The 72,089-nt window shown below is 41.9% G+C and overlaps 1 non-coding gene and 1 pseudogene across 1 annotated transcript; one reads left to right on the forward strand and one right to left on the reverse strand.

The window, feature by feature from the left end:
* Positions 1–22,252: 22,252 nt before the first annotated feature.
* On the forward strand, positions 22,253–22,359 carry LOC132539129 (U6 spliceosomal RNA). Its single transcript, XR_009550435.1, has one exon. It is a non-coding gene; the product is annotated as a U6 spliceosomal RNA (small nuclear RNA).
* Positions 22,360–30,115: 7,756 nt separating this feature from the next.
* On the reverse strand, positions 30,116–33,104 carry LOC103116702 (large ribosomal subunit protein eL6-like; annotated as a pseudogene).
* Positions 33,105–72,089: the final 38,985 nt, after the last annotated feature.

The raw sequence follows: 72,089 nt of genomic DNA on the forward strand, positions 1-72,089 counted from the left end.
TCTAATGGGTCATGGAATAATATTATACCCATATCAATTACCTCATGTACTATACAGTTATATAAGAGGCCTCAATGGTTGGGGGATGGGCTGAATAAAGAGGAATTCTCTGTATCATTTTTGAAATTTATGAGATTGCGATAATTTCTAAGTTAAGGTTCCAAAGATGTAAAAATCCATACTTTATGCCATAGTTAAATTTTATTGCATTATTGTTCATTCAAGACACTGAGATTTGTGAATCCTTGCACTTTAAGAATCCTTGCACTTTTAGGAGAAAAAGGTATCTTATTAAGCACTAAATGATAAGTCATACTCTTGACTGAAACTACTCAGGGCAGGCTATGATTGTGCATGAGAAAAATATGTGTGGGTCACCCCAGAGAATACTTTTAAGAATTTATGTATTTTTAATACATTTGTTTTATTTGATAAGATAGAAATTGAGAGGGGAGAGGGAAAGAGTGAGGGAAAGAGAAAGAGGCACCTGCCTTGACTGACTGGTTCATCTCTGTTTGGGGAAGGGATGCACATGGAGCGATGAGTGTAGAAGAGGTCACCTACCCTGCCAGACAGATCAGCCAAATCAACCCTGGAGATCAATGGGGTGACAATGTCACAGCCAGATCATGCTTATACTTGAAGTTTATGTATCTTGATGGCAACACTGAGGCTTCTGTAGTTTCAGAACCATGACCCCCCCCCCCATCCTATTTTGCGCACGCTCTTTGCACAGTGAGTCCCGGAAACCAGCCTCAATGTAGAGCAGAGAGCTGGGACCAGTTACTTGAGTGTGAGTTGAACAGTGTGAATTCTGCTAAATCCCTCACATGAGTCAATTGCATATCATCTGCTCAGAATTATGTAAGAATTCAATCATCACACCTCTCCTCTATTGGAGGACAAAAAAAATGGTTTCCCCTTTCTGATGTTCCAGTAACTAGACTCCCACTTAGTAACTGTGGGAGGAAAAAAAAATCACTGCTTGAGAAGGAATATTTGCAGAACAATAGCAATCAAAAGTGCTGTTTCCTTCTAGAGCCTTTCTACTTGCTCTTATTATAACCTCACATTGTTTGCCTAAAGTGGAGTATGACTGTGCTTAGGTAGTGTTGTTTAGACGCTGCCTGACTGTGCAGCATTTAATTTCCATTTGAGCCCTCTGCCAAAAGCAGTGGTCCCATACCCAAGCCTCTAACTGCCTGAGTTTTCCAGAGGCCTTGGTTTTAGAGGCTCCATGTCAAGGTCTCCTAGCCTGAAATTATTTTTCCCATTGAAGTCTTTCCTGATGTCGGAGCCTGTATGGTGGAAGTGGAATTGTCTAAATTGATGTCAAGAGGCATTGTTCTTAAAATGTATCCCCTTTTTCTCCTGTTGCCCCCTCACCCTCCCCTGAATGAGAAGCTACCTTTGAAAAACAAACTAATTGTAAGGATTGTAGAGACCAGGAAATGTATTAGGCTTAGTCCTGTTTCTGTTTGTTAATGCTTTTTATTAGATAAAATGTAGCCATAGATGGAATTCATATAGGGTCAGTATTTTCTTTTGGAACCTCTTTGCCATCTATTTGAAGAGAGAAAGAAGAAATTAGCAGATGACATTACTGAAGATGGATTTATTAATACTAACTTTTTTTTGCCTCTTTGTAGATTGGCACCCACATGTCAACCTATATGATGCTCCATAAGATCTTCCCTCCCACTTCTCACTCCTAATCCTCTTTCTATAATTTGTGTTCTCAGGAGACACAGCTAAGAAATCAGTGAATAGTTATCTGGTGTCAGTTCCATGTGAGAAGATATAAACACATACTAGCCCTTAAGAGGGAGTCTCTGGAACCCAAATGTCACATCTCCTGTGTTCCGAAGACAGAAATATGTCATAGCTGGAGAAAATATTCAGAGATGGGAGGCCAGGAGGTAACTCACCCGGTTGATCGCGCGCGTGTGCGCACGCGCGCACGCGCACACGCACACACGCACACACACACACACACACACACACACACACACACACACACACACACACACACACACACACACACACACACACACACACACACACCCCGTGCTCTGCATAGGGCTCTGTGTTCACATTCTGGCACGGTTGATGCTACTGAGGGAGTTCCACAGATCGTGGAATGATGTAGCTTAACCTTTTGCTGATACATTCAGTTAATGTTCTCAAGACAAGGAGAGCACAAGGAAAGTCCATTTCCACCTCTGGACTGGAAAACAAACGTGTCTTTGTTATTACCAGGGCTTCCTTCAGAGACTTGAAGGAATATCATGCAGGCAGAAAAAGATGGTTTTTATTTTTCATGTAAAACTTAAAAATGGGATGGGGGAAATCCAGGAAGATATTTTTTAAAAAAATTTTTTTTAAATTTATTTATTTTCCCTTTTGTTGCCCTTGTTGTTTTTCATTGTTGTTGTAGTTGTTGTTATTGATGTCATCATTGTGACAGAGAGAAATGGAAAGAGGAGGGGAAGACAGAGAGGAGGAGAAGACAGAGAGGAGGAGAGAAAGACGCTTGCTGACCTGCTTCACCGCCTGTGCAGCGACTCCCCTGCAGGTGGGGAACCTGGAGCTCAAACCAGGATGCTTACGCTGGTCCTTGTGGTGCGCAGTACATGTGCTTAACTCACTGCGCTACCATCAGACTCCCCCAGGAAGATATGTAATGGAGAAAATGGAAATATTATTTTGCATTAATTAAGCTCTTGTGGCTCACTCTAGACCTGAAATCATGAAGAAAGTTCTGATGTGCTACTAGAGGTTCTAAATTTCCCTCACCTCTGGGCAATTTTCAGGTTAGCTCCCCAGGTAACACTTTCTTTATCCTTCCTTCTTCTTCTTTTTTTTTTTTTTTAATCACAGATGGACATAGAGAAGGAGAGAGGTGAGGAGAGACACCACATCAACACTCCCACCACCTGTGAAGTTTCCTCATGTGCATGGCACTCCTTTGTGGTGCTGAAAGTTCGAACTCAGGTCAATTCCATACAGTTCCCACCACCAGAGTTTCATGTTCCATCCTCTCCATTGGAAGCTTCGTATTTTATCCCTCCCCTCCCCCTCTCCTCCCCTCCCCTTCTCCTTTTCCCTCCCTCCCCTCTCCCCTCCCTCCTCTCCCCTTCCTCTCCTTCCCCCTCCCCTTCCTCTCCCCTTTCCCTTCCTCTCCCCTTCCTCTCCTTCCCCCTCCCCTTCCTCTCCTTCCCCTGCCCCTTCTTCCCCCCTCCCCCTGCCCCTTCCTCCCCCCTCCCTCTCCCCTTCCCCCCCTCCCCTTTCCCCTTCCCCTCTCCTTTTCCCTCCCTCCCCTCCCCTTCCTCTCCTTCCCCCTCCCCTTCCCTTCCCCCTCCCCTTTCTCCCCTCCCCCTTCCCCTCCCCTTCTTCCCCTTCCCCCTTCTAATAATAGACCAATAGCTAACATGTAGGTGGGCTAAAGGTATTGTCTGGGAAGATGGTGTCAGAGTTGAAAATAAGACTAGAGAGCTGGATTAGGACAGAGAGTGACTCCCAAATAATGAGGAAATATATAAATAGCATTAACTGTTAACCCCATTGATCTGACCTAGGATCCATATCTATTCATATTTAGCACAGGAGCCTGTGCAGCCTCTGAGTCCCTTCCAGTCTAAGCTCATAATTCATGATCACAGGTAGGAACTTTCTAGGCTGCACTTGTTTCAGGTCCAGTCTTCCTCAAGTGGCAGAGTGGGCTGACCCAGCCTCCATTCGGAGAGTGGGGCAGTCCCTACCATTGTTGCTCTCCTGTGAGGACAAGGTCCTGGAGAGGTCCACAAAAGGACTTATGATGATGTTCTTGATGGAAGTGACCAGTGATGGTGGAAAAAAGTATCTACTAGAGGTCTAGGCCCATCATATCTTTGTAGGAATTAAGGATTCCCTGACTAGGGTCCCAGATGATGGGATGAATGCTCTTATTCTATTTAATGATGAAATAGAGGGCCTCTCCCCACAAAAGATCTCTTCTCTTCAGGTCCCACAGACACAAGATGGAGTGAGGACATGGACTTGTTTGGACAAATCATGTGATTGGCTAAGGACATGCATGCATCTATTTGGTTCCCTGGTTCCTTGGTAAGCCTTTCTGGAAACACCCTCTGACACATCCAGAAATAATGTTTGTCAGCCCCTCTGGGCATCTATCCCTTGGACCAGTCTAGCTAACCCAGAAAGTGACCATTGGATACAAAATGTCTTAGGAGAGCATTTTGTCTGTAGAATACAAGGAATTACTGGACTGTATTGCCCTGTATGCCTTGGAAACTCTCTGATGAGCGTTAACCAAGAGCACATTTGGCTGGTTCTATTCTCATCTTTCATCACCTTTTAAAGAGATGGAGACTTTTCTGGAAAGGAGGAAATGCACCAGTATTATTTTAAATGTCATGGAAATTTTAGTAATTTCTTTCCTGAAATCTTCAGAAAGTTAACTGGAAACAAGACCCGCTCCTACAAAAAAAGAAAAAGGGGACAACAAATAAAAACCAGCCCCCAAATGACAACTTTCCTTTTTGGGAAGTGCTAGGTAACAAAAATGAATGGTTTTCTGCCCCCAAAAGGGAAAAGAAGGGGAAACATCATTCTTTCTTAGTCCTTGAGAGGTCTGATTTTCTGTCCAAGTATATGAATCCTTGACTTCACAAATGGATTGTGTATCTCTGCTATTTATTTGTAAGTCAGATGTGTTTCTCATTTAATAGGATAAATTCTGATGAACAAGGATGAGTCCCCTTGTTCAGTAATGTGTCTGAATGCAGGTAATATAGTTCCAATTGAAATATGCTTAAGTCTTATTTATACTTTAGCTAGGGAATTATTCCTTTTTTTTTTTTTTTTTGCTCCAGGGTTATTGCTGGGGCTCGGTGCCTACACCATGAATCCACTGCTCCTGGAGGCCGTTTTATTTCCCCTTTTGTTGCCCTTGTTGTTGTAGCCTTGTTGTGGTTATTATTTTTGTAGTTGATGTCATTTGTTGTTGGATAGGACATAGAGAAATGGAGAGAGGAGTGGGAGATGGAGAGGGAGAGAGAACGAGAGACACCTGCAGACCTGCTTCACCGCCTGTGAAGCGACTCCCCTCTCCTCTCCTCTTCCCTCCTCTCCTCTCCTATATTCTCCATTCCTCTCCTCCCCGCTCTTTTCCCCTCCTCTCTCCTCTCCTCTCCTCTTTTCTCCTCTTTTCTCCTCTCCTCTCCTCTCCTCTCCTCTCTTCTTACTCCTCTCATCTCTGGAGAATCCTGACTGTACTCAACAACATTTTTTTTCTTCTGATTTTGAGATACATATTAAAAACTTTGATAACATGCTCTGAAAAGAGATTTTGAACATTACTTAGAAGTACCATCAGTATGGGCTCAGTTGATGGAAAGATATGTCTCTAGTTTTTTTCTGTCAATACTTTTCTGGGAATAAGTGTTTCGAGGACTGCATGAGGAGGAGGCCGTAGGACTGCCTTCCAGAGTGAAGCTCCTTTCTCAGCCCCAATCATGAGAATTGGAAAACAGGAAATCGGGGAGAAACCCCTCTGCCAAGAGTGCTTTCAAGAATCTTCATTGTTACTGAGCTCAGAGGTCAGGAAGCAGTGTTTCTCCTTGGCCTTCTGCCAGTGTCCAAAATAACTCCAGCCCTCTGCTTTCATCCAACTTCCCTCTCTGGATGATTCTTCTAAGACCCTACTTCAGAGGGAAGGGTGGTGTTCTGTGGACCCTGCACTTAACCTGAATCTTCCCACCCTCTTCTGCTAGCAGTAACCCTCTCACTCCTTCTTTCCTTAAAAGTGAAGTCCCCACCTCTGCTGTGACTTCCACAGCCTTTATTTACTGCTCTGCAGTTAGTTACCATTATGCATAATATGTGCTGGGATCAGCTTTGTAAGTGGACATTAGGCCATCTCTAAAGTGATATTTAGCTAGATTCTAAGGTGAGTTGGGATCTGTATTATCCCAAGTGCATACAGTCTGTCTGTAAGAGTCAAAACTATGAACATTTGGTTTGGCTCTCTGGGAATGTTTGCATAAATTTTTGATCTTGGAAAATGATTTGTGTTCTGACATCAGTATTTAGGGTAACAGTTTATGTGTGTGCTAACTCTCCAGAATCTTTAACTTAAAAGAGAACACCATTTGGCCATTTCAAATGAACTCAAGACAACCCATCTGAAAATCCGAGCATGGTACCTTCTCCGGAGCACAGGCTTGTCTTTCCAATTTGCAAACACTGCAAGGAGCTTCCTTTTCTTTATGGCTTCCTCCCTCAGTATCTCTATAAAGCCTTGCCTGATCTTAGGTGACCTTTCCCAGTACCAATAATTTCCTGTTGGGCTGATAGAAGTAGTTGTGATTGGCTGGAAATAATCCAGGTAGAATGGCAATTGCTATGTGGAAGGCTAGTCTTTGGTTGTATGTCTCTCTGAGTCAAAAAGTAATCTGTCACTCATTTTAAAATTGGTGTTTGGTAACAGTAGTCTGGGAGCAGTGAAATAGCACGTGTGTGAGTCCTTGGCTATACAAAAAGAAAAGAAGAAGAATTTTTGTGTAATTCCTACAGTGCACTAACCATGTGCTTCAAAATCATGTCTTTCCTTTTTCTTATATTTCTACCAGGTTTATCATTGGGGTTCAATGTTTGAACAATGAGTCCATCACTCCCAGTGACCATTTTTCTTTTGTCTATTTTTTTTTTTTATTAGGTAGAACGGAAAGAAATTGAGATAGGAGGGAAAAGAGAAAGAGAGACACCTGCAGCACTACTTTACCACTAGTGAAGCTTCTGTCCTGTAGGTAGGGAGCAGGGATTTGAACCCAAGTTTTATTACCTGTGGAAGTGTGTGAGTGCTTGGGGGTAAAGGCTGGTAGAAAGATTTTTGTTGGTATGCATGAGACCCCTTCTGTTTCATTTGGTTTAAATCCCCCCTGCTTAACACTATTCTATTTTCATAACCACTTCATTCTATTTACATAACCCCACTGTTAACAAGCACCACCCTCCCTCCAGGGCATTGGTGGTTCAGTGATAGGATTCTCGCCTGCTCTGCCCCCTCCTTGTCACACTCTGATTTTCACCAGTCACTTTTCTCTCCACCCTCTCTATGTCACATCCTGTTTCTACCCTACTTGGCAAGTATATATAAAGACAGCATTGTGAGTTGTAGGGTACTTGAGTTTAGCTTAGCTCGTTTTAGATTGTGCTGCATCCTGCATGAATAAAGAGATACTGCCTACAGCTCAACCATGAGTCCCTGGTCGTCTATTACCCGCCCGTGAAGCCAGCCCGGCGAAAACAACATAACCCAGCGAAAACAACAGATTTTGAAGGAGCCTGGGCAGTTGCACACACAGTTGAGTTTAAATCCCTGCCCCAAAGTTAATTAAATAATTAATGCTCTTCACTGTGGTTTCCACCCCTCCAGGTTGAACTTTTCAGATAGAAAAACAGAAATAGACCGAGAGAAAGATACCACTGCATCAAAGCTCCCCTCAGTGCAATGAGGGTCCAGGCCTGAAACTGGGCTGTATCCATGACAAAGCAATTGACTCTTTCTCCCTTCCATCTGTCCTTCTTTTCTCTTCACCTCTCTCTCTCTCTCTTTCTTTCTTTCCATTTCTTAATTTTATTTATTTCATGAGCAAAAAGGAGAAACAGATCATCCCTCTGGATTAGGCAGTGTGGGAATGAACTCAGGACCTTGTGCCTGCAAGTCCACTACTCTACTGAAGCAACACCTCCCAGACCAGTTCCTCCCTCCCTTCCACCTCCTCTTTCTCCACCTTTGTTTTCTTTTCTTTTTCTTCCTTCCTTCCTTCCTTCCTTCCTTTCTTTCTTTCTTCCCTTTCTTTTCTTTCTTTCTTTCATTTGCCCTATCTCTTTCTATCATTCTTCCATCCTTTCTATCTCTCCTCTTTCTTTCTTTTCCTATCCTCTTTCCCTTGCTCTTTCTTCCTCTTTTCCCCTTCCTTCCTTCCTTATTTCCTTCTGTCTTTCATCAGAGCATCACTCAGCTCTGGCTGTTGGTGACAACAGAGACCAGACCTGGGATCTCTGGCATGTGAGTCCTATGTGCTATCACTGCACCATCTCCCAGGACCCAAACTATCTACTTCTTCTGTTTGTCACATGTCCATAGGTATCACTCACTGGCAGTGATAGATCAGCCTTTTTCCATCCATGGTGGGTTCTGACATGACCAAGTGTCACAATCCAACACTACCTAGAAGCCACCTTCTGGGTCTGGGAAAGGCAGCAGTAGTCATGTTCATGAGACCAAAGCCTAATCACTGGGCCTGGTTTGGTAAGTTGTTTAGAACCATGGCTGAAATGCCCATTTTCAAATAGCAATGTTTTTTATCCTGGCCAATAAAACCAGAAAGCACCATAAAGGAGTTAATTAAACATAATAAACAGTTCAGGGGGAACAGGACGCTGCTATTTTTCCTGTCTCCAAAGCGTTTATTACAGGGGAAGGAAGGTCTAATCAGCAAAGAACCAGGAACATGAGAAGAATGGGGCACTCAGAGCCAGGCCCTGATGTGTGTGGCATTGATGAAAAGCAGAACCATAGGTTTCATTCCTGGTGGGGTGTTATCCCTGTCTGAGGGTGGGGACCGGGAGCGGGGGTGCTGGGGATTAAAAGATTGTGCAACTCAGTGGTTTGTAGAGTTAGTCACATAAAGCAGTCATGACTTTACACTAGAATTTGTTGGCAGGTGGATACTGATATATTTTGGTGTCAAGTCAGCTTTGAAGACTAGAACGGATAAATGAAGAGAAGGATGTCCTGAGGAGAAAGAAGGGGTTAGCTGAGAGGAAGTGGAGAATGTGGAGGAACAAGCCGAAATGAAGAAGTTGTCCTCTCTTGGGACCACAGAGTTAAGAACAACTCATCAACTAAAGAAATATGCTCTACTCTGTAAAGATTTAACTAGTATTCCAGGGGCAGGGAGAGGGCCCAGGGGTAGAGTTTATCATGTGCACAGCCCTAGGTTCCAGCCCTGCATCACACAGCAGCACTACTGATGGCTCCAAAGGGGTCTCCAGGATGGTGGTGCAGTGCTGTGGTGTCTTTCTCTTCTCTCTGGCAGTCTGCCTCCCTCTTTTTAAGTATGTGGAAACAGAGAAATAAAAATGACGAAGTGGTATCCTTCATGTGCAAGGCTCTCGGTTCATTCCCCAGCACCATAAAATAAAATAACCTCCCACATATTTTCCCTAAGACCCAAGGTCCTTCCCCAAGACACAGAGACCAAATAAAATTCATGCTTGGTGAGTGGACCACAAATAGAAGGAGGGAGCTACTCAAAACACTGTCTAGAATTCCACATGCCACATCATGTTTGAAATGTGGCCCCTGAAATGTGGCCCCTGTGGGAATGAGCTGCTCAAAGGGAAGAAGGGGCCAGGATTTGGAAATGGGACATTTCCAGTTTTCTTGCTGCACAATCTGAGAGAGAACAGCAAACCCCTACTGGGTGTTGTTTGTGTAGGTGTCACTTGTCCAGGGGAGAGGAAAAGGGCCTCACCGCTGGGCCCTGAAGTCGAATTTGGGGTCCACATGAGAAGTGTAAAGCTTAGAAAAACTCCTTAGCTGAGCTGGTCATTGTCAAAAGAACAGCTCCAAAGGAGTAAAAAATAACCTGGGTTGGGGGGGCGGGGTGTAGATAACATAATGGCTGTGCAAACAGACTCTCATGCCTGAGGCTCCAAAGTCCCGGGTTCAAGCCTCTGCACCACCATAAGCTAGAGCTGAGCAATGCTGTGGTAAAATAAGTAAATAAATCCCCTAATTGTCCCTGTAACTTATTTTCTTTCTTTCTTTTTTTAATTGCCTTTATTTATTGGATAGAGACAACCAGAAGTTGAGAGGGAAGGGGGAGAGAGAAAGAGAGACACCTGCAAACTTGCTTTACCACTTATGAAGCTTTCCCCTTTAGGTGGGGACTTGGGGTTTGAACCCTGGTCCTAGCACACTATAATGTGTGCCCTTAACCAGGTGCACCACCATCTGACCCCTTGTCCCTATAATTTCAATCTGTCCTTAAAGTAAGCATTTGGTGCAAGGTCCCAAGAACTGGAAGGCAGTGTTCTAAAGAGAAGGGAGGTGGTCCAGCAGGTGGCATAGTGGATAAAGCATTGGATTCTCAAGCATGAGCTCCTGAGTTTAATCCCTGGCAGCACATGTACCAGATAGATGTCTGGTTCTTTCTGTCTCTCCTCCTCTCTCATTAATAAAAAATATTTAAAAAAAAAAAGAGAAGGGGGTTGAGGAAACCCTGCCGATGATAGCAGACAGGGTGACATCATGCCACTTTACAATTTATTTAAATGTTAAGATCTTATTGTAAATTCATTTAAATGCACTTCATCTTATTGAAATTAATAAACGTGTTTGTTTATTGCTATGCAGAAGTGAGAGTGATGTAGGAAGATTGGGAAGGATCTGAGAGGTGTCAGGATCATTGAGGAGCAGAAGGAAACTCGGTCTTCTGTGGCTGCCCCTTCTGTGACTCAGTGAGTAAGAGGCTAGTATGCAGGCAAAGCTGTGTATTCCACTGTGGTACGAGAGTGAAAACAGTGTAAAAGGGAGCAAGAATATTTAAGTAGATTTTTACAGTTTCAGGAATTCAAGTAAATATAATTGAGAGAACCATTTCAGTTCTGACATAGGGTGATGTGTGTGTGTGTGTGTGTGTGTGTGTGTGTTTGTGTGTGCGTGTGTGCGCACGCGCGCTCGAGTGTGTAATCTGGGACTTCAGGCATGCAGGTCCTGTATTCTAACACTGAACTATTTCTCTAGTCTGAGAAAAAAATCTAGGTTTAACTCACTCCACAACCAAATCAAAATATTGGGATGTCTGAAAAGTCACGACATATTTTTCTATCTTTTTCTTTTCTTTTTTAAAAAATTTTTATTTATAAAATGGAAACACTGACAAAACCATAGGATAAGAGGGGTATAATTTCCACCACCAGAATTCTGTATCCCATCCCCTCCCTGATAGCTAGCTTTCCTATTCTTTAACCCTCTGGGAGTATGAACCCAGGGTCATTATGGGTTGTAGAAGGTGGAAGGTCTGGCTTCTGTAATTGCTTCTCCCTTTCTATCTATTTCTATGCAAAATTGTGTCATGACTTTTCTGACAACACAATAGAAGCCAAAGCTTAGTGGGTTAGTCCATTAGGATGATGGTGGTGGTGGTGGTGGTGATTTTGCTTTTAGGGTTAGTACTAGTGCTTGGTGTCTGCATGGTTATTCTACTGTTCCTGGTGGCCATTTCATTCCTTTTAAAAATCCTTCTAGTAGAAACAGAAATAGGGAGAGAGAAAGGACGAGAGGAAGTGAAAGAGAGACACCTATAGCACTGTTTCATTGCTTATTAAGCTTCCTTACTGCAGACGGGGCTAGGGTCTTGAACTCAGGTCCCCAAGCACGGTAACATGTGTGCTTTACTGAGTGGGGATTGTTTTTCTTTTTCTTTCTTTCTTTCTTTTTCTTTTCTTTTTTGTTTTTTAAGAAAGGAGACGTTAACAAAATCATAGATGGGGGTGGTTACAACTCTACAGGATTCCCGCCACCCAATTTCCGTATCCCACCCCCTCCCCTGATAGCTTTCCCATTCTCTATCCCTCTGGGAGCATGGACCCAGGGTCCTTGTGGGGTGCAGAAGGTGGAAGGTCTGGCTTCTGTAATTGCTTCCCCGCTGAACATGGGCGTTGACTGGTCAGTCCATACTCCCAGTCTGCCTCTCTCTTTCCCTAGTAGGGTGAGTCTCTGGGGAAGCGGAGCTCCAGGACACATTGGTGGGGTCTTCAGTCCAGGGAAGCCTGGCCGGCATCCTCATGGCATTTGGAACCTGGTGGCTGAAAAGAGAGTTAACATACAAAGCCAAACAAATTGTTGAGCAATCATGGATGCAAAGGTTGGAATAGTGGAGAGGAAGTGTTGGGGGGGGGTATTCACTGCAAACTCTAGTGTACTTCTGCTTTCAGGTATATATTTTGCTCTAGTTTATGGGTACGTGTGAACATATGCTCTCTCTCACAGAACCTGGTCTATATCTAGGTTTTGGGATTTTGTTAGAAAGTGAACCACCTGGGATGGAATTGAAAGGAAAGGTCTCACCCGAGTAATGAAGCTGAAGGGTTGTCATTCCACATGTGAAGTCTCTGGACACAGTCTGAAGTGAAGCATGCTGGGGTGGCACTCGTTGAGTTGATTAGGTTGTGATCAATAGATGTAATATTATTTGATAAGAATTGGGAGAAGCATACAGGCAAGTGGGCCCTGCCTTAGGGTCCCAAGACTGGGGGAAGTTTAGGCTCTATAGTGGAAATGTGAGGTTCCTGCTGTCTTAGGGTTCAAGAAGACAGTGAATAGTTATTGCCATCATCACATTTTTTGGTAATTGGGTTAACTTTGAAAAGTCCCTTTGTTAGACATACAATCAATTTTCCCTCCTCTCATATTAATTAAATAGTGATTTATATGACTACAATTTTATAGGTGTGTACATAAACACCATTCCACCACCAAAAGATTGTGTCCCATCCCACCCCCCTATCTCCCCTGCCCCCCCTCCCTCCGGTCCAGGAAGCTGCATGTCCACCCTCCCTCTCACCACAGGGTTTTTACTTTGGTGCCCTACTGGGGATTGTTTTTTAAGGCAGTCATTGTAACACTCAATTTCAAGAGATTCTTTGTTTTGGAGTGAATTGGAGACTGAGATTCTGACTGTTTATGTGATCTCTGTCACCATACTTTTTCTTCCAGATTCAGTTTCCTCATTTCTAAAAATGGTGTGATGAATTTCTACTTCAAAGAGATCAAATTGGTGTGCTCAGTTTCCTGTCTACTTCCTGTTACCTCGTCATCAAGATTGAGTTTCATTTTCTAGAATCCCAAATTACAGTTTCTTTAACCAAATTCTCTGAATGACTATAGAAGTGTAATTTCTAATAAGAAAAATAATTACTTCTTTTTTTTATTTAACTTTTTTTTCCTCCAGTGTTATTGCTGGGGCTTGGTGCTGGCACTAGAACCCACTGCTCCTGGAGGCTATTTATTTATTTATTTTATTTATAGGATAGGACAGAGAGAAATTGAAAGAGGAGGGAAGATAGAAAGGGGAAGAGAAAAATAGACACCTGCAGACCTGCTTCACTGCTTGTGAAGCAACCCCCCTGCAAGTGGGAATCCTTGCAGGAGCCCTTTCGCTTCATACTATGTGCACTCAACCTGGTACACTACGACCTGGCCCCTTTCCTTTGCACTCTCATCCATTCACTTACACAGTAGCAGTGGAGTGCCTACTGTGCTGGGTTGGAGAGTAGAACGTTAAATAAGACAGGTCTGTTTTTTTTCTTATTTTTAAAAATTATTTATTTGATAGAGACAGCCAGAAATTGAGAGGGGAGGGGGAGCTAGAGAGGGAGAGACAGTGAGGGAGAGACAGATAGATATCCGCAGCACTGCTCCACCACTCGCAAAACCTTCCACCTGAAGGTAGGGAACAGGGGCTCGAACTTGGGTCCTTGCTCACTGCAACATGTGCACTCCACCAGGTGTGCCACCACCCAGCCCAATAAGACAAGTTTCTTTTCCTGAAGATGTTTAGTGTTAGGTCGAGGAAATGGAATAAAGTTGTGCTTGCAATAAGCTTCCTAATTTAATCAATCAAAACATACTCATTTCTGCCTTTTGTTGAATGAAATCTTAGCTTTGGTGAAAACCATCTCATTTAATGTAATGAGAAAAAAAAAAACACTTTGAGGGCTTATTATCGAGCCATTACTGTTCACTTTGGGAGTAAATAAAACATCCTTGAGAAGAGTGGAAACCTGATAACATGTATGTGTATTTTTCTTAGACCCACCTAGGCTCCTGCTCCACTTTTAATTGACAGAACTCTTGCATAAACAAAATTTAAGGATTGTAGGATGGCACACACAGAATAACTATGTGATTAATTTATCTTTTGAAAAGACATGGATGTCCTATTTTTTTCCTTCTCCTAATTATTTCTGTGCTAGCTTAAAACATTTCATTGAACTGACAGGACCAGAGATTTCTGGCTTCTCAGTGGAAGTCTGCCTTGTGCTATCATTTATAAGACAGAATATGTAACTGTGTTATGTGTTGATGAATAATCACTGAGATTATTCTCTGAAATTGAAAATATTGTTTATGTTTCCTGCTGGACTTGGCTGGGAACCTCAGAATCTACTTGAGTTTTTGCTGATTTCTCTTGATTGGATCCTTTTGTTTTGATGGCTCTCTTTATGTAAACTGTCTTTATTTTTGTTGGCTAGTCAACTATAAGCAAAAGTACTTGCTAATATTAGAATAATCTCTTATTCCAGTTGGAAGGGAACTGCTGATTCCCTTCCACTTTGGTATCTAAGAATTAAGGGAGAGGACAGAGTCTGCCCTGGAATTGTAGATTTCATCCTGGGAGGCTGGAAAACAGAGCATTTCTGTTGACTCCTGGGAATTCAACATGTTCCTCAAAACACTATTTCATTACAAAATTTCCTATGATTCTCCAAATTAAAACATGGAGTTTATTAAACCAATATATGACTCAAACTTTTTTGTTATATTTATTTATTAGATAGAGATAGCCAGAAATCTAGAGGGGTAGGGGTGATAGGGAGGGAGAGAGACAGATACCTTCAGCACTGCCTCACCACTTGCAGAGCTTTCCCCCTGCAGATAGGGACTGGAGGTTTGAACCCAGGTCCTTGCACATTCTAACTTGTGTGCTCAAAAAGGTGTACCACCACCTGGCCCCTGACTAAAAAAATTTTTTTCCCAGTCAACAATTTAATTATAAAACATGACAGTACTTTAGTTTTCTTATTGGATGACTCTACTTACTTGAAGTTCTTTTATTCTTTTCCTTTTTTCTTTTTCCTGCCAGGGTATCCCTGGGGCTTGGGGCATGATGCACTTACTGCTCCTGTTGGCCATTCTCCCCCCCACTTTCTTTATTGTATAGGAGGGGGGAGGGAGAGAGAGAAAAGTTAAGAGGGGAGGGGAGATAGAGGAGAGGGACAGAGAGACACCTGTAGTATTTGCTTCACTACTTGTGAAGCATCTCTCCTGCAGGTGGGGAGCAGGGGCTTGAACCCAGGTCCTTGAACATGGTAACATATGCACTTAAGCAGGTTTGCTACTACCCAGCTACTTGAAGTTCTTTGCATATGAAATGTAAGTAGCTCTTTTGATTCACTCACACAAATGGTAATTTGTGAATAAAAGAAATCAAATTAGAAAACAAAAACTCTATCTATGATCCTACCATGCCAAATGTGACAGTGTTCATTGAATCTTGGGAGCTATGTAGGGTCAGACCTGGTTGGTAATTAGTCCTTGAATGGGAAACAACATAATCCCAAGAATGTTGTTTGGCAGTTGATGCTGCCATCATTCAGTCTGGTTTCTTAAAAATTTCAAAGAGTATTGTGTTTTCCTTAACAAAACAGGGGTCATATTATAGATATTTACTACCTGTTAGAAACTCTCCATTCTTTCCTGGTCTTTAAAGAGAAAGGATATAAGGACTGCTGGAATTCACTAATGGGTTGTTGTGCTGATGGGCTGATAGGTGTACAAGGTTTGGTAGAAGTTTAGAGAAGTTCAAATTTAGACACATGAGAAAGTTTATTAGAGGTTCAGACAGGATAACATGTCTTGGAAGAAGAGTTTGGAAGAGTTATTTCAAGGGAAGGAGTAAAAGAAGAGATGAAAAGCAGTTGAAGGCAATTTAGAACTTGAGAGAGAGAAATACATTAAGAACCTATAGGGGGCTGGGCAGTAGTGCAGCAGGTTAAGCTCACATGGTGCAAAGCATGAGGACCAGCCTAAGGATCCCAGTTTGAGCACCCTGCTCCCCCTTGCGGGGGTGGGGTGTGGTGAGGTGGGGTTGTCACAAAGCATGTCTGTGGATGTGTGTGTTTCTCTCCCTCTCTCTGCCTTCCCTTCTTCTCTTGATTTCTCTCTATCCTATCCAACAACAGCAATGGCCAAAGGACAACAACAAGGGCAACAAAATGGGAAACAATAGCCTCCAGGAACAGTGGATTCAGAGACCCAGCAATAACCCTGGAGGCAAAGAAAGAAAGAAAGAAAAGAACCTATTTAGGGGCCTGAGCGGTGGCGCACCAGGCTAAGTACACACAGTACGGTGAAGTGCAAGGACCCGCACAAGGATCCAGGTTCAAGCCCCCAGCTCCTCACTAGCAGGGGGGTTGCTTCTGAATCGGTGAAGCAAATCTGCAAGTGTCTGTCTTTCTCTCTCCCTTTCTATCTTCCCCTCGTCTCTCAGTATCTCTCTGTCCTATAAAAAAAAAAATGGCCAGAGGAGCAGTGGATTTGTAGTGCAGGCACTGAGCCCCAGTGAGAAACCTGGAGGCAAAAAAGAAAAAAAAAAAAACCCAACTATTTAGGAAGCTTGTTTGAGAGTTGTACAGTGTAATTTCACTGAGATTAAGTTAGTACTTCTAATTAAGTTAAAAAAAAAAGGAGTCGGGCGGTAGTGCAAAGCGCAAGGATTGGTAAGGATCCCAGCTCAAGCCCCCCGGCTCCCCACCTGCAGGGGAGTCGCTTCACAGGTGGTGAAGCAGGTCTGCAGGTGTCTGTCTTTCTCTCCCCCTCTCTGTCTTCCCCTCCTCCATTTCTCTCTGTCCTATCCAACAGTGATGACATCAACAACAATAATAACTACAACAATAAGACAACAAGGGCAACAAAAGGGAATAAATAAATAAATATTAAAAAATAAAAATAAATAAATATTTATAAAAAAAGATTTTTCATGAGAGGAGAGAAAGTGACAGAGACAGAAACCAGGGCTCTGCTCAACTCTTGTGCATGGTGGTGTCAGGGATTGAGACTGGAATGGCTAGAGTTTGGGGCACGCAAGTCCTGAGCTCCCTTCCCTGCCTTTCTTTATTTGTGCATATTCTGCTGGGGTCTGGTCTAGCAGTAAGGAACACATAGGATAGTAGCAGAGCTCAAGGGGGCCGGGTGGTGGCACACCTGGTTGAGCGTATTCGTTACAGTGCACAAAGACCTGGGTTCAAATCCCCAGTCCCTGCCTGCAGGGGGAAAGCTTCACAAATGGTGAAGCAGTGCAGCAGGTATCTCTCTGTCTCTCACCCTGTCTGCCTCCCCTTCCCTCTCGATTTCTGGCTGTCTCTATTCAATAATTAAAAAAAACAGAGCTCAACATTTTACACGTTTCTAAATTTTAAAAGCAGAGATAATGCACTTTTCTTTCCCTCTTTCCTGATGGCCGTAATCTAGGTTTTCATTCTTGAACTGCAGTGAAGACTTTCCGGACACTGCTGCCCCTGCTGGTCGTTTGGTGTATTGCCCGTCATCTCTGCGGTGGCCCCCAGTGTTTGAATTGCTCTGGTTACCAGCTGGTATGCTAGCGGAAAAGGGAGACTCCGTGGGCTGGAAATATTTGAAATCCCTGCGGAAGCTCTTAGAGGCTGAACGCTAGATTATGATGGAGCCTTTACCACAGAAATAGATGACTGATGCCACCAGAAGGCTGGCCAATAAGCACTTAATTGCACACTCTGCCTCGCTCCCCAGATCCCATGCCGAGCTTCACAATTCAGAAGTTAAAGATAGACATAACATTGAACAGATTAGTTATTTTTTTTATTTGGTGCTGGGGAATATGCGATGCCACTGAGCAGCCTCCTCGACCCAGTTTTTCAACTTCATTTGCTTAGAGAGAGGGAGAGGAGACAAGGAGAAAAAATCAGCAGAGAGGCACCATCCTCAGAGCTCTCCTTCCCCCACGCTGTGCCATTTTCCATGGTGCCCCCATGTGGTTCCAGGGCCCCAAGCCTGGTAAACCGTGCACTCTACTGGGTGAACTATCTTCTTTAAAAGAATATTTAAAATTATCTTTATTTATTTATTGGATAGAGACAGCTAGAAATCGAGAGGGAAGGGGGAGATAGAGAGGAAGAGAGACAGAAATACACTTGCAGCCCGGCTTCATTCATAAAGCTTTTCCCCTGCAGGTGGGGACTGGGGGCTTGAACCTGGGTCCTTGTGCACTGTAACATGTGCACTCAACCAGATGTGCCACCACCCAGCCCCAGTGAGCTATCTTCTGGCCCTTTAAATGAAAGATAATTTAAGATTGTCTTTTTGTGGGTAATGTAGTTGTAGTGGTTTGTAAAATAATAACAAAATCTCGCCATTTGAAAGAAAACTTTACAGTATAGCTTGGCTACACGGCCTACATAACTACAATAAAATACTTATTTATCTCACTGGGACCATATGCCTGCATGATTCCACTGCTCTCATTGGACCTTTTTTCTCTTTTTTCCCTTAATGTGAAAGAGAGCCAGGAACAGAGAGACAGAGAGAAAGGAACAGACAGCATAGCACTGCTCAACATTCATGGAGCAATGCCTAGTGCCCTGCACAGTGCTCCCTTGTGATGCTGGGGACTGGAGCCCAGGTCGCGCAGGTAGTAAAATGTGTACTCTGCTGACTCAGCTGTCTTCTGGTTCCCATGTTAATTAAAGTGTGCCACTTTAACTTGTATTAAATAATAAAATATGTTAATTATACTTCAATTTGCACTAAAGAATAAATACATATGTAAATTTAAAAATTCTTCTTATGACAGGATGATCTCACTCTCAGGCAGAAGTTGAAAAACAAGATCAGAAGAGAAAACACAAGTAGAACCTGAACTGGAATTGACGTATTGCATCAGAGTAAAAGACTCTGGGGTGGTTGGGGGGAGAATACCGGTCCAAAAAGGATGACAGAGGACCTAGTGGGGGTCGTATTGTTATATGGAAAACTGGAAAATGTTATGCATGTACAAACTATTGTATTTACTGTTGAATGTAAAACATTAATTCCCCAATAAAGAAATTTAAAAAATTCTTTAAAGCATTAATTCCCCAATAAAGAAATTTAAAAAATTCTTTATTGGGGGAGTAATGTTTTATATTCGACAGTAAATACAATAGTTTGTACATGCATAACATTTATCAGTTTTCCACATAACAATACAACCCCCATTAGGTCCTCTGTCATCCTTTTTGGACCTGTATCCCAATAAATAAATTTTTAAAAAAAGAAAGAAAAGAAACTGCTGGGCTGGGGTATGTGTGTATATATATGTGTGTGTGTATTTAAAAAAAAAATCCTTGGGAGTCGGGTGGTAGTGCAGCAGGTTAAGCACATGTGACATGAAGCACAAGGACCGGCATAAGGGTCCCGGTTCGAGCCCCCAGCTCCCCACCTGCAAGGGAATTGCTAAAAGGCAGTGAAGCAGGTCTACAGGTGTCTAGCTTCCTCTCCCCCTCTCTGTGTTCCCCTCCTCTCTCCATTTCTCTCTGTCCTATCCAACAACAACATCAATAACAACAGTAATAACTGCAACAATAAGAACAATGGCAAAAAAAGTGAATAAATAAATATAAACAAAGTGTATTTAAAAAATTCTTATGACTGAGAAACTGAGAAGGTGGCTCAGTGGGTAAACTGAAAGTTTTGCAAACTTGAGGCCTTGGATTTGACCTCTGGAACCACATATGACTGAGCCATGAACTGATCACTCGCATATAAGGAATAAGTAGATTAAATTTTTCCTCAGGCACTGCATGTATGTATACATACAATACACATCCATATGTGCTCATTGAGGGTGACATAGTAGTTTCATGTTAGTTGACATTAGTTTTAGGAGTATAACAATGATATGTAGCAAAAAATTATAAGCTTAGTTAACAATCAGCTCCTTATGATGAGAACTTTTCAGACCTACTCCCTGCAAGTCACAAACATGCATTGTGAATACATTTGCTTGACTTGAGCCTACTTTTTTGAAATCTTAGGACATTTCCCAAGTTTCTGCATAACGTGCAGTAGTGCTCAGTAGGTGGCGCCACTACACTGTCTTTTGAGTCTGATTTCAGGATTTTTTTTTTTTGGGGGGGGGGGGTTTGCTAGCCAGAAACTTCTATGACCAGGAAAGGGCTTGGGAGGGAAACCTAGATCTCTTGACCTAGTTTTAAGTAGGTTATGACTAAGATTCTACATATAATTTTTTTCAAACCCTTTAAAGTTCTATACCCCGAGTAAGTAGACATATTGAGTAAACATTTGGTTTTTATGTACACTTAAAAAAATACATCTAACTTAAGAATCTGAAAGTATTCTGTTAATATTTTCTCTCTGGATTCTGCATTTTAGATGGGTAGATACCTCCAACCCCAATCCATTACTATTCTTTTTTTTAAAGATCTTTAAAAATATTTATTTACTTATTCATATATTTCCTTTTTGTTGCCCTTGTTTTTATTGTTGTTATAGTTGTGATTGTTATTGATGTCGTCATTGTTAGATAGGACAGAGAGAAATGGAGAGAGGAGGGAAAGACGCGGGGGGGGGCAGGGGAGAAAGATAGACACCTGCAGACCTGCTTCACAGCCTGTGAAGTGATTCCCCTGCAGGTGGGGAGCCGGGGGCTGGAACCGGGATCCTTACACCAGTCCTTGTGCTTTGTGCCACGTGTGCTTAACCCTCTGCACTACCACACAACTCCCCCGTTAGTATTCTTTCTACCATAAAACAACAAACTCTATCAGGGCTGCTGGTGGCATACCTGGTAGAATGTGATACCATGTGCAAGGAACGAAGGTCAATGCTGTGGGGGGGAAGTGGCCAAGCAATGTTGCAAGTTGTCTTCCTCTTTCTCTCTCTGTTACCCCCTTCCCTCTCAATTTATCTGTCTCTATAAAAAATAAATAAATAATTAGTAGTTCTTTTTAAAGTAATGAAGTCCAGAAAAGTCATATCACTTTACAAATTGAATTTTTACTTCCACAAAACTTCTTTTGAATTAAAAAAAAATCATTGTGTCTATAAGGAGTAACTTACACTCTAGTTGATAAATGAATGAATGAATGAATGAATGAATGAATGAATGAATGAATGTGTGTCAAGCAGTGTGGGCACAGTATCTTTCTTGCCACTCCCAGAACTACCACTAGTGCTGTCTAACAGCTATCTTCTTGTTAAAATTTTTTTATGAGGCATACAAAATTAGGATAGGAAATACATAGCAAGTATACGTGCACCTACTATTCAGTAAAAGAAACTAAAGATCTTAGGTATACTTGGATTTCCTGTGTATAATTCCCATTTGCATTCACTTGCTTTTTATTTTCATTTAAAAAATATTTATTTATTTATTTTCCCTTTTGTTGCCCTTGTTGTTTTTTATTGTTGTTGTAGTTATTGTTGTTATTGATGTCATCATTGTTAGATAGGACAGAGAGAAATCAAGAGAGGACATGAAGACAGAGGGGGAGAGAAAGATAGACACCTGCAGACCTGCTTTACTGCTTGTGAAGCGACTTCCTTGCAGGTGGGGAGCCGGGGTCTCAAATCGGGATCCTTAGGCGGGTCCTTGTGCTTTGCCACCACCTGTGCTTAACCCACTGTGCTACTGCCCGACTCCCTCCTTTTTATTTTCGTTCAACTTTATGTTTTGGAAAACTACCCAAGTTGATACCTATTTTATTCATTTGTATATAAGCACATTGAGTGAATTTTCCATACTTAGTTTAAACCATTTTTTCCATTGATGCATATTTACATGGCTTCCAATTTTCCATGATTACAGACAACATGCATTCTTGATTATGCAGAGATATGCCTGTGAACTTAAGTATTTTAAGTGCCTCAAATGTTTCTCAACAACAGAACATGAAACATACTTTTGGCTGTTACTGTAGCCATATCTGCACCCCATTCTCTCATTCAGTGTAGCTTGTGTTATTTCTCAATTTGAGCTGAGTTTGGCAATACTAGAAGATAACAAATTGGGAAGTTAAAAGACATTTAGAGGGTAGTTTGTCTCCAAGAGTTTTCATTTTCCAAATACCCAAGAGTGGGATGGTGGAGTTGTAGGTGGGCACATAATTCTCTTTATATCGAACTGCCAAATAACTCTTCAAAAGAGTATCAGCAATTCAGACCCCTACTGTGTTTGGAAATGCCTACTTACTCACTATTCTTTCTAATATTATCTATCAATCTCTTTTTAAAACATGATTTATTTTTTTTTGAGAGAATCAGAACACCATTATTGTATAGACTTGGGACCTTACACATATAAGTCTTATGTTCCATCATTGAGCCACCTCCTTGAGCACCTTAAAAAAACAACCTGCAGTGCTCGCTTCGGCAGCACATATACTAAAATTGGAACGATACAGAGAAGATTAGCATGGCCTCTGTGCAAGGATGACACGCAAATTCGTGAAGCGTTCCATATTTAAAAAAAAAAACCCTGCAACAACTTGTTCTTATTGAAAATTTCAGAAATAGACACGGGACGTACTGCAGTGGTAACACACATGGTTTGCATGCAAGAGGTCCCAGGCACCACTAGGAGTCAGAGGTTCAAAACAAAGAGAAAAGCAAAAAAGAAAGCTTCACAAAACCTGAGAGAGGATGGGATAATGAACTTTCATATTCCTATCACTGAATTTTTACAACTTGACCCACATGTACCCATCTGCTATGAACTTTCCCCTCCCCCAGTATGAAGCAAATCTTATTCCAATATATTACTCTGAAAATTGAAGACTATTTCTTTTAAACATAACAGCAGTGCCATGATTACAGTCATTAGTATGCTTAAAATTTAATCAGCAGTCGTCCTTTAGTAGTATAAAATAATCAGTCAGGGTTTAGATTTTCACAATTGTCTCATGGCATTTTTGTGGTTTGTTTGACTCACAATCCAAAGTCAGACGTATAAATAACATCTTGTTGATCTATCTCTGAAATGCCTTTTATTCTGTGTGTTCCTTCTGTGGCTTTCTCCCCTCCTCTGATATTTATTTGTTGAAAGAACTGGATTTCTGTAGACAGGGAGGTGGTCTAGTGGTAGAGTGCAGGACTTGCATGGGTGAGGGCCCGAGTTTGATCCACATAGTACCACATAGGCTGCAGTGAGGATCTCTTCATAAGTAAGTAAGCAAGTAAATAAATAAGTAAATAAATGTTTAGAAATAATAAAATCTGAACTTCTTGCCATCCAATTTTTTACATCTGTATTTTTACTAAGTCCCAGATGAACAAGAATCATCTGTTTCCATATTTTCTGAAAGTTGGCATCTGATCTTGACCAGGTTTGCATGAGAAGAGCTTGGTCCTGTAGTTTACAAAGGGCTCCTGTACAGCCTTCCAGGTCTGCTCCCCACTTAGTGAGCCAGGCTTGCCTGCAAGGACATCATGTAAGCAATGAGAGGCAATCAGTCCAGTTATTCACAAACAAGTTCTGCATGACTTTCCACTCCCCCCACCTCTCATCTAAACTTGAGGATGCTCTTGGACGGGAGTCATTGGATGGAAGTATTTTCTTTATCAAAACTATCTAAGCCAAAATAACTCTCCCTGAACATTTGGGTCCTACAGGTCCCTCTCTCCCTCGACAATCTAATTTTTGTTTTTTATTCATCTAGTGTGTTTAAAATTGGAGACTAGAAAACAGAAATCTTCTCTTGGGTTCTATTTAATTACTAAAAAGAACAGACCAGATATTCGTCTATGTCTCTAGGCTATTTGGCTGAATTAGAAGGCAAAACAAAGAGTGAAAACTAATGCTTTTTCCAAATCTCAGTGATTTAGGAAGTAACTTGGTGGTTTCTCTAAAATTTATAGGATTGTACACTACAAGGGAGGGGGAGTCAAGGTCAGTAGTCCTGTTGATAGTTAATTCTCTCCTTTTTTTCCTTTCTTTTTTCTTCTTCTTCTCTTTCTTTTTTCCTTTTCCTGGCTATCATTGAGACTCTGCGCCAACGTGTGAATCCGCTGCTCCCATGACTATCTTTTTCTTTCTATTATTATTATTATTTCTTTTTTCTCTTCTTTTCTTTTTTTTGGCTAGGTCAGAAAGAAATTTAGAGGGGAGGGGGAAATATATATATATAGAGAGAAGGATATATCTGCAGACCTACTTCACACCTCATGAAATGTCCCCCCTGTATGTGGGGAGGGGGGCTCGAACCTGGATCCTTGCACATGGTAACGTTTGTGCTTAACCAGGTGCACCACTGTCCCCTTATTTAACACTTGTCCTTAGAGAAATTCAGTGACATGTAAAGGGGAAAGAAGAAGCTTTGGTTTAGCTTGATATGAAAATCTTACCCCTGGAGTGTTATCTGATGTTTATTTCCATGCTTAGTCTAAGTAGCTAAGGGATTTCAAATGATTAATGCAAACATAAATAGAGAAAAGCTTCCTATTATGTCTTGGGTTGGGGTTCAGGGAATAATGATGCACATAATTTTACAAATTTCCTTTGTAAATTTGGGTGTGGTTGAGAAGGGGCGGTGAGGCCAATCCTTCTTGTCGGCATCTAATGTTTAAGCAAGTTTTCCTAGGTGTAAAAATATTGGAGCGTTATCATGAGTATTATTTGAGTCACTAGTACTCAGGCTTTTTAAGACAACAATTTTTTTTTTTTTTTACACTTGACCACTGCTTAGCTCTGGTTTATGGTGTTGCGGAGATTGAGTCTGGGACTTCAGAGCCTCAGGTGTGAGAGTCTCTTTGCATAACCATCAAAGCAAAGGACTGGGGGAGGGGCTTTCAGGTCCTGGAGCATGATGGTGGAGGAGGATCTAGGCTGGGGGTGAGAGTGTTTTGTAGAAAACTGAGAAATTTTACACATGTACCAACAACTGTATACACTGTAACCATTAATTTCCCCCAATTAAAAATGGGTAAGGAAAGCGGAGAATGCCTGCTGGGAGTGGTGCATTTGAAGCGCTGGTATCAAGCCCCAGAGATAATGTTGGTGACAATAATGTGTGTGTGTGTGTGTGTGTCCCTCCTAGCTAAATTATTGAAGAGTAATTGTGAACCATTCTGGAACACAGAGTTCACCAGTAGTAAGCAATTTCGATTACATGTGACTGACTGATCTGGGAAATAAGGAGAGAAAGAACGCTGACCGAATGGGCACGTTTTGCACCAGGCAAAGGGGGAGCAAAGGCTAATGGGATGATTCATATTTCATCAGAACCTGGAGTCTGCCCAGAATTGTCTCATCAGTGGGGAGACCGGGATGCAGAGGTCTGACATTTTGTACCTGATTAGTAGAACAGGAAGTAGGGCTAAGACACCCTGACTCTGAGGTCCTTTCTTGCCCACCCTAGTGACTTATTAAGCATTAAAGTCAGCAGGTAAAAGCACTTGTCTTAACTAGACAATGGTGGTTCTAAATGAATGCTATGGTGTATTTATGGCCACAGAGCAGGACATAGACTTTAGCTAGCTATTACAATGGCATCTCCAATAAATAAAATAAAATAAAAAAATAAAATAAATAAAATAAAATAGAACATCTCCTTCATGCTTAAAAAGTAATTTACAGGAGACCACCAGATGTCACACCTGGTAGAATGTACACATCACCATACTCAAGGATCCAGGCTGTCTTCCTGGGCCACCACATGACATTGCTCTGTGGGGGATGGGGTGGGGGGGTGGGGAGGAGCTTCATGAGCAGAGGAGTAGTGTTTTCCTTATCTCTCTCCTTGATCTCCATATGTCTCTCAACCTCTATCTAGAGGAAAGAAAAATTTTCTTATTTATCTGTGAGAAAAAGAGAGAGGAGGAACACTGTCCAGCTTTGACATAAAGTGATACTAGGGATTGTATATAAGTCCTGCTCTCTAATGCCTTGAGAGATCTCTCTGGCCCTCTTCCATACTTCTTTTATTTTTTTAATTAAAAAATTTTTTTTTTATTTATAAAAAGGAAACGTTGACAAAACCATAGGATAAGAGGGGTACAACTCAGGATCGGGCGGTGGCAGAGTGGGTTGAGCGCACGTGGTGCAAAGTGCAAGGACTGGTGTAGGGATCCCGGTTCGAGCCCCGGCTCCCTATGTGTAGGGGAGTCGCTTCACAGGCAGTGAAAACGGTCTGCAGGTGTCTATCTTTCTCTCTCCCTCTGTCTTCCCCTCCTCTCTCCATTTCTCTCTGTCCTACCCAATAACAACATCAATAACAACAACAATAATAACCATAACAACTATAAAAAACAACAACAACCAGGGCAACAAGGGGGAAGGGATGGCCTCCAGGAGCAGTGGATTCATGTTGCTGGCACTGAGCCCCAGCAATAACCCTGGAGGCAAAAAAGGGGTACAACTCCACACAATTCCCACCACCAGAACTCTATATCCCATCCCCTCCCCTGATAGCTTTCCTATTCTTTATCCCTCTGGGAGTATGGACCCAAGGTCATTGTGGGATGCAGAAGGTGGAAGGTTTGGCTTCTGTAATTGCTTCTGTAATTGCATTGACAGGTCGATCCATACTCCCAGCCTTTCTCTCTCTTTCCCTAGTGGGGAAAGACTCTGGAGAAGCGGAGCTTCAGGACACATTGGTAGGGTTGTCTTCCCAGGGAAGTCTGGTCGCATCCTGCTAGCATCTGCAACATGGTGGTTGAAAAGAGAGTTAACATACAAAGCCAAACAAATTGTTGACCAATCATGGATCTAAAGGCTGGAATATACAGTCAACAGTATTTATACTTCTTCTTTCTATCCCACTCCATCTTATTTCTCCTGCTTGTGGTACTTTGCCCTTGTGCATACAGAATTTAATCACTCCTGGGTCAACGTTTTCATTCTGTTTAGTTCAGATAGATATATAGGGAGGGAGAGACAGCACAGGTTTCCCCCTTGTGCCATGTCACTCTATTTGGTGCAGGGACTCAAAACCCAGCAAGGCAGGTGATGTACTGAGTGAGCTATCTTCTATATGCCTTCTGTGCTTTTCAATGACTAACTTGTAACTTTTTTTTAAAATAATTTTTTTTACATTTATTTATTTATTTATTTATTTATTTTCCCATTTGTTGCCCTTGTTTATCGTTGTTGTTGTTATTGCTGTCGTTGTTGGATAGGACAGAGAGAAATGGAGAGAGGAGGGGAAGACAGAGAGGGGGAGAGAAAGATAGACACCTGCAGACCTGCTTCACCACCTGTGAAGCAACTCCCCTGCAGGTGGGGAGCCGGGGGCTCGAACCGGGATCCTTATACTGATCTTTGTGCTTTGTGCCACCTGCGCTTAACCCGCCGAGCTACGCCCGACTCCCACTAACTTGTAACTTTACAACACAATCAACAGAATGCTCTTTTAGAATTGCCTGCACAGTATGCAGGCACACACACTCCTTCACAGTCTCTCTGTAGGTACAGAGCACGGTCTGACGTGTGGTGACTTACTTAGTAGAAGGACCAGCCGCTCTCTGCTTGCCCCCACTGCCCCCCACCTCACCGCCTACCTTCATCTGGTGGGATCTGGGCTGTGTCAGAGCATCCCTTCTGGTCTTTCTTGTCTTCCATGGTGCTGCCAGAGAGGTATTTATGACCACAGAGCTTTCCTGTTTAAAATCCTTCAAGGACATTCTCTGCTGGAATTCCAGGGTATTTTGTATGTGCCTCTATTTTGACAATTTACCACAAAGAACTGTCATGATTTAGGTATGCTTCTACACTGGGATGGAAACTTCTTTAGGATGGAACTAAGCCTTAACCTACAAAATTTCTTGGTAGTCTGGATTACAAATCTGACATATTGGGTGCTGTTGGCTGATTTAATGAATGGTTAGTATCGGTGCCTTGTCTTATTGTGGTTTACATATGCAAGATCAATGACACCTGTGCCATGTGATTTTGCTTTGAACAAGGCCATTGCTGCATCAACTGGGGACCCACTGCTGTTTTTAAAAAGCCCAGGAGTCTAAGTCTACTCTTGCTTTACACACTCACAAACACACACACACACACACACACACACACACACACACACACACACACACACCTACCTTTCTTAAAAGTTTACACTTTTCCCCATCTTACTGGCATATGTTCAAGGTGAAAAGACCCTGGGACTAAACTAGATCATTATTCTGCTTTGTCTTGTCCTGGGGGCAATGCCTAGATTACTGTGAGTTTAGAAGGAAAGGTGAGAGTTATTGCTATATCTACATAGATCTCACTTGTCTAAGATTTTGAGAGATATATATTGTTTTTTCTTTTTCTTTGTCTCCAGGGTTATTGTTGGGGCTTGGTGCCTACACTATGAATCCACTGCTCCTGGAGGCTATTTTTTTCATTTTTTTTTGTTGCCTGTGTTGTTGTTGAGGGGGAGAGAAAGATAGACACCTGCAGACCTGCTTCACCACTTGTGAAGCGACCCCCTTGCACGCGGGGTGCTGGAACTAGGATCCTTGTGCCGGTCCTTGCACTTTGCGCCTGTGTACTTCACCTGCGTGCTACTGCCTGGCCTCCTAGAGAGAAGTCTTTTCATGGGCTGTTGATATTGCAAAGATGTAGTAGGTGGAAAGTTTTATATCATTTCTTGAATTACATATTTAGAAGTATGATCATTAAGTATTTTCTCCATTTTGAAAATTCAAATTGGTTGGTCTCTTACTAGGCTGGAGTAATACTAATGCTTTGGGGTGGGGGGAAGAGAACTTAGTTTTCAAAGGCATGTGAAAAGATGAATTTAAAATTGTCCTGAAACACAAACTCCAGGCATGAAAGAGGAATTTTATGATATTTTGAGTCTTTCATGGTGTGTTGATCTGTCAGAGAAGAAAGTGTACAGACAGGTACTTGGTAAGCATTATTGTTCACCAAAAGCTTGTTATAGAGCAAAAATAACTTTTGTGAATGAAGGAAAACAAAATTATTCAGCAAGATGTCCAAATATCTTAAATAACTTTAGAATTTTTAAAAATACTGGTAGTGGAAGAAAATACTTCCTTTAAGTACACACTATGAGTTTGAAGTAATGAGTTAGAGCAAATGTTTAGTTAAGTCTGGTTTCAAACATTTGAGATAGAAATATAAATTTACCTTAATTGGCATTTTACTTACAGAAGTATTTCTGTGACTCATACAAACTTGGCTTAAGCATGTGTTAGAAATAATTATTCAGACTTGATACCGAATATTTACTATGATTTCTGAATGCTCTCGGTTTGACTGTTCACTCCTTCCTTCCTTTCATTTTTCTTTTCTCTTTTTACCTCCAGGGTTATACTAAGACTTGGTGCTGGCACTAGGAATCCAATGTTCCCAAAGACCATTTTTTTTCTTCTATTTTTTCTTCTATAGGACCGAGAGAAATTGAGAGGGGAGAGGGAGCTAGAAAATGACGGAAGGAGAGACATAGACACCTGCAGACCTGCTTCACTGCTCCTGAAGCATCCTTTCTGCAGGTAGGGAGCAGGGGATTGAACCTGGATCCTTGTGTGGGCTTTCTGCATAGTACTATGTGCTCTTCACTGGGTGTGCCACCACCCAACCCTCTTTCTTTTCTTATTTATTTATTTATTTATGGAAGAGAAATTTGATTATTTAGAGAGAGAGAAAAACCAGAGCATGGCATATGCAGAGCTGGGGATCAAACCTGGAGCCTCAAGTATGCAAGTCTTGTGTTCTATAGGGAAGCCCCTCTTTGACTGACAAGGCCTACTGTTGCTGAAGAAACAGCTCCAAGGTGGATTCTTCCATTGGGATTTCCTCCTCCTCCTCCTTTTTTTTTTCTTTTTGCCTCCAGGGTTATTGCTGGGGCTCAGTGCCTGCACCATGAATCCACTGCTCCTGGAGGTCATTTTTCCCCCCTTTTGTTGCCCTTGTTGTTGTAGCCCTGTTGTGGTTATTATTGCTGTTGTTGATGTCGTTCGTTGTTGGACAGGACAGAGAGAAATGGAGAGAGGAGGGGAAGACAGAGAGGAAGAGAAAGATAGACACCTGCAGACCTGCTTCACTGCCTGTGAAGCGACTCCCCTATAGGTGGGGAGCTGGAGGCTTGAACTGGGATCCTTACGCCAGTCCTTGTGCTTTGCGCCATGTGCGCTTAACCTGCTGCGCTACCACCCGACCCCAGGATTTCCTTCTTCTAAGGAGCATTCCTTTCATTCCAATATTTCCATGAAGATAATGTCTTTTTTTTTTTAAATGGGTACACTATTTAATTAAGTTCTTCTTAAAGAACTTTAGAACACCACTTTATGCAGGTAAAGTCCATTTGTGAGAGCAAACACAGGGCAGAGATAGCCCTGGAGTTGAGGAATGGCTTTAATTTTCAGCAAGATCTGTGAGTGCAGAGCTTTCTGATCAACGTTGTACTGCTCTGTAATCTTGCCTTTCTTTTCCGTGTCAGAGAACTCATTTCCTGGTGTCTGGGCTTTTGCAGTTTCTTCTTCTTGTTGAAGTAAGTATCAGTGAGATGGTTGGGGATTTTCACACCACTGATATCAATTTTGGTGGAGGTGGCAATGACAAATTTCTGGTGTGTTCTATGCAGAGGAACTCGGTTGAGTGACAGAGGTTTAGTCACAAGGAATAAGCCATGTCCAGCTGCTTCAAGAAAAACCACCCTTTTGCCTCTGTGATAGTTTTTTTTCCATTTTAACTAAGCATGTGCTTCAAGAGAGCCAGGAATGAAAAAAGCATGAGGATCTGGACAGCATGTCTCCCTACTCAAGGAGCTTTGCTCTGGGTTTCCTGTACTGGCCAGAGTCCAGCTGGCCAGCCTCTTCTCACCCTCCTTTGCCTCCTGTGATTTTGTTTGGGATGAGGGAGGCTCAGGGGATGATAGACAGCTGAATTTGCAGTGGGCAGTGGAGTGAAGTAGAGTTCCCCTCCTTGGCTGGGAGGAAGTTGTCTTTCTATCGCTGTAGGAAACGGAGCCTACTCTGCAGGCAAATCCCAAACAGGCTTGTTTCAGCTCTCACTAAAACAATTCTGATCCCTAGGGCTTTGGTCTCATTTGTGACCTCTTCAAATCTCTTGGCAGTCCCTAAACTCCCAGCCATAGGTTGGCCAGAACTACGAATGAGAGAGTTCAGGCCCCGAGTTGAGGTGGGGAATGTGCTGAGTTCTGTACATGTGGAATCTGCAGTGTTTCATGTCAGTTTCACTGCTACATGTAGATAGCCCAGCAATGGTGTGTCCCTGATTGACAGGGCTCTGATGTCCTTACAGAGATAGAAGTGAAGCCAAGGAAACACACTGAGGGCTTGAGAGGTACCAGGTAGGGTGTGTGCTTGCCATGCGTCTCCCTATGGCATCTGGTTCTTCATACTAAACTTGACAAGTAATTGAGGAGAACAGCAGGATTTCAGGCATTTAAAGCTTTTATTCAAGAAAAATGAAAGCACACACACATAACTGCACATGAGAAAAAAAAATCAGTATAGTGAGGCTAGGATCTATTTTTATGCACATAAGACGCTACCTTCACTTCCTTTCTAAACCACGTATACACCTACTACGACTTCCAGATGTTCATTTTTCCTCTTCCCTCTCAGGTAAGGGAAATAAAGGCCTAGCTTCCTCAGGTGTTTTTCAAATACTCCTCCTTCCCTGTGATGGGACAAGGACAAAGGTACCTGGTTACAAAAGTTCCAAATCACAGTGGAACTAGGGTTCAGTGCCCTCTGTTCTTCACCTTCTCCTAACAATGCTTGTGGCCATCTCTGAATGCTGACACCACACAGAAGGTGCTATGGCATGGGATGAACTCCAGTGCTATAGTGTCTTTCCCTTCCTTCCTTCCTTCCTTCCTTCCTTCCTTCCTTTTTTTCTCTTATTTTTTTATCATTGTTGTGGTTATTATTTTTGTTATTATTGATGTCATTGTTGGATAAGACAGAGAGAAATGGAGAGAGGAGGGAAAGACAGAGAGGGGGAGAGAAAGATAGACACCTGCAGACCTGCTTCACCACCTGTGAAGCAACTCCCCTGTAGGAGGGGAGCTGGGGGCTTGAACTGGGATCCTTAAACTGGTCCTTGTGCTTAACCCGTTGTGCTACCACCTGGCCCCCTTTCTTTCTTCCTTTCTTCTTTCCTTTCTTCCTTCCTCCCTTCCTCCCTCCCTTCCTTCCTTCCTTCCTTCCTCTCTTTCTTTCTTTCCCTCTCTGTAACTGAATGCAGGAGTGATTTCACCTCTGGAGCAGTGTAATCATGCATTCAATTTATTTAGCACTCCACAAAACTACACATATAGCCAGAAAACATTCTTGACATGTAATGTGTGCCTATTTATGTCTATTATAGATAAGCTGTCAGGAAAGGCTTTGGGCGAAGGGATATGACACCTCAGCAGACAATTTGGAGTTCGAGGTGAGCCACATCATGTCAGTCATTTATCAATTCAGTTGGAGACTGTTTCCCTTTTCCTCCCACTCAGGATGCAGACTATCCCCAGAGCTGGAACCTTAACCCTAATTTCCACTTCTGGGATCACAGAGAGACCAGGGAGTAAGTTCATTTCATTCTCTGGAAAATAGAGTTTGGGAAAGTCACTTTGTCACAGGGTTATTGTCAGCATGAACTGAGCTCAAGGTACTTGGGGACCCTTAGGAAGATCCCTTGCACACAATAAACTTCATAAAGTGTTGACTGTTATTAACATCACCCATCTCAGGGACCCCACTTTACCTCACTCAAAATGATTAAAGACTGCCTACACTGAAATTACTCTTCTTCTTGGGGGAGCTCAGAGCCCCTGTGACTCCCTTTGCTGGGAACCAAGCACAAAGAGCTGGCTGTGTGCGCCCCTCAGCCCACAGGGTAGATGCCTCGGCTTTGGCAGCCTCTCTCACCTGCGGAGAAGCAACTTTCTGGCCTCTTTCTACCTAGAGCGGGGGGAAAAAATCTTCCTTGGGAAATTTCACTAAATTAAGCACCTTTGCAAGTTCACTACACAGAACTGTAGTTGATAGCATGTGGAAAGACAATACAGAAGCATTCATAAGTAATATTAAGAGAGAGCTGGGGAGTTATCCCAACAGCACAGCACAGAACTTGCATGAAGTCCCAGGTCCTGGACACCATATATGGAAAAGCCTGGGGGTGCTCTGGACCCTCTTATTCTCTCTCTCTCTCTCTCATCACAATAAATGAAAGAAAAGGGAGCTGGGAGGAATATCTCAGCCTACTAGAAACACCAACTTACATCTCTGAGGCCTCAGAGGTCATGGGTTCAAGTCTCAGCACCACCTTGTGCCAGAACTGTGCAATACTATGGCCCTTTCTCCTTTCTCTTATCCTGTATTTTAATCACTCACTCACTCACTCACTCACTCACTCACTCACTCACTCACTCATTTTAAAAGATAGAGTGACCCCATACCTTCTGGATCAAATACAGATACACTTTTCCAACACTCACCCTGAGTCCACATCCCAGTCAGTCCATCCTGGGGACCTGCTGCTAATTTCTGCAGCTGGCCAACTGCTGGCTTCAATTTCCCTGTGTGCTGTTTCCCCACCCCCTGATGTCTACTTGCCACTCTAAGGGTTCCTAAAAGTCTCAGTTTAGCCATTCTGTGTTCAAGGTGACCTCCATGCCTCTCCCAGGTCTGGGTGAGGGGCCCCTCTTAGGTGCTGCTGTAGTGGTTTTCACTTTCTGCCTCTGATGCAAGAATCAGTGACTCAGGGAAGTGGCTTGCCCTAAGTGCCCAATTCCTTGCCAGTTTGCTCCTGATTTTGTCACTTTGTTGCTCTGTGGCAATCAGAGTAGTGACCCATGAGTTTAATGTGGGGGTTTTGCTTTCTTTTTCTTTTTCTTTTTTATTTAATTTATAAACAGGAAACATTGACAAAACCATAGGATAAGAGGGGTACAACTCCACACAATTCCCACCATCAGAACTCCATATCCCATCCCCTCCCCTGATAGCTTTTCTATTCTTTATCCCTCTGGGAGTATGGACCGGGGTCATTATGGGGTGCAGAAGGTGGAAGGTCAGGTCTGTAATTGCTTTCCCGCTAAACATGGGCATTGACTGGTTGATCCATACTCCCAGCCTCTCTTTCTCTTTCTTTAGTTGGGCAGGGCTCTGGGGAAGCGAGGCTCCAGGACATATTGGTGGGATCATCTGTCCAGGGAAGTCTGATTGACATCATGCTAGCATTTGGAACCTGGTGGTTGAAAAGAGAGTTAACATACAAAGCCAAATAAGTTGCTGACTAATCATGGACCTAAAGGCTGAAATAGTGCAGATGAAGAGTTGGGGGAGGGGTCCTCCATTTTGTAAATAGCTAGTAGGCTTATTTTAGTTATATTCCAAAGCCCCATGATTATACTAAGTTGTTTTTTTTTTTTTTCCCCCTGAGCCTGAAATCTGATATGCAGGTGGATCCAAGTTATTGCCTGGGGAGATGAAAAAAGGACCAGAAAGCTGGATCAGGGAAGAGAGTAGCTCCCAAATATGGGAAAGGGGTATAAATATTGTTGACTGTAAACCCCATCAATTGGATGTGATCTGAGGCCCATATTCAGCTTAGGAGCCTATGTGACCTCTGCATCCCTGTAGATCTGAGCTCACATTCTGTGGTCATGAGTAGGAACATACCAATTTCAGAACCCATCGTCCTCGTGTGGAGCAAAGAGTATGATGTCCATCCTCATTTCAGAGGATGGAACATTCCAGGAAGACTAGAGAGGGCATGGGACACACACACACACACACACACACACACACACACACACACACACACCTGCAAAGTCAGCTTTCCACTGAGTCTTTCCAGCCAGTTGATTTAGCTGGAGCCCAAAGCTCAGAGCAGGGGTGAAGAGAAAGGAGGTGGGAACAGGAAGCAGGGGTCCTATCCTGAAAACCTTTGGTATCGAGATGAAAGACCTTTCATGTCATCAGAGGACAAAGAGAAGGCAGGGAAGAGTCTGAAACAAGAGAAATTGGCCCTCCTGAATGTTAACCATGACCAAACAATTAACCCACATCTTATCTGTAGGGTCCAACCCTACTGAGCTTCTTTCCCTTCAAGTTATTAGGAAGTTTTCAGACTGAGAGTTTTCACATCCATGTTCTGCCCTTTATGGGCTCTGTGAAGCGAGGCAAGTAAGTCCAGTTCTCCAAACATTGGTAGGTATCATCATTTGACTACTAGGACTCAGAAGAATTCACATATAATGATTGATGAAAATTAAAGGAGACAATATAAGTGTGGCAATATGAGCTTAGCATAGCTACTGGTGCAGAATATAGAAGTGAATTATAAAGACAATTGTAGTAGAAATATCAGCAGTAGCAGGAATGATAGTCATGGTACAGATTTTTTTTTTCATTTTTTACTAGTAATTTAATACTGATTTACAAAAATTACAAGATAACAAGGATAGAATTTCACGTTTCCCACCACCAGAGTTCTGTGTCCCTGTTCCCTCTATTGGAAACTGTATTCTCCTAAGATCATAGATATGGGTTGACTACTATTTCTATAACTATTTCTATATTTATATATACTTTCTACTATTTCTATATTTATATATACTTGCTCATTTTTTTCTATGATCCACCTTCTTTTCCTTTCTAAGTCACACCTTCTACTTCTGAGTGTCTTTCTTCCTTTCTTTTCTTTCTTTCTTTCTTTCTTTCTTTCTTTCTTTCTTCTTTCTTTCCTTCCTTCTTTCTTTCTTTTTTTCCTTTCCATTCTCTCTCTGTGCCCTGATGGAATTGTAGTTCAGAGCTCTCTGGTCACCTTCCCCTAACATTTACTCTTCTGGGAGTATAGACCAAAATTCTTTATGGGTTGTAGAAGGCAGAAGATCTGGTCTGTGTAATTGCTTCTCCTCTGGACCTGGGTATTGACTGGTACATATATATTTTTTAAAAATTTTTTAAAAATTTATTATTATCTTTATTTTTGGATAGAGGCAGCCAGAAATCAAGAGGAGGGGGTTATAGAGAGGGAGAGAGACAGAGAGACACCTGCAGCCCTGCTTCGCCACTCATAAAGCTTTCCCCCTGCAGGTGGGGGCCGGGGGCTCAAACCTGGGTCCTTGCATTTTGTAATACATGTGCTCAACCAGGTGTGCCACGACCCGGCCCCCAGTACAAATATTTTTTAAAAGACATTCATTAATTAATTTATAAGTGATAGAGTGAGAACCAGAGCATTGCCATAGCATATAGGATGTCTCAGATTGAACTTGGGACCTTATCCTTGCAAATTCTGTGCTTTATTGTTAAGCTATCTCTCCAGCTGCAAAGATGTATTCTCTTCATATCTGTCTGTCTGTCTGTCTGTCTACCTATCTATCATCTATCCCTCAGAGTAGTGCTCTGCTCAGCTCTGGCAGATATGATATGGAGATTGGAACCTGGAACCTCAGGAATGCAAGCCCTGCACTATATTATTAAACAAACAGACATTCTGTTTATTTTGTTTTTGTAATAGCCTTTACTTTGAATTAGCTGAATACAAAATGAATTAGGATAACAGTGGCATGGCATACTTTCCAAATTGACAGATATTATTAAAACTGGGAAGTTTTATTTTTCAGAAACTAGTGTCTGTAAAATAATTTTTAATTATTGATTTAATAATGATTGACAAGACTGTAGGATCAGAGGGGTACAGTTCCACACAATTCCCACCACTAGAGTTCTCCATCCTACCCTCCATTGCAGGCTTTCCTATTCTTTATCCCTCTGGGAGCGTGGAGCCAGGATCATTAGGGGGTGCAAAAAGTAAAAGGTCTGGCTTCTGTAATTGTATCTCCACTGGACATAGGTGTTGGTAGGTTGATCCATACTCCCAGCCTACTTCTTTTTTTTTTTTTTCTTTTTTTTTTAAATATTTATTTTATTTATTCCCTTTTGTTGCCCTTGTTGTTTTTTATTGTTGTAGCTATTATTGTTGTTGTCGTTGTTGGATAGGACAGAGAGAAATGGAGAGAGGAGGGGAAGACAGAGAGGGGGAGAGAAAGATAGACACCTGCAGACCTGCTTCACCGCCTGTGAAGCGACTCCTCTGCAGGTGGGGAGCCGGGGTTCGAACCGGGATCCTTACGCCGGTCCTTGTGCTTTGCGCCACCTGCGCTTAACCCACTGCGCTACAGCCCGATTCCCATCCCAGCCTACTTCTATCTTTCCCTATGGGGTAGGGGTTTGTAGAGGTGGGGCTGCAGGACATTGGTGAGTTCAACTGCCCAGGGAAGTCAGATTGATGTCATGGTAGCATCTGCAACTTGGTGGCTGAAAAGCATTAAGATATAAAACAGAAAAAAATGTTTAATAATCAAGAACCTAAAGGCAAGAATAGAGCATATGAGATTTGGGGTCCCCATTTTGGAAAAATCTAGTATGTCTATTTTAGGGGCCCATGACTTTACTAATTTTGGTTTGAGCCCAACAGCTGACATGTAGGTGAGCTAAAGGTATTGTCTGGGGAGGTGATGTCAGAGTTGGAAATAGGACTAGAAAGCTGGATCAGGGAAGAGAGTACCTCCCAAATATGGGAAAAGTATATAAATACTATTAACTGTAAACCTCATCAATTGATCTGGGGCCCATATTTGTTGCAGGAGCCTGTGTAAGCTTTGCATTCCTGTAGGTCTGAGCTCAAATAGTTAGGAACATTCTAAGTTGCTCCGATTTCAGGACCCGTCTTCCTCAAGTGGCAGAGTATGTTGACCCAGTCTCCCTTCGGAGAGTGGGCAGTCTCTACTGTTGTTCCACATTGAGGGCAAGGTCTTACAGATGCTCACAAGAGGGTCCGCTGTGTTGTTCCTGATGGAGATGACCAGTGAAGGAGAGAGGGATCTGTTAGATGTCTAGCTCCATTATGTCTCTGAATTCCAGGATTTCCTGACTAGGGCCCCAGATGACTAAAAAGTCATGATTAAAGTATGCCTGTCTCTTGTTCTTATCCAGCTTTTGTAATACTTACTTTGTCTGACAAGGTTTGCCTTAGAGTGATTGAGGGAAGTGAAATAGGAAGTAGGTAAGGAGGGTATCTATAAGTAGAAACTATTGGATTAAGTACTTTACGGTGCCTTTTTTTTTTTTTTTTTTTTAGGTCTTTCTACTTGCTTGCTGCACTTATTGAGTCACTGGAAACTATTGTACACTTTTACTTTAAGGTATATATTTCCCCCTAACTTATGGATACACGTGCACATGTGCTCTATCTCATGGGCCCTGGTATATATCTAGGTTCTGTGGCTTTGTTAGGAAGGGCACCACCAGAAATGGAATTAAGGAGTCCTATGAGCTAGGAGAGGTTTCACCAGAGTAATGGAGCTGAAGGGTTGACATCCTATGGCTGGTGTCTCTGGACACAGTCTGAAGTGAAACATGTTGAGGTGGTACTGCTTGTGTTGATTTGTTTGAGATCAGCAGATGCAGTATCAAATGGTATGGATCTAGAGTAGCATGGAGGGGTCTGGGTAGATAGCATGATGATATGCAAAAAGACTCTCATGCCTGAGGCTCTGCACCACCAAAAGCCAGAGCTGATTAGTGCTCTGGTAAAGAGGGGGAAAAAAGGGAAAAGGAAAAGAAAAAGAGAGTGAGAAGCATTAAGGAAAATGAGCCACACCCCAGGGGGACTGGGAGAAATACAGGTTTTGTAGAGAATGGGGAAGATTCCTGCTGTCTTAGAATTTAAGAAGGCAATAGATTATTTTTTAAAATTGATTAATTTTTAATTTTTATTGGGGGATTAATGTTTTACACTCAACAGTCAATACAATAGTTTGTACATGCATAACATCTCCGAGTTTTCCACATTACAATACACCCCCACTGGGTCCTCTGCCATCATGCTCCAAGACTTAAGAATTCTTCTTCTTTTTTAAAAAAATTTCTTTATTGGGAAATTAATGTTTTATATTCGACAGTAAATACAATAGTTTGTACATGCATAACATTTCTCAGTTTTCCACATAACAATACAAACCCCACTAGGTTCTCTGTCATCCTTTTTGGACCTGTACTCTCCCCCCCCATTTGCCCCAGAGTCTTTTTTTTTTTTATTACTTCAATTTTGAAAAACAATTTTATTGGTGGGTTAATGGATTGCAGTACAGTTGTTGACACAGGGTTACAATTTCTTATCTAACACTGATAAGTGTCTGCAAAACACTTGCCCCAGCTTAGGTCCATTCACTCTATCATGCACCAGGACCTACCTCAATGCCCTCTCCACACCTCCCTTTCCTTTCTTTCTCAGATTTCTTTGCTTTCCTGCAATACCCCACACCCAGTCCAAGTGGCACTTTATGTTTTCTTTTTCTTTCTGTCCTAGTTTCTTTAGTTCCATCTGGGATCACCTGGCATTATATCTTCTCTTTTTTCGCCCCAGAGTCTTTAACTTTGGTGCGATACACCGCCAGTTCAGGTTCTACTTGTGTTTTCTCTTTTGATCTTGTTTTTCAACTTCTGCCCGAGAGTAAGATCATCCCATATTCATCCTTCTGTTTCTGACTCATTTTACTTAACATGATTTCTTCAAGCTCCATCCAAGATAGGCTGAAAATGGTGAAGTCACCATTTTTAATAGCTGAGTAGTATTCCATTGTGTATATATACCACTACTTGCTCAGCCACTTATCTGTTGTTGGACACCAGGGTTGCTTCCAAGTTTTGGCTATGAAAAATTGTGCTGCTAAGAACATATGTGTACACATATCTTTTTGAATGGGTGTGTTGGTTTCCCTGGGATATATCCGTAGGACAGGAATTGCAGGATCATAGGGTAGGTCCATTTCTAGCCTTCTGAAAGTTCTTCAGACTGTTCTCCACAGAGGTTGGACCAATTTACATTCCCATTAGCAGTGCAAGAGGGTTCCTTTGACCCCACTATCTCTCCAGCATTTGTTGCTGCTATCTTTTCTGCTGTATGACATTCTCACAGGAGTGAAGTGGTATCTCATTATTGTCTTTATTTGCATTTCTCTGACAATCAGAGACTTGGAGCATTTTTTCCTGGGTTTCTCGGCCTTTTGGATCTCTTCTGTGGTGAATATTCTGTCCATGTCCTCTCCCCATTTTTGATGGGGTTATTTGTTTTCTTGTTGTTGAGTTTGGCAAGCTTTTATATACTTTGGTTAAATTCTTGTCTGATGTATGACATGTAAAGATCTTCTCCCATTCTGTGAGGGGTCTCTTGGTTTGGGTAGTGGTTTCTTTTGCTGTGCAGAAGCTTTCTTTTTTTAAAATATTTATTTATTTATTTTCCATTTTGTTGCCCTTGTTGTTTTATTGTTGTGGTTATTATTGTTGTTGTTATTGATGCTGTCATTGTTGGATAGGACAGAGAGAAATGAAGAGAGGAGGGGAACACCGGGAGGGGGAGAGAAAGATAGACACTTGCAGACCTGATTCACAGCCTGTGAAGCGACTCCCCTGCAGCTGGGGAGCTGGGGGACTCGAACTGGGATCCTTAAGCCAGTCCTTGTGCTTCGTGCCATGAGCACTTAACCCGCTGCACTACCACCCAACTCCCTGAAGAAGCTATTTAATTTGATGTAGTCCCATAGGCTTATACTTGCCTTAGTCTTCTTTGTAATTGGTTTTGATTCATTGACGATGTCTTTAAAATTTATGTAGAGGGAGTTGGGCGGTAGTACAGGGGTTAAGCGCAGGTGGCACTTTCTGCAGCACATCTGAGTGAGTCTCTGGGCTCATGCCAAACCTTCTCCTTCCTCTCTCCATAACTTCTGAGATTTAGCACTGAGGCATGCAATGCTTTCAGCTCGAAGGACTTGAACATACAGAACCCTCCCTTGAAGTCTATCTGGTGCCCTTGGATGATCAAAGTGAAGATGTGAGGTGTAAAAATGGAGGTCAACTTTGGGTTGATCCTCCCTGGAAATAGGTTTCTATATTTGAAGACAACTTCATCTCAGTAACTCTTTACAAAGTCAGCCCTTATTGCATACTGTGTTGCTCCCCACCAGGATTCTATCCTCCCTCATCTTCAGAATCCCCAAAGCCCTTAACTCCCTACCTCTGCTAATTAGATCTGAACCCCCTTTTTTTTTTTTAAAGAGATTGAACACAGAAGATTATTGAAATTATTTCAATTATTCCACACCTCCACTCCCATACCCCCAAGGAAGAGAATGAAGTGCTCTTACCTTAAGTTTACTGTAGCCTAATGTGATTGTGGAGAACTTGAACTGGGCACCACTCAAAATTTCCTGTTGAGACAAACAAGTACAGAGTCACTCCCAGACCCTTGAGATGCTTCATACTCAGCTCTCAGAAGTAACTCTCCTCTTCAGAATCAGAATGACAATTTTCAGACTTTTGAGAGGAGATGTAAGTGAAGCACAATTAAATAAAAATTAAATAAAATAAATTGGGGGGAAAGCTCACCAGACAGAGAGCATCCTTTACCACGCATGGTGACCAGGTTCGAGTCCTTGGCACTAAGTGGAAGAGCCTTGCATACCAAGGGCAGCATCATGAACAGTAGAGATGTTCTCTCTTCTCTCTCTCTATCTCTCCCTATTTCCCTGTCTCTCCCTCTGAATTAAAAAGGAGAAGAAAGTTCGCTTAGAGCAGTGGAATCACACAGGTGTGAAGATCTGGTACCAAAAAAGAAAAAAAAGAAAAGAAAAAGAAAGAAAGAAAGGAATACAAGCTTTAAAGTAAATTTAAAAATCAGGGCATATATATATATATATATATTTATGGGTAGGTGTAGGCCACAGAAATGCAGGAGGGCTTCGCCAGAGTACATGTGGCTTCAGCACAATTTGAGGTAATGAAGTCAAAACTTAAAAAAAAAAAAGGACATTTTGAAGAAAAAACAAGAATGGGTATGTATATCTATAATGAGCACTAAAATCTGTGTCAATTTGGTATGACATTCTAATTTAACATTTAAATTTATTTTTCATTTTACTGAGGGAGAGAGGTATGAGAAAGAAGAGACATACCATAAAACCACTTTACCCTCTAGCAAGCTCCCTCAAATTGTCCTTAGTGCTTCTAGGTGGTGCTGGAGTTTGAATCCAGGGCCTCACACATGGTTAAATATGTGCTCTACTGGGTAAGCTATCTCTGGGCCCCTCTGTATTGATATTAAGGTCTAAAGGGCTTATATGTCTGGATGAGTCATGATGAAAATCTTTCCTGGGGACCTAGTGATTGTAATAACTTGTGGAAGTGGATCCCAGAGGACTACTGCAGCCAACCTGACATTCTGTTGCAGCCTCTGAAAATACCTGTTGCAGAGAAAACAGAGGAAGTTAAGTGCTGGTGAAAGTATCAACAGAGCGAGAGTAAGAGAGTGAGAGAGAGCAAGACAGAGAGAACAATCTGGATTGTCCTAGGATAAAAGATGACTTCAGTCGGATGTTTCCTTCATAAATTGTGAAGGTGGAGAACAAAGCTACTTTTCTAATAGGACTGGAGATGGTGCAGTGGCATTTGAACCAATGACTTAAGACATCGCTAAAGAATAGCACTTGCCAATGGACCTAAATAAAGTAAATGCCCTCCATTGTGGCTGTCTCCTGGCCTTTGTTCTCACCTTTTAGACTGATGCTTTTAATGACTGAGTTGCAGACCAGGTGTGACTTTGTGACCAACAAAAGTCAGTGGCTTATGAATGTAAGTGAGATGAACATATTCTTCCATTGAGCTTCCTGATTTTCCCCTTAAAGGAAATGGACCTGGCTTTCTCTTGCTCTTTGTTCACAAGCATCCAATGCAGACATGCCTTCCCAGGGTTTTTTGTTTGTTTGTTTTTTGCTTCTTTTTCCTATCAGATGCTTCTGCCGAGGCTTCTGGGCTACATGATTCCTCTTCTTCTGGTAGGTTTTCTTTCTTTCTTTTCTTTTTTTCACATAGGGGATGGTAGACAAAGACACAGAGATAAATGGAGAGAGGAGAGACACCACAGCACTGCTCCCTTGCTCTTGGATCTTGCCCATGCACATGTTCCCATATGATGGCTAGGGGCTTAAACATTGGTCCTAATGTATGATAAAATATAATATGCAATATTTAGTTCCCCTCCAGGATATTTGTTTTAAAGAAGTAAACAAACAAAACACATACAAAAACCAAGCTGTAAGAAACATGTTAATTCCCTGTGTGAGGAATAACTGACAGAGCTTCCTCTCTGGCTAAGATCCTCTCAGCAACAAAATCACTAATCTATTTATGTCCTTCCAGTTCGTTACTGAATAATAAGTGGAATTCTCCTTTCTCTGATTCTTTATCCCAAACTTAAAAAAAAAAATTGCAGCACCTCACAATGGAGGACTGTTGATGTGAAAGAGTTATTGGTCTTTCCTGTTTAATTTTCCTGTGTTCAGAGAAATATGTGAGATGTGAAGCTCGGTGATAAGGAGACAGGACAGACATCTGAAGAGGTGACAGAAGCTCAGTTTCTGAAAGGCAGGCTGCAAGAGTTTCATGATTGTTTCTCCAAGTGTTTGACCGTGGTGGTGACCTGCCCATGTTAATATCTAAGATTCACAAGGTGCAGCCAAAGGGAATTATCTCTGATGAGAAGGAAGCTCTTTGCCTGGAGCCCTCTGCAAGCTGAAGTCTATTGATAAGCACTCCATAAATTGTTCTGTGACCACACTGTCCTGCATTCAAGATAGAAGCCAGCAGACGCCCACTACATAGATAGCACACTCAGGTTCTCTGGTTGGAGAGGAAGGGTTATGAACTACTTTACTTTCTTCCTGCTACAAAAAAGGGAAACTGGCCAGGCAGTGACAAGTCACCAAAGCTTTTTCAGTTTCTGTAAAAAATGCATCCTGAAACATATATATACCGTCAGCCAATGTTACCCAAATAAAAAACAAATGTAAAAAAAGAAAGGAAGAAACAGCGAACACAAACCATTAGAGCCCTCTCCAAGTCACACAGCAGTGTCTAGTTTCCACATTAATTGCCGTCAGTCCCCAGCACTGGAGGATGCCTTAGTTAATGGTGCTGCTTCCTGAGCAAGGCTTCCCCTTGTTGAAATTTATGCTCCATTATTCTCTTGGCTAGAGAGTTCCTCAGGTTTCATAAGACTTTGCTTTTCCCACTAGAGGAGGAGGAAGATAACTCCCATTCTGAGCAGTGCTTTGTTTTTTCTTTGAATGGTGAATGATCTATGCTCTTCTCTCTGTCCATCCATCACTAGGATGGATGGCACTGCAGATTTATTGGTTCAATTAAGGCTCTCTCAACATGATGCTAACTGGTGGACTTAGGTTTCTGATGAAAGCAGTGAGTTGAGTAGAGAGCTATTGATCTAACTGGGTGGAATCTGGCAGCAGAGCCCCTGAAGTGTGAGCTAGTACCCAAGGGGCATGCTGTTACAGTGTAAGCAGAGGCAGTTTTGAGTATTTTTGAAATGTTTCCTTGATGTGATGGCATTTTGTATTATCACAGCTTAGCAATTGTATTGTCAGTACTAATAGAGCTCCAGTAGAGCTAATTGTCCATTCTTATCTTCTCTCTCTCTTATAATATTTTAATTTAAATATTTGGATAGAGACAAAGAAATTTAAAGGGGAGGGAGAGATAGAGAGGGAGAGAGAGAGGGGCCAGGCAGTGATACACCTGGTTAAGTGCACACATTATAGTGCACAAGGACCCGGTCCCCACCTGTATGGGGAAAACTACATGAGTGGTGAAGCAGGGCTGCAGGTGTCTCTCTGTCTCTTTCCCTCTCTATCTCCCTTCTCAATTTCTCTCTGTCTTTATCCAATAATAAACAAATAAAAATGAAAAAGATTAAAAAATATAAAAAAGAAAAAATAACTTAAAAAAATATATATACATACATATATATATATGTATATATATGGAGAGGGAGAGAGAGAAAAGGAGAGGGGGAGGGAGAGAGAGAGGGAAAGAGAGAGAGAGAGAGAGAGAGAGAGAGAGAGAAAAACAGAGACACTTAACACTTAACTGCTTGTGAAGCTTCCCTCTTATCAATGGGACCCAAAGTCTTGAACCTGGGTCCTTTCACCTGGCAATATCTGCCCCCCATTATTTTCTAATAACCAGTGTTGACTGGAAAAAATATATATACAAACTTGATTTTAGGTGAGTTGAGTAAGAAATCAACGTGAGGAGTAGAGTACAGGAAGGATTCAAGTCCAGAAACAGTGCTCACACTACTCTGAGAAACTGGTCCGCAGATTGATAGGTAACTGGGGAGGCTACAGTTAAATAGATAAAGGGTTCTACGACATTGTAACAACTGGGCATGACTCTGGATTCATTCCTGGAGCTGCATAAGAAATGGTTTTGAAATATTACCTAAAAATACATTTCTCTCTCTATATGTGATATATATCATGTACACAAGGCCATGACTTCACACACACACACACACACACACACACACACACACACACACACACACACAAAAAAAAAAAAAAAAAAAAAACACATATACCACAGTGATTTAGTGATTGCTTCCTAAGGGACCAGCAATGAGTTATAAAACATTTATTATGTCACAATACATGTCAGGACTTAAAATATGAAGCCCTTGAGTTGCTTAAGAAAAACCTTGTCTGAAAGTAAAAAAATTTAATTCTGTAGGATAAGCCTGTTCTGTGGACAAAAGTCAGTCCTTTGCAAATAGGAAAAGTTATCAGCTCATGCTAGATAGACCCAGGTAAGATATTTAACCTTAATTGGAGATGACTATCATATCTGGATTGATATGTTCATTCTCAAGAAAGAGAGAGCATGGGGAGCCAACTTGTCTGTATTTTATGCAGTCTCTTAAGGAAAAACTTATTTTTTAAAATATATGTAACTTTTAATTTTTATTTATTTATTATTAGATAGAGACAGAGAGATTGAGAGGGGTAGGGGAGATAGGGAGAGAGAGAGGGAGAGAGACAGAGAGAGAAACACCTGCAGCATTGGCTTGAACTCGGGTCCTTGTGCACTGTGATGTGTGTGTGTAACCAGGTGCACCACTGTTTGGCCTCAGGAAAGACTTAATTTTCAATTCCAATTGACTATGGTTGTTCAATACAGAAGTAGTCTGAGGCCGTTAGTTGGAAGCAAACTATCCCTTAGTGTATGTGAAGCAGCACCAGCAGTGTGAACAAGACCCTCCTACACTGAGATTGCAGTTGTCAATAACACCAACGAGAAGAATAAACTATCATTAAGTCATTTAACTGAGACGGATTACGCAATGGAAACAAAGACTGTTTCTCAGTTTTCAATAAGGATTAATCTTTTTATTTGCCCTAAATGTTTGTTTGGAAACAACAATTGAAAATGGTCTAGAGTCAGTTAACAAGAGATGGAAAGACTGGGAAAGCTGACCTTTCAAATTGGGCTGGAAACGTGAGCCGGTTTCATATTATATACCCTGAAGCACATACATGGCTTCAACAGTTACTCTCTTTCAGAAGGTGTGTGCTGTGCTTTGTTTTTTACATTTTTTAATTTTTGTTTTTTTGTTAGTGATTTAATAATGACTTACAGAATTACAGGATAACAGGGGTGCAACTCTGTGCTGTTCCCACCACCAGAGTTCTGGATCCTTAGCCCCTCCATTGTAAACTACAGTAGTTCTCCCAAGAGATATGGGTCAACTTATTTCTACAACCATTTGGCTATGTTTGTATATATTTGGCCTTTTTTGGGGGGGAGGTCCAATCTTTTCTTCCTTTGTTAGTTATGTATATACCTATTATCACATCCAAAATGTCCCTCCTGTTTTCCTCTTCTCTCTCCAGTTCCTGATAGAGTTGGAGTTCAGAGCCCTCCTTCCCACTGGCAGTATGGATAAAAAATTGTTTTGGGGGTGCATAAGGTGGGAGTTCTGGCTTCTATATTGCTTCTTCACTGGACATGGGCATTGACAAGTCAATCCATACCTCCCAGCCTCCAAGACACATTGGTGAAATCGTCTGCCCAGGGGAGTAAGCATGGAATCATGATAGTGTTTGCAACTTGGTGACTGAAGGGCAACTAGATACAAAGTGGGACAAAATGACTAATGAACAAGAAACAAAAAGTAGGAATAGAGTAGATGAGACTAGGGATTTTAGGATGGAAAGAAGCTAGGAAATCCATTTTAGGCATATTTTTAGGGGGCCACTACTATTGCAGTTTTTTGCTTGAATTTTATAATTTTAACATGTAGTTAACAAAGTAGTGAAAAGGACTTGAATGTTGGACTAGGGCAGAGAGTATCTCCCATTATTGAAAAAAAATATATGATTAAAATTAACTCCTTACCTCATCCACCTGATCCAGGACCCATGTTTATATTTATTTATATTTTATTTAGCACAAGAGTCTGTGTAACCTCTAAGTTCCTATTGGTCTGAGCTCACATTTCATGGCCACAACTAGGAACATTCTAGGTTGTACTTGAGTCTTCCTGATCAAAGAAGTGAACTTGTATACTTAAAACTATGAGTCACTATTAAAAGAAATAGAAAATGATACCAAGAAATGGAAAGACATCCCATGCTCATGGATTGGAAGAATTGACATCATAAAAATGAATATTCTGCCTAGAGCCATATACAAATTTAATGCGATACCCATCAAAGTTCCACCAAGCTTCTTTAAGAGAATAGAACAAAAATTACAATCATTTATCTAGAGCCAGAAAATACCTGGAATTGCCAAAACAATCTTGAGAAAAAGAAACAGAAATGGAGGCATCACACTCCCAGATCTCAAACTATATTATAATGCCATCATCATCGAAACAGTCTGGTACTGGAAAATAGGTACACAGACCAGTGGAACAGAATTGAAATCCCAGAACTAAGCCCCCACACCTATGGACATCTAATCTTTGATAAGGGGGGCCAAAGTATTAAAGGTAAGAATTTGGGGCCGGGTGGTGGCGCACCTGATTGATCGCACACGTTATAATGCGCAAGGACCCAGGTTCGAGCCCCCGGTCCTCACCTACAGGGGGAAGCTTCACAAGTGGTGAAGCAGGGCTGCAGGTGTCTCTCTGTCTCTCACCCTCTCTATCTCTCCCCTCTTGATTTCTGACTGTCTCTAGCCAATAAATAAAGATAATAAAAAAAATTTTAAAAAAGGTAAGAATTTAACAGATGAGATTTGGGGTCTCCACTTTGGAAAAATCTAGTAGGTCTATTTTAGGCATATTCCAAGGCCCATGACTTTACTAATTTTGGCCTGAGCCTGACAGCTAACATGCAGGTGGACCAAAGGAACAGTCTGGGGAGATGGTGTCAGAGTTAGAAATAAGACTAGAAAGCTGGATCAGGGAAGAGCGTAGCTCCCAAATATGGGAAAAGTATATAAGTACTGTTAACTGTAAACCCCATCAGTTTGATCTGGGGCCCATATTTGTTGCAGGAGCCTGTGTAAGCTCTGCACCCCTGTAGGTCTGAGCTCGAAGATGGGGTCCATCCAGAGAGAGAACTGCTGCAGGTGAACACTTGTACTTGCACTTCAACTCAAGACTGGGACTCTCAGTGGATTTGGGAGAGACACTTTCAGCATTATTTTATTTTTTCTTACTTTGACACCACAAAAGAGGATCCAGTATGGTTAAATTTCTGTATTTATTTGTTTGTTTTTATTTATTAAAAGGGAACAGAGAAATCTTTGAGGCAGAGATTTACAACCAGCATGCTAGTAATTTTCCAGGAGTCTACCCTAGACTCTGCTCATAACTCTCAATAAAAAATGCTTTCCTTCCCTCTGTTGGCAGCTGCTCAGACTATTAAGAGGTGGGAAGTGTCTCCACATCTTCACTGCCCCCCTTATTCTGAATTACATGGTCTCTTGGAGCAGAAGATAGTGCAGCTGACCATGTTTTCCCTTGCGTGGGATCAACCTCCTTTTGATCTCAACCCTTCACAGTCCGCCACATCCTGGAAGGAAGGAAAGAAGCAGCAGGCTTGGGTCAAGTGGGAATTAGGGGTGGAGAGGACATTCAGGCAGCCTCAGGTATGCCAAGAGGCAGAGCAGAGGCCCAGTTTAGGACATGTAAGGAAAAAAGACATCCTGAAAAGATTTAAAAGCCCTAAAGTATCACCATTCACAGGCAGGAGAAAACACTCTCAGTAAGGATGAGGGACTTTTAAGGGATTGATTCTGTGACTGCTTGGTAAAGGGTGGACAGAAATCAAAAGATTTGTTCATTCCACTGGCCTTGTTTCCAGTCCTTGTGTTCTGCTTGTTATGATAATGGGACTGGAGTCATGCTACATCCCTTGCTGTGCCAACACCAACACAGCACATGGGGAATGCACTTTAGAGAGATCCTGCTCCCAACAGCTGGCTCACATCTTTTGAGAGCATAACCTTATATTTCCTGGAGCCCAGGCTTGCCCTGTGACCTCCTTGGGTGACACCAAGGCACCCTAGCCCACTCCTGATGCTCTTCAAGTCATCTGTCCACTGTAGAAAATGAGAGGATCTTACTCTTCTGGGTGGGGGTGGGGGACACAGATGAATGAGCATTTTGCTTTTAGATCAGGTCAAGTTCATGCCACCATATAATCAAACTGAAAATACAGATTTCAGTTAAGAGAAGCTTATTTTCCCTCTTAGTTTAAATACTGCCATGGGGCAGATCTGTATGCATCACAAGGTCCTGGGACTGCAAATAAATGCAACCTGTTTGGTTGGGTGATCTTTTGGCTCAGTCTGGACAAGTTGATACTGAAATATATCTAAATGATCTCCCATTCCTCCTCTGGTTAAATGGGAGAGATAGTGTGTGTGTGTGTGTGTGTGTGTGTGTGTGTGTGTGTGTGTGTGTGTGTGTGAGAAACCTTTCTGTACCCACTCTTGAATCTTCAGTGTTTGGACAAATAATAAAACATCAGTAGGTAAATAAGGGGGGTGGAAATTTATTAATAGTTTGTAGATGTCCTGTATAACTGGGAGAGAGACCTGGAAGTCTAAATAAAACATCATATGGTCTCAGACATCATCTTATTTATTTTATTTTTTTAAAATTAATAAAAAGGAAACATTGACAAAACCATAGGATAAGAGGGGTACAGCTCCACACAATTCCCACCATCAGAACTCTGTATCCCATCCCCTCCCCTGAAAGCTTTCCTAGTCTTTAACCCCCTGGGAGTATGGACCCAAGGTCATTGTGGGATGCAGAAGGTGGAAGGTCTGGCTTCTGTAATTGCTTCCCAGCTAAACATGGGCGTTGGCAGGTCAATTCATACTCCCAGCCTGCCTCTCTCTTTCCCTAGTAGGTTAGGGCTCTGGGGAAGCAGAGTGCCAGAGCACATTTGTGGGGTTGTCTGTCCAGGGAAGTCTGGTTGGCATCATGCTAGCATCTGGAACCTAGTGGCTGAAAAGAGAGTTAACATACAAAGCCAAACAAATTGTTGACTAATCATGGACTTAAAGGCTGGAATAGTGCAGATGAAGGGTTGGGGGGGTCCTCCATTTTGTAGATAGCTAGTAGGCATATTTTAGTTATATTCCAAAGGGCCTGTGGCTATACTAGTTGTTTTTTTTTTTTTTTCCCCTGAACCTGAAATCTGATAAGCAGGTGGATCCAAGTTATTGTCTGGGGAGATGATGTCATGGCTAGAAAAGGAACAGAAAGCTGGATCAGGGAAGAGAGCAGCTCTCTAATATGGGAAAGGGGTTAAAATATTGTTGACTGGAAACCCCATCGATTTGATCTGACCTGGGGCCCATATTCAGCTTAGGAGCCTATGTGACCTCTGCATCCCTGTAGATCTGAGTTCACATTCTGTGGACATGAGTAGGAACATTCCAAGCTGCCCCAATATCGACCCATCTTCCTCAGGTGTAGCATAGAGTATGTTGTCCATCCTCCCTCCGAGGGTGGAACATTTTCTACCATTGTTGATCCAAGTTGAGGGCAAGGTCCTATGGGGGGCCCCCAAGGGGGTCTATTTTGTTGTTTCTGATAGAAATGACCAGTAACAAGGCGAGAGGGATTTACTTGAGTTCTATGCCCATCATGTCTGTTTGGGAATCTCAGGACTCTCTGAATAGGGCCCCAGCTGACATCATCTTCTGATAGCTTCCTACTGAAGGGGATTTGGGGAAGAAGAAAGGTAGGGTGAGTTAGGAAGCTGAGAAAAAAAAGTAATAAAGACCCACTAAAGTAAAGACTTATAAACTTTAGTTCCACTTTAATCACAAAGTAGATTCTCTCTAGAAGAAGTTTTTTTTTTCCTTCTCACCAAGGTTTGCTTGGTGCCTGTAGAGCTCCACCATTCAAAATAGTCATCTCCCCCTTTACTTTCTTTCTGATAGAGGGTGAGAGACAGAAATACAGAGAGAGAGAGAGAGAGAGAATGAGAGACACCTGTACCATTGCTCTACCACTGGTGAAGCCCCCCCAGCCCCTGCAGGTGGGGACCAGGCATGAAGGCTGGGTTCTGAAACATGGTAACATATGCCTTCTACTGGGTGAGCCAACACCTAGTCTGCTGAGAAGCTCCTATCACAATGGTAATTTGCATAAGGGTTTCAGAATTCTCCTGTGAAGCTTATTTTTTGTCAAAGACATTTTGGGGGTTCAGGGGAGTGGCAGACATTTTGTTCTACCACAACTCAAATCTCTGAACCTCTAGAGCAAACTGACGAAGAGTTGGCACTGGAGAGATCCTTCAACTATAAAATACATGATTCTTATAAGTAAAGTTCCTTCTGGAGATTCTGGAGAATAATGATGAAATGTTATAATTTTGTTAAACATTTGCAAGTATTCTCTAGTATTTAAATCATCATAACATTGCATATGACATTTTTTCCCCACTAGGGTTATTGCCAGGGGTCAGTGCCTACACTATGAATCCACTGCTCCCAGAGACCACCCCCCTTTTCTTTCTACTTATTTGATTAGACAGAGAGAGATTGAGAAGGGGGTGGTAGGGAGCAAAAGAGATAGATAAACACCAGCATGCCTGTTTCACCATTTGCAAATCTTTCCCTTTACCCAGGTGGGTAGTGGGGGCTCGAATCTGGATTCTTTCACATGGTAATAATGTATGTGTTCAACCAGGTGTGCCACTGCCTAGACTCCTAACATTTCATTTATGAGTGTTATATATGGGAATATTTGTAGGTAAGCATATATAATATTTATTTTAATAAAATGAATAACATTTAGTTGAAATTTAGGTGTCCTTCTTCCTCAACCCTTGGGTGAGAAGGAGAAAAGTGTTGTAATTCCAAAGTCGAGTCTCAATATATATAGCGCTAGAAGTTTGATAGATCCTACAGAAAATTATTGATTGAGAAGTTGTATAAAATAACAAGAACCACAATACTACTTTCTTTTTTGTCTTATAGTTGTTATGACATAATGTCCTTACTGTAGAACAGCAAATTTAAAAAAAAAAAAGCAAGTAAAGAATAAATATTATAAGCACTCTTAATTTCTAGAGATGTGCACTACTGAAATCTTGGTTTATACCTTTTCAGTCTTTTTTTATTACAGATATGCATATGTGATTGAAAATTTTTGTATAAACTTCTCTGTTCATTGCTTTCCTAACCTTATGGTGTTTTTAATAATAATAAATTATTATTTAATATTTTTTAATTATTTTAAACTTTTATTTGAAAATAGAATGCAAAGGACCTATATGGAAATTCGGTGCTTTACTCACTGAACCACTTTCTCAACCAAAATTATTTAATTAAAAAAATCTTTTGGGAATTACCTATTGCATGAAGTCAGTTGATGATATACCTGTATATTCTAGTAAGTTAGTGTTCACTTGTACTGCTTTATTCTACATACTTAGAACTAATTTCCTTCCCCTTTCTCAACCACACAAATGTGCTAAGACTTCTGCTACTGAGATTGCTTTGTTAACCTTCAGTCTCTTTGTCCGTTAAGCACCCCTTTAGTACTTTTGTAAGCTTCTCTTTAGTCTTTAGTAATCTCTAGTTAGTCTAGTGATTCACAAATTTAATAATAACTTAATTTTCTTTTATTTGTATGAACTGTATGGAATGTATCTTCTGGGCCTAGCCTAAGAGCAGCTGAATATTTTGTAACTAACTCTGTTATCAGAACTGTCACCTCTCTCAAGTGTCCTCAGCTGGGAAAGATAATTTTTGTCTGTATTTTTTTTCTTTTTACTTCTTAAAAAGACAGCAGAATGTGAAACATTTGTCCAAGCTGTTCCATACACTAGACACTAGAATTATCTGTATCTCAGAATTTATTTGAGAAAATGTCCTTTTTAGATGGACTTGTTTTGCATAAAGATAAGTGAGATGTATGAAAATAAAATTCATTTTATTACCTAGAGTTAGAGATTCGAAAATGGACTTTACAAAAATTTCCAGATATTTATGGACTTCATCTAAACTATTTAATGAAACAAAATGATCAAATATTTCACATTCTCCCAGTGTAAGGTCACCATGCTGATATATTTTTTGCACTTTTTTTTCTTCCAAAGATATTTTATTTAGAAGGGGGCTCACATAACTGGGGAGATAACACAGCAGTAGGATTTGTATGTAAAGGATCCTAGGTTAGATCTCTGGTATCACCAATAGCCAGAGTTGAGCAATTCTTGGGTTAATAACTACAATGGCATTGACAACAGTAAAATGAAAGGGAATTCTGTTGGTGTCTCATATATTTATCTTGGAATGTTCTTCATTTTATAGTCCTAGGCTCTGCACTTTGCTACTGAAGAACCAGATTAGAGCCAGAAGGACATTTTGAGATTAAGGGGAAACTTTAGCTAGTTTTCACTCCTCCTAAAATGCACTAGAACGTTGATGACTGACCTCACCATGGAAAACATTTGCTGGTATTCATTGAGATAAGAATAATTTTCTTTATCATTCCTTAGCACACATCTTTTTATGTCACTTTCTGTGTTAGCATTCCACAACCCTTCATTCTAAAGTCCATGAAGTGTGGGTCATGTGAACTCAGATGATGAATTATGTCTGGAGACCATCAGCCCATTCATTTCAAGTTGTTAAAGTGAAGGAAGTTCATAATTCTGTGTTTTATGGAAGAAACCTCCCTTACTGTAATTTCCTTCTTCAAACAATAGTTACTTGGTGATCCAATGCCTTTTCTTTTCTTTTTTGTTATTTTATTTTTTAAAAGCTATTGAACAAAGCTTTTAAACTTTAAGTTTATAGGAGATATATGCTAGAGTCAGTCACATGAACTAATTTATCCTATTCTGAAATTTTTTTTTTTCTCAAAGTGGGGCCTAATTCAAACAGTGAGATGTGGTCTGAAGATTACCTGCCCCAAAACCTGCCATCCAAACTGCCTTCTTTTTTTTTTAATATTTATTTTATTTATTTATTCATTCCCTTTTGTTGCCCTTGTTGTTTTATTGTTGGAGTTATTATTGTTGTTGTCGTTGTTGGATAGGACAGAGAGAAATGGAGAGAGGAGGGGAAGACAGAGAGGAGGAGAGAAAGATAGACACCTGCAGACCTGCTTCACCGCCTGTGAAGCGACTCCCCTGCAGGTGGGGAGCCGGGGTTCGAACCGGGATTCTTATGCTGGTCCTTGTGCTTTGCGCCACCTGCGCTTAACCTGCTGCGCTACAGCCCGACTCCCTGCCTTCTTTTTTTTTTTAAATACTTATTTATTTTCCCTTTTGTTGCTCTTGTTGTTTTATTGTTGTAGTTATTGTTGTTGTTATTGATGTCGTTGTAGTTGGATAGGACAGAGAGAAATGGAGAGAGGAGGGGAAGACAAAGGGGGGAGAGAAAGATAGACACCTGCAGACCTGCTTCACAGCCTGTCAAAGGACTCCCCTGCAGGTGGGGAGCCGGGGGCAGGTCCTTGCGCTTTGCGGCCACGTGAGGTTTAACCTGCTGCGCTACCGCCTGACTCCCTTAAACTGCCTTCTGATTAGGGAGAGACCACAAATCCTGTGGGCTCATTTCAGCTTTTTGAGCAAAGATTCTTGTCTAATATATGCTCCATCATAGGAGCAAAGGGGATGTGCATGGAATGATTGCATGGCTTATTCAGTTTACAGAAAATCAGAGACATCTCTGCTCTGGAAAAGGGAAGAAATGAACAGAGAAGCCAGAGGAAGAAGATGCAGAAATGGAAAAACTAAGCAGAAAGCAGGGTGTGGGGTGGTGGTGGGGGGACAGTTTTAAAATGTAATATCTGCAAATTTTATTCCTATCAAGGAATTAACATATTACCTCTCTGCAGTTTTGAGGCTTTTTCTACTTCTTGTGTGATTCCTTTTAGCTGGTGCCTGTGTTTCCTCCCTATCTCTCACCCCCCCCCTCACTGCAGAGATTCCTGACTAGCCTTTCTAAAGTTTAAAATTATACAGAAGGATCTGGGTGGTGGTGCACCTGGTGAGTGCACATGTTACAGTGTGAAAAGATCTGGGTCAAGCTTCCTGAGTAGTCAAACAGTGCCGTAGGCTCCTCTCTTTCTCTCTCCCTCTGCTCTCAATTTCTGTTTCTATCCAAAATATCTTTAAAAAATAAACTATTAAAAAATAAAGCTACATAATAAACCCCTTTACCTGCATCAGCAAGGTATTGTGACAGAGAGAGTGAGAACACAGTCACAAAAATGTTTATAAAGTTTATTGGTGCAATTGTTTAATTTCTTTTTCCATAGTTATTGTTGTTACTCTCTGATTCTGATTGATAAAGGAGACTATCATAAGTAGGTTTAGGAGAAGATACAGTATCTGTACATATCTCTCTTGTTTCCAGAATTCTTTTTATGCCACTTGACTTTCACAACAGACCTGCAGGAGCACCTGCTTTGCGTATGGCTGTCCAGCTTTTACAGCAAAAGCCGTAAAGCAGAGCAGACTCGTGGAATTTGCGACATGGACTGGAGAGGCGGAGTCTTCCTAGCACCAGAGCCATGGAGGAGAGGAGCTGTGAGGCGCAGGCTGGGTATTTACCGTGTTTCCATGGAATACTTGCGTTTCTGTGTGGGAGAAAATGTGCTTTCGAGGTTTTCCTAGATTGCAAAACTGTTATTTTTGAATCAATGAGGAGGTGGAGGCTAGGGGTCCCCTCAGTTCAGTGCGGAGCTCGTTCCAGCCCTGATGGTTGAAAACTATGTCGGCATAAATGGATGGTCACTGCTTCTTCACTCTATGACACCTGGGCTTAGGGCAGCTTCCCAGGGACACTATACTTTTGGAGAAAGGTCCTTGCTGTGCATACATTCATCCTTTGAGGGGAAGGGTTGTCTGGGAATGTGTCCCCAGCAGTTGAGGGGGTGCTGCTATGTTACTGTGCATCTCCTCCTCCTCCTCCTCCTCAGTGTTCCCTGGGCCCAGCATGGCCAGTGCCTTGCTTGTCTGCATCCTTCTGTTCCCAGCCCCATTCCAGCTACTGAGTCCTCTTCCTGCTGAACCCCAGGCCTTTGCTGGGGCTGTGTCTTCAGAATGGGGTGCCTCTGCCCCTCTTGTCTTCCTGCCCAGTCTAAAAGTATCTTTCACTGGCTCCTGTGGTGCCATTCCAATGTTTCATTTATCACAAACCTACCCAAACTGATACTTTATTTTGTGTACTTATTCTCCTCTCCCTCTGACTGTATGGAAGGCCCTTGGAGGGCATTTGCTTTCTAGAAGTTTCTGGTAGAAGGTGCCAGGAATGTGTAACAATTTCTTCTTTCTTTCTTTCTTTTTTTATTTCTTTATTGGGGGATTAATGCTTTATAGTCAACAGTAAATACAATATTCTTCCTTCTTTCTTCCTCTCTTTCTCTTCCTATATTATTATTTTTTTTTCTTTTCTCTTTCTTTTCCTCTTTCTTTTTCATCAGCGCTCAGCTCAACCCAGCTCTGGTTTATGGTAGCATCAGGCATTGAATTTGGGACTTCAGAGCCTCAGGCATGGAAATCATTTGCATAACCATTGTGCTATTTCCCAGACCCTGTGTAAGGATTTCTTAAAGAAATTGCTTTTTTTTTTTTTCCCCTCTTTTGGTACTCTGTGTACATTTCCAGTTTCCTTAGAAAACCTTGATTCTTTCCTCTCCTTACTTAAAAAAAATTATTTTCACAAAGCATGCCATTTTCTTTTAAAAATAACTTAAATTTAACATAAATTGATTTTAGAGGTGTGTTTTACTCTGTCAAGTAACCTGAGGCTAGTGAGCTTTAAGCCAATTCTGGGTAAGAGCTCAAGGTTCATTTCTAAAAAAATAACCTCTGAGTCTTTAAGGAATTAGAAGGGTCTGGGCGGTAGCACACCGGGTTAAGTGCACATGGTGCGAAGTGCAAGGACCAGTGGAAGGATCCCACTTCAAGCCCCTGGCTCCCCACCTGTAGAGGGAGTCACCTCACAAGCACTGAAGCAGGTCTGCAGGTGTGTATCTATCTTTCTTTCCCCCTCTGTATCTTCCCCATCTCTATTGATTTTTCTCTGTCCTATCCAACAACAGCAGCAACACTGAAAAGGACTGCCTGAAGGAGCAGTGGATTTGTAGTGCAGGCACCAAACTCCAGCGATAACCTGGAGGCCAAAAAAAAAAAAAAAAAGAAAGAAAAAGAATTAGTGTTCTCCAGCACAGTTCACTAACAAGTTAGTCACATATTATGAAGTACACTTCCCCAAAACTGCTCAAGATGGCACATGCTGAATTAACTTCTTTCACCTGTAGAGTTTGTAGGCTCCTATCTCAGCTGTTGGTAGTTAGATTGTAAAAAGCTATTTCGGGGGAGTCAGGTGGTAGGGCAGTGGGTTAAGTGCAGGTGGCGCAAAGCGCAAGGACTGGCATAAGAATCCCGGTTCAAGCCCCCCCGGCTCCCCACCTGTAGGGGAGTCGCTTCACAGGTGGTGAAGCAGGTCTTCAGGTGTCTGTCTCTCCCCCTTTCTGTCTTTCCCTCCTCTCTCCATTTCTCTCTGTCCTATCTAACAACGATGACATCAATAGCAACAACAATAATAACTATAGCAATAAAACAAGGGCAACAAAAGGAAATAAATAAATATTTTAAAAAGTTATTTGGGGGCTGGGTGGTGGTGCAAGGATGCTGGTTCAAACTTCTGAATCTCACCTGCAGTGCGGAGGCTTCACAAATGATGGAGTAGTGCTGCAGGTATCTCTATTTCTCTCTCTCCTTTCCCTATTTCTCTGTCTCTGTCAGGGGGAAAAAAGAAAGAAAAGAAAATGACCACCCAGAGTGGTGTATTGTTGTGCAGGTCTGGGGCATGGAGCCCCAACAATAACCATGGTGGAAAAAAAAAGTTTGATAAGATTGCTTATGCTGCTTTCAAAGATGAAGTTGAAGGACCTATTAAAACTTACTCCTCATAACAGAGAGATGACTTTTTTTAAATTCTTTATTGGGGAATTAATGTTTTACATTCGACAGTAAATACAATAGTTTGTACATGCAGAACATTTCCCAGTTTCTCATAAAACAATTCAACCCCCACTCGGTCCTCTGTCATTTTTTTGAACCTGTATTCTCCCCCCCCCCCCCCAGAGTCTTTTACTTTGGTACAATACGCCATTTCCAGTTCAGGTTCTACTTGTGTTTGCTCTTCTGATCTTGTTTTACAACTTCTGCCTGAGAGTGAGATCATCCCATATTCAGATGACTTCTATCTATATTGCAGGACTTTCAGTGGCATGGAAATTCTAGGGGAACTGATCTCAACTTAATGTTTGGGGAGTAGAGGTAGGAACACAAGTAACTGCCCCAGAAGGAAAAGGACTGCTTTTGACCCTGAAGATATTGGAGTGAAAATTGAATATTTGAAGGGAAAGAAACTTATGTACCTGAATGTGTTGGAATTCATTGTCATTTAAGGTTTAAAACCTTCAGTCTGAGACTCTTGCTATATATCTAAAGGCATGGTTGGTTGAGTTATGTCCTTTGTTCTCAGTTGTGTGCTCCACATAACTCAGCCAGGTTCACAAGGATAGGCCATCTGGATACTGAGAGAGCCCCAGTGTGTACTGACAGAATGGTCTCAGCCACTAATTAAACACGTCTTAATAACTCGGTTTCCTGAGAGGATCACCTATCTGATCAGCAGGGGGCGATAGAGCACAGTTCATGGAGGCCACCATGTTCTTCTGGTCCAGAAACATATCCTGGTCCAGAAGGTCTTACCTGAGGGCTGAAGGATGGACTCAAAGGCTGTTTTTGTCTGGCCAATGGTTCTTAGACACAATGACTCAGTGACCCAGAAGAAATGAGGATTTCCGGTGAAGCCTGAATTGAGCCAAAGCTGACCAACCAACCACCCACTGTCATCAGCCTCCCCTGGGAAGAGGAGCTGTGTTCTCTGCAGCCTAGCCAGAGAAGCAGCAGCTTTGGCCTCTTGGCCTCAGAGCTACTGCCTGCTGCTCTCAGAAGGCTCAAGGAGGAAGCAGTTGTTCTGAACTTTGAATGTGGCTAATAACAGGCTCATGACTTTCTCACTCCAAGCCTGCCCTGTCACCCCTCCTGATTAGGACTGGAAGTTCGAATCTCCATGGCTGGCTTTTCACAGAGGAGTCTGGAAGGCTGAGCTACAGCCAGCAATTCCTGGGGAGGGTCACTAGGTCAATCTTCTCCTCTTTGTTTTCCTGTCCCCTGAAGCTGCAATTGGAATAAACAGCTCCTCTCTCACACAAGCCAAGACATGAAAAAGACTTCTGGGGTTCCTCTTGCTACTTTCCAGGTTCTGTTTTCTGTTCTCTTATCTTGCCTTCCTCTGATTTCTGTTTCTTGGGATGGAGGGTGGGGGGAGCGTACCCTCATGACTAATAGGAGCAGACTGGGGGTGGAGGGGTAAGAGGCCACAATGTGAATACTCTTCCATTTTGGGAATGGTCTTAGTTACAGGAATGTCTTCTGTGTTTTCTTAAAGGCTGTTTCCTTGTAGTAATCAAGATTTAAAAAAATTCCACAGAGAAATATTTCCACTGCTGGTCATGCTTGATATCATGCATCACTTAAAGCTGGAAGAATGTAATTAAAATAAGCAGGGGATCCAAATTCAAGTAGAAGTGCCAGGACTTCTGAGCCCCAGAACAGGAATAGAGTTGGTGTCTCATTAACCTCCTTCACTGTTTCCTCAGCTTTATTAACTTGGTTGATGGGTACATACATCCATCTGTCCATCCACACAGCCACCAGGTTCTCACATACCTCTAAAACATGACAGACACTAATGACAGACACCCAGATTTTCTTTTGCTGCTGCTGATTTCTTTAGGACAAGCAATCATAAGATGCTTATGGAACAAAAATATTCTTAAAATGTAAATAGCATTATGAAGCCTGTCTGACTGCTTGTGATTAGAAGCTATTGTGTTTTCTTGTTTACTCAGAGTTCATTACTCAGAAACTGCCATCTGCTCTTTTTCCTTTGGAAATCAGCTCAGTGGACTTCTTTTTTCTCACTGTTGTGTCCCAAGATAAGAGAGTTTGACATCCTTTTATCCTCTGGGGTCTTGGTTTACTTTTTGGAAGCTAGCAGCAATATGATTCTCTTGAGTTTAAATTCAGTAGGGACTTCCCTCCCATCTACATCTAAATCCAAGCCACCATTCCCTCTTGTCTGAATGAGGTGAGTAAAGTCCTTCTAGCTGGCCTCTATTATTATTTTTTTTACTCTTATTCTTCTATAGTCCGTTCTTTGCATAGCAACATAAGAAATGTAAAAACAACAAAAACAAAATCCCAGGATATTTGATTATGTAATTCCCTTTCTTAAGTCCAAATTATTTACCATGGCCTACAAAATATTACCTGATATAGCCTTGCCAGCCCTTTTAACTTTATTAAAAGGGAATTTTTTAGTGTTTTGAGTTTCTATACATGCACTATCTTTGCAACCTCCACCACAATCCAGTTTTAGAATATTTTTGTCTCCTCAGAAAGTTACCATGGACCATTTGCTGTCAATCTGTACTCTTCCATTGAGGCAAGTCAAGAAAAGATCGCTTTTGACTGCTAGAAACTGACCTTTTTGGAAGTGTCTTATAAAGCTGTACAATATGTGAGTTTTTTTACATCTCTTTTTCAACTTTTTTTTTTATTCATTCAGTGTATGTTATAGACTAATTTTTATTGCTGAATGATAAAGCATTATATGGGTATATTGCATTTTGTTGGTGCATTCACCTCTTAATGAGTATAAGGATTGCTTCCAGTTTGGGACTATTATGAATGATGTTGTGGTGAATATTCACTCACACAATAGCCTCGAGGAGGGCTTCCTAGAGAATGCACAAGTGGAACTGATGGGTGACTTATTTATTTGTTTATTTCCTCCAGGGTTATCTCTTGAGTTCAGTGCTAGCACTACAAATTATCCACCTCTCCTGGCAGCCATTTTTCCTTTTTTCTTTCTTTTTTTTTTTTTCTATTTTACTTGATAAGACAGAGATAAATTGAGAGAAAGAAGGGGGAGACAGAGAGAGAAAGAAAGACACCTACAGACCTGCTTCACTTCCTATGAAGCGTCTCCCCTGTAGGAGGAGAGCTGGGGCTAGAACCCAGATCCATGCAATCCTTGCACATAGTAGTATGTGCGTTTAACCAGGTGTACCACCACTTGGCCCCGATGGTTAACATTTTCAGCTCATTTCCAAAGTGACTGTGCTATTTTATGTCCCATCAGCAATGTATGGGGGTACTAGTTTCTCCATATCCTTTTGTCAACATTTTATATTTTCTAACTGTAGCCTTCTTAGTACTTTTTCTACATCTGTTGGGCTGATCATGTGAATTTTTTTCATTATATAATGGATTACAATATCTTTTTTTTTTTTACTTTAACTTAAGTAAAACTATATTTTAAAAAACCGGTTTCCAAAACATGGATTTAGGAACAAGAGGTGAGCCCAGATACAGTTAGTCCTCAACGCCATCAGAAGGTTCTTGGAAGCTGCAGCTAAAAGAGAAACAAATATGAGTTGAAAGCAGGGGGCTCTTTGCTCAGTGTCAGCTGGGATTGTGCGTTTTTTCTTTTCTTATGGGAAGTGACAATGAATATTCTAAAGAACATTTCTTTCATAAGAGCACAACATAGATGTGGCCTGTAAGTTGGCAAGGTGAGTAAGGTGTTGGATTCTCAAGCATGAGGTCCTGGATTTGTTCCCCAGTACCACATGTGCCATACTCTGGTTCTCTCTCTCTCTTTCTCAAAAATTAATAAGTAGATATTAAAAAAGAAAAAAGGAACTGGATGCTGATGCACCCGGTTAATGTAAAGCCAGACCCGTGTGGTGTATATTCCTTTTGATATATAACTGAGTCCACTTTGCTAGCATTCTGTTAAGGATTTTTGTGTTTCTGTTAACTAGGATACCCCCCCCCCCATTGTTTGTATGTGTGTATCTGTGTGACTTTAGTATCAAGGCAATGCTGGTCTCATATAGTAAAGTTTTCTCCCCTCTATTTTTCTGAGTTTATAAAATCTTGGTATTTTTTTTCTTTAAACATTTGAGAGAATTTGTCAGCAATGCTATCTGGTTTAGACCTTTATTCCTTTTGAGGATTTTTTTTTTTTTAAACTAACTTTCCTGCATTGAATCTGGGATTCTGTCTTTTTCTGCACTGTGTGATTAGCCGTTTTTCTCGCTTTTATTTATTTTATTTTGTTGTTGTTGTTACCAATAAGGTTATCGCTGGGGCTCAGTGCCAGCACTATAAATCCTAGCAGCCATTTCTTTTCCCCCTCCCCCTTTTTTATTTGATAGGACAGAAAAAAATCGAGAGTGGGAGAGATAGCGAGGGAGAGACAAGTTTAAACATCTGCAGACATGCTTCACTGCTCATGAAGTGTTCCCCCTGTAGGTGGGGAGCAGGGGCTCAAACCTGGGTTATTGTGCATGGTAATGCGTGTGCTTACCTAGTTATGCCACTGCCTGGCCTCTCCCTTGCTTTTATTTCTAAGTCTGGTTTTGGAGACATTGCTTCTGTGTTTACATGACTTATTGATCAACAATAGATGTGTCAGTCAGGGCTTATGTTCTAACACCTCAAAACTGTAAGGTTTCCACTTTCTGCTGACTGGCCTTTGTGGGGGCTGTGGAGTAGACTTAAAACTCAGACTGCAAAACTCGGCAAGTCCACTTGGGCTTCATATTCTTATATGTCTCCTCTGTGCCTGTGCCTAGATCATGCTGACCAGAGATGTGTGCACTTGGACGTGCTCTGTTGCACATATCACCATAAACCTCAGGCATGAGAGCCTGTTTGCATAGCCATTATGCTATCTACCCCTGCCCCTTGGGTTAAATTTTGTTATGTTGATTTTTTTTTGGGAGGAGGCACTTTTGTTCATTCCTACAGTTACCCTCTTGAGGGAGGTTTTGACTTATTCACTCTGTCAGATTGGAAGTCTTTCTCTGGTTCTCCCTCTCTCATTCTTCTTGTTTTCTGTTTCTTAGGGTCCACTGGCCTCCTGGTTCTATGCTGACCACTCTGAGTGAGTTTCTCCTCCCTGGCTTATATGTTAACTGGGGATGTCCTTTCCCTACATTTTATATGACTGTTTCCTTTACCTTTTCATTCTCAGCTCAAATCTCTGTGTCTCTGTCTCTGTCTCTCTCTCTCTCTCTCTCTCTCATAGAGACAGAAAGATATATAGAGAGAGTGAATGAGGCCTCAGCACCAAAGATTCCTTCCATGTGGTAGGGCCTGGTCTCTCACATGGCAAAGCAGCACATTATTCAAGTGAGCTATTTCAATGACCCCAAATGTCACTTTCTCAGAGGAATTTCCTCCACCATATTACTTTTTTTTTTTTAAAAATATCTTCCTGATCTCTCTTTAGCCTCTACCTTTAAAAAAAATCATTTATTTATTTATTTAGGATCTAGACAGAGAAATTAAAAGGGGAGATAGGGAGAGAAGTAGCTATGTCACAGCTCCACTGTCACAGGTAAAGAACATCTCATGGGCTGGGTCGTGGTACACCTGGTTGAGTGCACATGTTACAATGCACAAGGATCCAGGTTCAAGCCCTCCTCTCAGTTCCCACCTATAGGGTAAAGCTTCCCAAGTGGTGAAGCAGGGCTGCAGGTGTCTCTTTCTTTCCTTCTCTATCACCCCCTTCCCTCTCAATTTCTGGCTGTCTCTATCCAATAAATAAATAAAGATAATAATAATAATAATAATAATAATAATAATAATAAACATCTCAATAAGCATCTGCTGGATTAGGGAGTCTGACCCTGAAGTTCAGTGTTGTCCTCTTTGTGTCTTGTTTTTGTGCATGCCTATAACTCATCTTCCTTTTTCTTCTTGAAAATGTTTACTGTAGGTGTCTGGTCTTAAAATGGAAAGCTCATCGTGAGGATCACTATATGGTTTAATAAGTATTTGGGAGCCTTTTCTAAAGTCTAAAGACATTTTTTTTTTAACCGGAGCACTGCTCAGCTCTGATTTATGGTGGTGCAGGGGATTGAATTTGGGACTTTGGAGCCTCAGGTGTGAGATCTCTTTGTATAACCATTATGTTATCTACTCCCACCCCCTAAAGTCTAATCTGGGGTAGTAAGCAAGAGTAGCTGCATCAAGATAGCAAAAATGCACACAGCACTGATAGTCAATGACAGGAAGTAGGAGACTAGGAGTCCATCTGAGCATTTTTAAGTTTAACGTTAGTGGCAGAAATGGCTGGGAAACCACCTTCCTCTGAATGGACTGTCCTCATCTGCTCCTCCTTCTCCCCACACTCAGCTCTGGCATATAAACAAGGTCACATCTCACCAATGTAGATGTTAATAAAGCTTGGTGTAAAGACAGATCAGATGACATGAGGATACTAACAGAATAATCAATAGAACAGCCAGAGATCAAAGAGATGTTACAAGGTGCAGTTGAGTAATAGACCGAATGGAGGATAGTCAAGTTTTTCTGCAATAGCTAGGACTGGCTTTGTGTTTTATAGAAGGAGGCAAGAACAGCATAGGGGAGACCCAGGAAAGGGTGCTGCCATATAAGTGGAGAGAAGATCCTGTCATGTCCCACAGAGCAGCAGTCTTCTTGGTGGGAAGGGAATGAGCTAGAAGCAAGAAGTGGGTTTCTGGGGGAAGCCAATCTTCAATGTGAGTTCTGGAAGATGAATAAAGGTTTGCTGAATGAGGTAGAGAGAGATTCCATGCAGAAGGAGCAGAGAACTAGCAAGGAACATAGCCCACTCTATAACTGCCTTTCAACTTTTCTCTTCACAATGGCAGTTGTTTAGTTCAGTCAGATAGCTATTAGGTTGTCAGTAAAGTCATGATGCATTTTTGCATAGAATAGCAGAAAAAGGGGCTAGGGAGACAGCATAATGGTTATGCAAAAAGACTGTCATGCCTGCGGCGCCTCTTAAGTCCCAGGTTCTATCCCAAGCACCACCATAAGCCAGAGCTGAGCAGTTTTCTGGTGTGTGTGTGTGTGTGTGTGTGTGTGTGTGTGTGTGTGTGTGTGTGTGTGTGTGTATTTTCTGTCTCTTTCAATAAATGGGTTGGGCAGTAGCGCAGCAGGTTAAGTGCAAGTGGTACAAAGCGCAAGGACCGGCACAAAGATCCAGGTTTGAGCCCCCATCCCAGCTCCCTACCTGCAGGGGGGTCGCTTCACAGGTGGTGAAGCAGGTCTGCAGGTGTCTTTCTCTCTCCTCTCTGACTTCCCCTCCTCTCTCCATTTCTGTTTGTCCTATCCAACAACAATGACATCAATAACAATAATAACCACAACAATGATGAAAAGCAACAAAGGCAACAAAAGGGAAAATAAATAAATAAATATTAAAAATCAAATAAATAAAATATTAAAAAAAAGAAAAGCAGAAAAATGTCATGACAACCCAGCATGTTAGCTAAGAGCACATAGCAACTGAATTTGAAGGAAGGAGGCCCTCTGACAGATACATAGCAAATCAGCCTATGGTTAAAATGCCCAGGGATCAGGGCTGACAAAACAGCTCACCTAGATAGCATACTTCTATGTCACATGCTCAACCCAGGTTCAAGTCCTGTCTTCACCACACTGGAGGAAGTTTTGGTGCTGTGGTATTTTCCTTTTATTTCTGTGTGAAAAAACTTGGCCTGGAGCCCTGAAACCCCAGTGATAACCAAGAACAAAAAAAATAAAAGTAGAAACCCAGCTTATCATTGAGTTATACTTGCTTCGACATTTTATTATGAACTCTCTAGTAAGCTCACATTGCAGAAATGACCTGTCTAGTGTCTCTGACACAATTGCCACATACATATTGTTTTGGTCTTGTTTTCTTTGCTTTAACACATTGTTATATATAGCACCTTATCCTTTAGATGAGAGTTCACTGGCACAGTTACTAGTTGAAATAAGTCAAAATAATAAGGAGTGCAGGGGAGTGGATTGAGAGCAGTCACTGAGCTTTGATCAAATGAGGAATTCTGTTCCCAGAGACCTCAGGCTCTTCTCTGTGTCCTTCCTCCCCACCACCAAAAAGAGTTTTGGGAAAATGAGTTGCACGTGGGTGCCCTGCTCTAACTCTCAACAGACTCCTGGTGGCAGGCAGGAGTGGGGGTCTGAAGCCTGCCACCCTGGAGACTTAGGCTAGAGAGTTAGTCCTGGCGACCATACCTTTGAAATGCCTCTTTCCTTTTTTCTTTGGAATGATTCTTTTTCTCTTTTCTTCTCCTTTTTGTTAGAGCCACCACTTTTTAATATAGCCTCTAGTTTCTGAAGCTTGCATTTCAGCACTAATCCCTGTAGCTCATTGCTCTGACTCTTGTTTAGAAACCAAGTGGGTCCCTACTTCTGTGAAATGCACACAACACCCATCTCACTTGAATATTCATCTCATCTGACCCCACAATAACTTTTTCACAGAATGTTCTGGATGCCACAGCTCCTCTGATAGATGTTAACACCCTCAGTATCTTCTCTGTCTTCCCGCTCGTCTTGTTGTCTCTGTCTCTCTTTTTTATTTTATTTTTTTACTATTATTTACCTCTTTTCTGCCTGCTGTTTTGCAATTTAACCAACTTGCATGGAGTAAGAAAAATCATCTTGGGAGGAACAGTTTCATGATTCCCTAAAGAACACAGGTATCCAGTTTCCCTGCCACAGAGCAGGAGCTGAACTGCACCACCAAATCCTCCTAGTTCCTTTTCTCTGATCTGCGTTTCTAGTGCTTTTTTTTTTCTTCAAGTAGAATTGCTCTTGGATTACAACTTCACACCTTCAGTTCTATTTTATTTTCCCCCAGAGTCACCTTCAGATTTTGTTTACTTTTCCTGGTCATTCACAAATACCCAGTGGTCAGCTTTAACAAATGAGTTTATTGCTAAGGTATTACACTAAACCCAGTTTCTCAAGAAAATAACAAATCTTACCCATTTTACAATAAACTGCGGCTACGGTTTTAAAAAAAAAAAGACTGAGCTGAGCTGAGGCACAGTAATTTTATGCTAATTTATACCACCTGATTTCCTTTTGGTATTGTGTTGTCTGGGTTAGAGAATATAACTTGCTGCTAATTTCTCAGGGGTAGGTTTTAGTTGACCTTACAAAGAAGCAGTCATTTCTGAACTGTTGCTCGGGCATGTACACAAGTGTGTTAGATGCACTTAACTTGGGGTGTGGGGGGGGGAGATCACCTACAATATGCAGATATATCAAAGAATGTGGGTAGGACTGTTTCTTTTTCTTTTATCATTCTTCTGCTAAACTCATGATGTGTTCAGAGTCCCCAGTGCCTTGGTCTGCTTTACTTTATTTTTGTAGTTACTGACTCTAGAATCTCCCCTCACACTTATTCTCTGCCATTTTAGGAGATTAGTGAAGGCAGTTAGATTTAGAAAGAACACTTTGGGAAGGAATGGAAATTGCACACAGACCAAGTGGGGTTAGCATTCCTTCCTTCTGAGGCTGTTTGTAACCTGGATTAAAGCTCATCAACAAGTGATCTGAATGTTGTGTGAGATGTGGGGTTATTAGCAAGAGAGAGACATTTAGAAGCTAGAGTTTCTCTGCTGTTGAGTGGTCCCCTTTTGGGCTGGTGAGCGGCGTTACATGAATTGGAGAAGCCTTTGCAGGCTGCTGGAGAGAACCAGTGGCCCAGCTCCTCAGCATGCCCTGGCAAACATCCTGCCTGCGCAGTGTCCCAAGCCAACAACCTTGTGTCCCTAAGTCCAGACTGTGTCTCAACTGTCTGCTTGTTTGTTTTGGAACCATCACAATAAATAACTGGAGTAGAGGATATTAGAGAAAGGCTGTACATTCTCTGGGGACACCAGCCATGTGGCCTCTAAGAAGAGGAAATCGCTACAGATAATATTTGCTTTTTCTCCATTCCCCAAGGACAATAAAATAGAAACAGGAAGAAGAGGCAAGAGGAAAAAAAATCTGTTATTTGTTTGCTGAGCAAAGCCCATTTTAGTTAAACAAGGGAGCTGATTTCATGCCTGGGGACTAGGAGTGGGAGGGCTGTGTGCCCTGTGCTGAGACCTACTCCTGTGGTGACCAGCTCTGCCTCCTGAGGGGTGGCATCCATGCTGTTTTGCCTCCAAAATCTCTTTCCTCCAGATGGCAGGCTCTTGCCCTTGCACATGAGGGCCTGTCCTCCCAGCCTCTCCCCAGTATGGCATGGCAGAGATTTGGCACAGAAACCCCCTACCCCCAAAATTCCTCTGACTGATAACCAAATCTGATGTCACCAGGAAGAAGAGATGCTCCTGATTCAAGGCCCGCATGCGCAGAGCCTGGGGCTCAGTGGACAGAAAGGGGCACAGGCTGCATTCTTGGTAGTGACCCTCCCCCTGGAGGAGGGACTGCCCCCCTAGGGAGTCCCCGAATAATTCAGACTCATCAAAGAATCACTCAGAGCTCTTCAAAGACTAAAGCCTGCTTCCCTGGGGAGTGACTTCTCTTTCCTCTCTAATTGCCAAGACATTAGGTGTCTTTTCTGAAATGTTGATCTGGAGGCTGAAATTCCATGTGTGAGGCTGCCTTAGTTTGTGAAAGAGTGGGATTCTACAGGGCACAGCAGGAAGGCCTCTGGATTCCAGTACATTCCACCTGGAAGAGGTGGGCAGAGGAGCAGAGAACATTGAATTGCTGACTTTTTAAAATGGAGTCATTAAGGGAGACAAAGGCTGACAACTAGCCATGATAGGCAGGAACCACCAAAGCACAGAAAGAGGGCTCTTGCCAGCACCAGTCCTCTTACCCATGGAAGGAGGTCACACTAGACTGTGAGTGATTAATTATGCTTTAAATCCCAGAGGAAGATTCCTCTAATGCTGTAAAGGACGGAAATGAAGAATGAACTTTATCATCTGATCTGAAGGAGTCAGAAATTGTTGAAAAGATACATATGGCTGATAGGGAGGCAGAAACAAGGGTTAGTTTAAAGTAAACCTGAGAAAAACCTATTGGGAAAAAATGCCCCGCTTTTTTTTTCCTCCCTCTAAAAGTGACAGAGCACTAATGTTGGAACTGTGACACTTGGTGTTGCAAGGAAGAAACCTTCAGAAAGATAGAGCATACACACCAGGTTCCTTGAGGAGTCTGCCGCCTGGCTGCCCTCCTCGGTGGTCTTTTTTATCTACTTGCTGGCTTAGTCTGGGTTCTCTGGGAAAGAAGATTCCAATGTAGGTCTGACCTTGCGACAGGGAGAAGAGGGCAGGTGGGCTTGCTAGACTCTCCAGGATTGCCCTAACCGGTGGCTGTAGACAGGCTCAGCAGGTCCTTGGTCTTGAGTCAAAGTCAGGTTCATGCCTGAGAGGAGACACCCATTCCCCACATCCCCCCCCCCCCCCCCCCCGCAGTGTATCTTCCAGGTGTGCTCAGCTGTGGAGCTGTGCTCAGTCATTTGCTGGGAGAGGCTTGTTTATGAAGAATCATGAATTGGATGCAGGGTGATGATGGATTTTACAGCCTGGTGCTGGACCTCTCAGTCAGTGATTCTTTTTGCAGTTGGGTGTTTGTATGTTAACTTTCAAGGCCACCACAGTTACTCAGAGGAGTAATCATAATAGCAGAACTGTGTTCTGTGGAATGGAAGGAAAGTTCAAGAAAGTTTATTCCAAACTTTCACTAAACTTTGTTTTTCACTAAGCTTTGTTTTTTATTTATTTATTTATTTATTTTTAAAAATTTTTTATTTAAGAAAGGATTAGTGAACAAAAGCATAAGGTAGGAGGGGTACAACTCCACACAATTCCCAACACCCAGTCCCCATAACCCACCCCCTCCCCTGATAGCTTTCCCATTCTCTATCCCTCTGGGAGCATGGACCCAGGGTCGTTGAGGGTTGCAGAAGGTAGAAGGTCTGGCTTCTGTAATTGTTTCCCCGCTGAACATGGGCGTTGACTGGTCGGTCCATACCCCCAGTCTGCCTCTCTCTTTCCCTAGTAGGGTGTGACTCTGGGGAAGCTGAGCTCCAGGACACATTGGTGGGGTCTTCAATCCAGGGAAGCCTAGCCAGCATCCTGGTGGCATCTGGAACCTGGTGATTGAAAAGAGAGTTAACATATGAAGCCAAACAATTTGTTGAGCAATCATGGATCCCAAGCTTGGAATAGTGGAGAGGAAGTGTTAGGGAGGTACTCACTGTAAACTCTAGTGTAGTCCTGCTTTCAGGTATATATTTTGCAGTAGTTTATGGATACGTGTGCACATACGCTCTCTCTCACAGAAACTGGTGTATATCTAGGTTATGGGACTTTGTTAGAAAGTGAACTACTTGAGATGAAATTAGAGTGTACTATTAAAGGAAAGGTCTCACCCGAGTAATGAAGCTGAAGGGTTGTCATTCCACACGTGAAGTCTCTGGATACATTCTGAGGTGAAGCATGTTGAGGTAGCAATCGTTGCTTTGGTTAGGTTATGATCGGCAGATGCAATGTTATTTGGTTTGGATTGGGAGATGCATACGGGAAAGTGGGCCCTATCCAAGGGTTCCAGGACTGGGGGAAGTAGGGGCTCTATAGTGAAGATGTGAGGTTCCTGCTGTCTTAGGGTTCAAAAAGACAATCAATAGTTAATATTATCATCACATTATTTGTTAATTGGGTTAACTTTGAAAAGTCCCTTTGTTATGGTTTGCTGGACAGTACCCAGTACCTTGTATATAGCTGTGCTATTGGAAGCTTCTAATCTACTTGGTCTAGGCTTTTGAGAGAGTCCGCATATCAAATACATAGCCTATATATTAAAAAGATTCAGTTTGTCTTTTGAGAAACTTTAAGACATACAATTGATTTCCCCCTCATATTAATTAGCTACTGATTTATATGTCTACATTTTGCTAGGAGTGTACATAAACACCATTCCCACCACCAAAGGACTGTGACCCATCCCTCCCACCCACTCCCACCCCCCACTGGCCCAGGAAGCTACATGCCTACCCCTCACCACTGGGTTTTTACTTTGGTGCCCTACTTACAATTTGATCAGGTCCTGCTTTTAGTTTCCCTTTCAGATCTTCTTAGTCAGCTTCTGTTGATGAGTGGGATCATCCCATACTCATCTTTATCTTTCTGACTTAGTTCACTTAACATAATTCCTTCTAGCTCTGTCCAAGATGAGTCAGAGAAGGTGGGTTCATTGTTCTTGATAGCTGCATAGTATTCCATTGTGTATATATACCACAGCTTTCTCAGCCACTCATCTGTTGTTGGGCACCTGGGTTGCTTCCAGGTTTTAGCTATTATGAATTGTGCTGCTATGAACATAGGAGTACACACCTCTTTTTGGTTGGGTGTTATGGAGTCCTTGGGGTATAACCCCAGGAGGGGAATTATTGGGTCATATGGAAGGTCCATGTCTAGCCTTCTGAGAGTTTTCCAGACTGCTCTCCACAGAGGCTGTACCAATTTACATTCCCACCAGCAATGTAAAAGGGTTCCTCTGTCCCCACATCCTCTCCAGCATTTGTTGCTGCTGTCCTTTTTGATGTATGCCATTCTTACAGGAGTGAGGTGGTATCTTAGTGTTGTCTTGATTTGCATTTCTCTGATAATCAGTGACCTAGAGCAGTTTTTCATATGTTTGTTAGCCTTTTGGATCTCCTCTGTGGTGAATGTTTTGTTCATTTCCTCTGCCCATTTTTGGATGGGGTCATTTGCTTTTTTGCGGCTAAGTTTGCTGAGCTCTTTATATATTTTGGTGATTAGTTTCTTGTCTGATGTCTGGCATGTGAAGATCTTCTCCCATTCTGTGAGGGGTCTCTCTGTTTGTTTAATAGTTTCTTTGGATGTGCAGAAGCTTTTCAATTTGATGTAGTCCCATTGGTTTGTTTCTGCTTTGGTCTTCCTTGCAATTGGGTTTGATTCATCAAAGAT

This window comes from Erinaceus europaeus, chromosome 6 (genome assembly GCF_950295315.1).
Source record: "Erinaceus europaeus chromosome 6, mEriEur2.1, whole genome shotgun sequence".
NCBI classification, from domain to species: domain Eukaryota; kingdom Metazoa; phylum Chordata; class Mammalia; order Eulipotyphla; family Erinaceidae; genus Erinaceus; species Erinaceus europaeus.